The sequence below is a fragment of the Microplitis mediator genome, chromosome 5, assembly GCF_029852145.1.
Source record: "Microplitis mediator isolate UGA2020A chromosome 5, iyMicMedi2.1, whole genome shotgun sequence".
Classification (NCBI taxonomy): Eukaryota; Metazoa; Arthropoda; class Insecta; order Hymenoptera; family Braconidae; genus Microplitis; species Microplitis mediator.
Genome location: NC_079973.1, coordinates 11,601,340 through 11,673,428, shown reverse-complemented (window position 1 = coordinate 11,673,428; position 72,089 = coordinate 11,601,340). Strand labels below are relative to the sequence as shown.

General features: G+C 30.2%; 1 protein-coding gene and 2 long non-coding RNA genes across 4 annotated transcripts; 1 reads left to right on the top strand and 2 right to left on the bottom strand.

Annotated features, from left to right (window-relative positions):
• Window positions 1-40,393: 40,393 nt before the first annotated feature.
• LOC130667402 (uncharacterized) lies at window positions 40,394-46,816 on the bottom strand. The gene is made up of 3 exons (XR_008989835.1): window positions 46,686-46,816; window positions 45,787-45,894; window positions 40,394-40,648 (listed from the first exon to the last, which is right to left on the bottom strand). It is a non-coding gene; the product is annotated as an uncharacterized LOC130667402 (long non-coding RNA).
• A 2,369-nt stretch (window positions 46,817-49,185) lies between these two features.
• On the bottom strand, window positions 49,186-51,659 carry LOC130668794 (uncharacterized). The gene is made up of 2 exons (XM_057471261.1): window positions 50,343-51,659; window positions 49,186-50,190 (listed from the first exon to the last, which is right to left on the bottom strand). The coding sequence occupies exons 1-2, from the start codon at window positions 51,657-51,659 to the stop codon at window positions 49,186-49,188; spliced, it is 2,322 nt and encodes a 773-aa protein (XP_057327244.1).
• Window positions 51,660-68,663: 17,004 nt separating this feature from the next.
• On the top strand, window positions 68,664-71,774 carry LOC130667401 (uncharacterized). Of its 2 annotated transcripts, none has more exons than XR_008989833.1 (3): window positions 68,664-68,788; window positions 70,942-71,051; window positions 71,523-71,774. It is a non-coding gene; the product is annotated as an uncharacterized LOC130667401 (long non-coding RNA). The 2 variants fall into 2 exon arrangements; XR_008989834.1 differs by having other exon boundaries at window positions 68,677-68,788; window positions 70,862-71,051.
• The last annotated feature ends 315 nt before the right edge of the window (window positions 71,775-72,089 follow it).

The following is a 72,089-nucleotide window of genomic DNA, read 5'->3' as shown; positions in this document are numbered from 1 at the left end:
GGTAAGCGGCTACTCTTCACATGGCTGTAACTCAAAAAAACTATTCGAGATATGCACTTGAAATTTTAGTACGTTATTTTTGAAGGCAATCGAAATATGCAAAAAATATGATTTTGTTAAAATCTCGCACTAGTGGTCCCCTTTAAGTCCTCTATCAATTGATAATAAGAAACGACGAACTTACCGTACTATTCAAAAACAATTAAATCTTTATTTTTTAATTTTGTTAAAAATTTCCTAATTTATAATGTTATGGGTTTATAAGTATGCATTAGATAGTTCGAAGTGAACTTATTTTTGACTAAAATAGTGAAATTCAAATAAACGGTTTCAAAACGCTATACATAAAAGAGCAATAAGGATATAGTTTAGTTTCTATACATAAGTTTTAACTTTGAGACATGAGGCAGCATGTATCAAGATTAATGGATTTTTCTATTGTTAAAACTTTTTCAAGCCACCCGGGAAAAAATGTTTTTATAAAATTTTATAAAATAATATAAAATTTTATACAATTTTATAAAATTTTGTAATATTTTATAAGATTTTACAGCAAAATTTTATAAAAATTCATACAATTTTATAAAATTTTATAATATTTTATACAATTTTATAAAATCTTCAAAAATTTTATAAAATCTTCTAAAATTTTATAAAGTAAGATCTGAGTAAGGAACGTAATAAATAAATGTAATTTTATAAAATTGTATGACATTTTATAAAATTGTATAAAATATAACAAAATTTTATAAAGTTTTATACAATTGTATAAAATTATATTAAATTTTATATAATTTTATAAGACTGTACAGCGAAATTTTATAGAATTTCATATAATTTTATATAATTTTATCAAATTTCATAGAATTTTATAAAATTTTATAAAATTTTATATGGTAAGATCTTAAAAGGGAAGTCATAATTAGATAAAATTTTATATAATTGTACGAAATTTTATAAGATTTTATGAAATTGTATAAACTTTTATACGATTTCATAAAATTATATAAATTTTTATACAATCTTATAAAATTTTATAAAGTAAGATCTTAGTGAGGGAAATAATAATTAAATGGAATTTGATATAATTGTATGAAATTTTATAAAGTTTTATACGATTTCATAAAATTATATAAAATTTTATACAATCTTATACAATTTTATATAATTTTATGAAGTAAGTTCTTAGAAGAGAAGTAATATTTAGATGAAATTTTATAAAATTTTATAAAGTTGTATACGATTTCATAAAATTATATGCGATCTTATAAAATCTTATACAAATTTATACAATTTTATAAAGTAAGATCTCAAAAGGGGAGTAATAATTAGATAAAATTTTATATAATTGTATGAAATTTTATAAAATTATATAATATTTCATAAAACTTTAGAGAACTTGATGCCACTATTGCATCTAGTGTAGGGTAGCATTTTGTAAAATTTGATAAAATGTCACACAATTTTATAACGTTTATTACAAATTATTATAAAAATTGTTAGAAATTCAAAGTAAATAAATAAAATTTTCAATGGCCATAAAAAAACAAAAATTCCATTTTTGCGGGCAAAATATGGTGATAAACAAATATGAAAATTATATTATAAAAAATATAATTGATTACCTAAATGTATGCAGGGTACCCCTAGAAAAATGTAAAAAAAAAAAAAAATTCTGAATATTGAATAAGTTTGATTTTATTAAAATTTTTTGTAAGTTATTTACATTAAGAAAAATTATATTTTACACAATTATTGGATGCAAAGGAAGATAAAAAAGTTTTTAATAGTTTTTATCATAATACAAAAGTCTTTAACATTTTTCGACCGGCACTAGATTCTTGAAAAAGTTTAACGAAAAAAATTCGAAATAATGCTCAATTATATTTACAAAAGTAATTTTGGGATGGTTATAATAGATTTAAAAAAAAAAAATTGTTTTTTATAAAATTTTAGAAGTACCTCGTTTTGCCTACCCCCGCCACCCCTTTCTCTTACATATTTATATATATATTACATAATGTGATAATTTTGAATTTAATGTTTTTAAATTTTTATTTTGTCAACTAGCAATTCAAATTAAATCGTCGTTACTCAAGAAAAAGTTCGAAGGTTTCGCCATTAATTCAAAAATAAAAATCAATAAATTTAATTAATTTTAAAATTTTATGTCCATTAAACAGTCGATAGTTGAATTATCCAAATCTTTTTTTTATATATAATTATAAATTAAACTATGAAATATGGCTGATAAGTATTCATGAGTAATCATAAATATAGCCATGAATATTTCTTAGCTACAAGTAACCAATAGACGAGCGGAGCAGACTACGATTCTTCAATAACAAAAGTTAAGCAGCATCGAGGGTGGCCATTAATTGGATGGGTGACCCGTCCCGGAAAAAAAAAATCATTTTATAAAACTTTATAAAATTTTATAAAATTTTACAAAATTTTATAAAACTTTATACTGAAAATGGCCTGGTAAAATTTTATGAAATTTTACAAAGTTTTATAAAATTTTATAAATTTTTATAAAACTTCATAAAATTTGATAAAACTTTATAAAATTTGATAAAATTTTACCAGGCCATTTTCAGTATAAAATTTTATAAAATTTTATAAAATGTTAGTACTAAAATTTTGTAAAATTTTATAAAATTTTACAAAATTTTATAAAAACATTTTTTCCCGGGCATTTAAATTTTACTTTCAAGATGAGATCATCCATTCCTTAAAATATAGGTTTTGAGATCTATTATGTGAGAACAAAAATTGCGACTGAAGCGCTTCGTACCTAATGATTGTGAATCGAATTTTAAGATGTATTGAAATATATATATATAAGTATGCATAGAGACATATTGCTAATTCCGAGATAATTTAGTTGATTGAAATTATTTTTTTCATAAAACTTTTATAGAAAGTAAACTATCTAACAAATTATTATAATGATGACATATATATACATATATTTATATGTTCAAATTCATATATATATATATGTTTTTTTTTTTTGAATTCTTACCATCAACTCTAAAGTCAGTAGAAAATAATTAACAAAAGTACGAAAATTTTTGTTCTTTCTGAATTTATTCAAAATATTACAAGAAAAAAAATACATTATGAAAATTTACACAAAGAAAGTAATTGTAGTCGTCGTACCGTAACATTTTACAAATCATCGGGGACTTATTTTCATCGCAACGCTTCGAAAAGCAGCTATTTTCGGTATTTATTGTTAATTTGACAGCTTAAGTCTACAGTGACTGTGAAAAGTGTAGAAAGTTCAATACTCAATATCAATGGGCGGGTAAGCAATCAGTTGGCGCATTGGGATTTATATCGGCTTAGACCTTCTAAAATTTTAACTATAGGAATATACAAGTAAGAAAAACATAAATATTGTTATTTAAACCGTTTTTATCGTAATTTCTGTTCTACTGTTTGCACTTTCAATGGGTCATATTCTGAAAACAATATAGTTAAGAAAGTGATTCTAATATTGAGGATGTTTCATGTTTTAGGGAAAGTATGCACGATTTTTGATAAACAAAGTGTTTTTTTCTTTAAATTGCCTAGTGACGACGGCAAAAAATGTTGGAATAATTTGATCATCCTGAGCAGAGCGGATAATTTAAAATTTTCAGTAATAAAAAAAAAATTTTTTTGGCGGAATATTCGTAAAAATGATCATCATTTAAATTTATTAAAAGTAATCAACTAGAAAATATTATAAATTAATAAGCAGAGAGCTTTAACACAGACTATTTTCAACACAAACACATAAAGTTTTGTGTTGCGTGGAAAGATAAAACTTCCGAATACAAGTAATAGAGACTTAGGAGTTTCGTACGATTTTTGAATATTTATTACCAATAGTTGAATTTTTTTCACTAAATCATAGGCTTTTGATGAAAAGTCTCTCCTTTTTTTCTTATATTCAATAAAACGGAAACGAATAATTGTAAACAAAATTTTAATTAAATACACAGCTGAAAATTTTGTGTTCTTGTATATAAAATTCAATGGTTAAATATTTTGTGGCAATTATTTGAAACCATTAAGAGTACATTTAACTACAGTCAAGTGTGTTACCCATACGAAAAAAATACATATCCGGATATATCCAGACAAATCTGCATATATGAGGCATATATTTATATATACACTAATGGAAAAAATTAAAGGATCCAAAAAAAATTCCAAATTTTTGGGCGATTTTCAACAGGCCCTAACTTTGAGTAAAATGGTCGTACAAGAAATAAAAAAAAAAGAAATTGTAGCTCCAAGTGTCTACTTTTTGGATTAGAACTTAAAAATTTTTTAGCATCAGCGGTTTTAGAGTAATCTTAGAAAAACCAGCGACAAAAAAATTTTCAAATTTCATCAATTTTATTTTTTTGTCTTCGGGCGTGGAAAAAATTTTTTTTGTTTAACCACTATGAGGATCGGATACCTTCATTATTCAGCTTTAATTTCTTTTTTTATGGACCTTGATACGTCCACTTCTCGCCAAGGTATCGGACTTCAAATGGAAAAGGATCCTTTTGTCTTTGATTATCGATATCTCAGAAACCAATGATCGCACAGAAAGTCAATGGTGGGTTTTAAAAACTTGAATAAATTCCTTTGAACGATTAGCCATTGCTTTTTCGAAAAAAAAATTTTTTTTATCGTCACATGAATTTAAAAATGCAACAAAAAAAGGGCTTTTTGTGGTTTTTTGGAAAATCAAGCGCTGAAACGAAAACATTGTGGAAATCGATAATGTTAACTGTGCATTTTACAGTTCAATATATCCACAAAAATCCTACAAAGAGCCAGATCAATCCAACCAGCCGTTTATTTGTTTCACTCGATCAAATTTTTGAAAAAATTAAAGGATCACGTTTTTTGCTCTGAAAAGCTCATAATCTTTGACAAGATGAAAAAAATAATTTGTTCGGAGCTTTGTCCACAATTTTATTGCAGATAGTGCTTAAATTTCCAAAAAAGAAAAAAGCTTTTTTTTCGAAACAAAATTTTCGAAAAAAAAATTTTTTCAAAAAAATTTTTTTTTGAAATAACATTAGGAAATTTGCAAAACCAACACCCAATTATTTTTTGCACGTTTACGTCGATGCATTCCGTAATTTTACTGATCTCTTGGTCATTAATTCAAAAAAATTTTTTTTTTTTTTACACAAATTTAACACCGGTATTTTAACACCGCCTACACCAGTGATATTTCATTTTCACACAGCTCTTTTTACAGTGTATTCATTCCGAGAAGTTAAAAAACTGTAAAAAGTTCAAAAAAGCGATAATTAATATTTTATAATAAAAATGTAAAAATTTTATTTATGTTATTTATCAAAAAGTTTGATATAACTTTAGTATTACTCGCAAGTATTTTCAACCATCAACACAGACGAAAATTCGATTCGCACGGCTATAAATCAGAAATGTTCCGGCTGGCACTGGCAACAGTGGCCGTAGTGATGTCAAAAGCAGCAGCAGTAGTAACCCCATTGCTACTGTGGGCACTCTTAACCCTTTCCCAATAAGCGGCAATTCGGCTACTACTGTCATTTCCTATCCTATTCTTTCATAACGTTACAAAGATGTTCCGCTTGATTATAGTCCCTATTATTTACAAGTTGTAAATTCGTCAAATTTTAAAGGTATGCACAAAAATTCTTATCTTCTATCCGGCAGGAGTTCTACAGATCGTCTGACAGGAAAATTTAGGTGTATTCTTTTTACATGTGACATTCGAAATATGAAAATTAAACAAACTTTCTTTCACTTGGTAAATATATAGTAAATATTTTTTTTCTATTTTTACTTCTTAGTATTCAAACAAAAGTTACTAGTTTTAGAAAACTATTTTATAGAAGTTACACTTTAGAAAAATTATAAGTTTATAGAAAAAAAAGTTTTAGAAAAGTTACAAAAAAAAATTTGTAAATTTGAATGATTATATTATTAGTGACATTTACGGATAAAATAGGGCATGTAATGGGGGGGGGGGGAAGGTATCTTCAAAATTAAAAAAAAAATTTTTTTTTGAAATGTTTTTCAAACATTTCAAAATTACAAAAATTTATTTAGTGACCATAATTATACTGTATATTAATTTTACTTAGCATCAAATTGGTCAAAAGCAATATGTATTGAATTCAAAAATATGAATAAATTAACATATATGTAATTTATTGGGACTATTGTTGTCTCTTAAAATTTTTTTGAATTCAATACATCATGCTTTTGACCAATTTGATGATAAATCAAATTTATTCCAAAACTACTTTTGCGTAGAAAAAGGAGGGCAAAAGGGGGTAGGGTAGGCAAAACGGGGTACCCCCAAAATTTTATAAAAAAAAATTTTATTTTTTAGATATTTTTTAAACATTCCAAAATCACTTTTGTAAATATAATTGAGCATTATTTTGAATATTTTTTGTTAAACTTTTTCAAAAATCGAGTGTCAGTCGAAAAATGTTAATGGCTTTTGTTTTATGATAAAAACCAATAAAATTGTTTTTTTTTTTTCATCCAATAGTTATGTACAATGTAATTTTTTTTTGTGTAAATTACTTACAAAACATTTAATTTAATCAATTTTATTTAATATGCAGAAATTTTTTTTTACCATTTCAAGGAGGTACCCCATTTTGCCCGCAAAAGTAAAAATTTTTTTTTTTCAACGGCAACTAAAATTTTTGTTTATTTACTTTGAATATCATTAAAAACTATAAGATTTAGCGTATTTGAGTCCTCGAAACCTTAGTATTTTCTTAAGTACCCCGCTTTGCCCCCCTTCCCCTATATAATAGAACATTTTTTCCAATTTCGAATCAAATAGTTCGAATATTCGATTTGAATTTCAATTCAAATGTCACTATTCAAGTCGATTTGATTCGTATACTATTCGCCTACACCCCTACAATAAATATATATCGAGAAAAAAAATGGAGGATTACAATGAGACACCATTTTCGAAATTTTTGGAAAGTCCAAACCCGCACAACTCCCTTGCTCCCTTGCTCATTCAAATAATGATCAATAGCTGGCGCTCATAAATGCAAGAACGTATTTCGAAATCAAACTTTTAGAGTTTTCAACATCATAATTATTAGGGGTATGCGAATCAGGTTCAAATTGAATAATTCAAATTTCCAAATTATTCAAAAAGTTTTGAATTATTCGAAACATTCAAATTACACGATTCGAATAGAGAACGTTTGGGTCAGCTTTCAAATATTTAATTTTTATTTATTAAAGAGTTTAGTTTATAAAGTAACCAAAAATAAATTTTTCGTAGTTTCGTGTCTGAGCTCTATTTACCTCAGACAAAAATTTGAATTTTTCGAAAAACTTGCAATTTTTAGTCGTTCATAAAAAAAGTTACGAATAACTCCATGTTTTTTCTGCTATAACTTTTGCAGAAATAAAATGGATATAAAGTTTTTGATGCAATATTGTCAACGAGACATTATTTAAAAATTTTAGTTACACATTGAAAACCATATTGTCCCTACTCGTTCGTTATTACTAGAAGGAAAATAAAATCATTTATTATAAAAATATCTATGTTGGTTGAAAAGGGGGAAGTAAAAAAAAACACCATAGTTTCTTTATCGATCTTGTGTTGCAAGTAGCGACAGTGGCTGAAAGTGCTGAGATGTAGGGATAACAGGTGTGGTATACATGTAAGTATTCGGGTCGAAAAATTTAATCTGTTTTGAGTTGATGTACAAATTAAATCCGATTTTTATAAAATACAATTTATTATTATCCGTGTAAAAAAAATTGTTAAGAAAAGGTCAAAAAAGTGTTGACTATTATTCTAAACTTCAAAACGTGACACAACTACGAACTTTTTTTGAACGCTTTTTAAATTTTTAAAAATTCAAGAGAAATATCAATAAATATCCTCACATTATTAAGATATGCTGAAACGAAAAACGTTCAGAAATAGTTCAAAATCAGTTTTTTCTGAACGTATTTTGCACTGAAAAATGTTAATTTGTAGTATCATGTCAAATGTTTTTTTCTGTGTATTTTCAGAAGTTTGAAAATTGTTTAAAATAAGTTCGTCATTGTGTCAAGTTTTGAAGTTTAGAATAGTCAACACTTTATTGACCTTTTTTCAACAATTTTTTTTTACACGGGTAGTATGTAGCTATTTCATAAAATTATTTACATTTTGTTCTTACTAATAGCTTTTGTAATTTTTAGAATACTTGAGTTATAATTTCTACATTTTCAATGATAGTTTTCTAAAATGTTATAAAGTACAATTTATAATCTTACAAATTGTACCAACCGATATGTATATGAGTAATTTTCGAAAAAATTTATACGAACAGAACTTGAGTTATGAGTGACTTCTGTTGTTTTCAAATAAAAATCACTATCTATACTCCATTTAAGAATGAGTAAAAATACAAAAAAGTTTTATGGTAATTTATTATAGGCTATATAATATTTAATTCTAACAGTCACAAAATGTTGTCAACTCAAAATTGCAATATTATCAAGAGTATGAAATATTGCACACCTCAACGAGGAAAAAAATAAACTTCAAAAATTAGTGTTTGAAATTATAATCCGAAATACGGGTATCAATATGGGGAATTTTAACATTCAAAATAATAAATTTTATAATAATGTCGTAAATTTTCTAAGTATCAGTTACGATTTTCAAAGTTCAAACAGTAATTTTTCTTGCATAGACAATAAATTTTCATACTTATCCTGTAATTATTCACGTTTTAATCATAAATGAAAAAATTACTATTCAGAATGATAATTTTTACCGATCACTTTATCATTATATTACTTGTCGTTCTCAATTTCTATGATTCATTTTATTCCGTGAAGTGTGAGCACGCTCTGTGTGCCTTTTTCTGATTACATTAAAATGAGTTAAATTGTAAACTAAAAGATAATTTACTAAGTATTAATTTCGACCTGGTTTCAAGTCGACTTACTACTAAATTGAATTGAAATGAATTATTTCAATACTAGAAAACAGCAGTACTCTAAATTATTACGTACGAATCTTTGGAACCACGATAGCTTTGGAAAAATATAATGATTTGGCCTAATTTTCTTTTGTTAGTTTTGTATCTTTTGTCGCAAGAACCCTTTTGATAATCACTATCTAAATCCGTTCTGTTTTAGTAAAAGACGTCAAACCAGCAGGGGAGAGAGAGGGGGGTAAAGTGGACCACTTAAGGAAAATAATTTTAATATCATTAATTTGTTTTACGCGTTAACTTCTTTTTCCGCCCGAATCCATGAAAAATATTGCTGCCATTTTTTATTCGTTTATTGTTATTTTCTTCTTCTTCACCAACTACTGGCAGCAGCACTACTCTCTAAATCTGAAACAGTGAATATTAACTATTTCACAGTTATAAGTATACCAAGTGGTATACTTATAACTGTGAAATAGTGTATATGCACTATTATTCAGTGGTTTTCACTGTTTCAGATTTAGAGAGTAGTGTGACAGTAAGATTAAAAATTCGAAATGTTCAAATAGTTCGAATTATTCGAATTTTTCGAATAATCTGAGTTCAAACCAAATAATAAACTAATTATTAAATTAAAAAAGAATTCGTATTCGTCGTAGTTATCAACATTTTTGACTTCCCGCTAAGAAAATTGTAAATTTTCAAAAATTCGGGAAGTTATTGGTTTCGGTCCGATTTTCGAAAATCGAATTTCTAAAAGATCTTAAAGACTGTCTGACATGGAAAATTTTAAAAAATTTTGCCGTGTAGCATGTTTTATTTGATTTATGTAGAATTTTCGAATCAAAATACGAAATTTACTTTTTCATTTTAGATATGACCGGATGACACTTTTCTTACAATAAAATTTTGATTATTTTAGTAATGAGTTCTATGAAAAAAATATTCAAATTTAGTCGAATACACCCGAACAAGACAACTTTTCCATCGAAATCGATTAATTTAAGAGCACAAGACAATTATTTGACCTATTCGAATATTCGATTCGAATTTTGAATCGAATGTTACTATCCGATTCGATTTCGAATGATATTCGCACACCCCTAATAAAAATATTAAGTTTAAACTTAAATAAAAATTATTAATTTAAAATTTATGTTTTTCACTTAATTTTGACTCCTTCACATTTTTATTGTTCATCATGAACGAAGTTGATCTATTGCAATTAAGCCGATGATTATTACTTTTTAAAAACTTAGAGTTGGATTCTGAAATTAAAAAAAAAACAAGCAATGTATTAAAATATGACAAATTAGGTTAGAACAACCATCTATCTGCTTTATTGCCCAAGTCTGACGAAAAACTTTAAAGTTTTCGAAAAACTTTGATAAGTCTATCGAACACGATTATTTAGCCAGCCATATCCTATCTTGTCTGCTGATCTCGTGCCTTTAGTGTTCTTCCTCATTCAACATAAATCAATCACCTCTGTCGATGAAGACAGTTTACTTTTATGCGACTTTCTTTTTATATCTATTGCTGGAAAGATTTTATAATAAATTTTCTTTTAAAATTACATCACCATAAATTTTTTGTGACTACCGTGGTATTAGTATTCATATTATAACTGTTATTCATCCTGTACATGATATATCTGAAGAAGCTTAGTATTCTTTACGATAAATATTTAATTCATGTTTCTATTTCTTTCATATTAGAAACAATATTTGTAAAGTGCACAGAAAGAAAAGATGTATAGTTTTGAGAAAAAATGCTTAGTTTAAGTTTCAGTGGTAAAATAATTAGTTTTACCGTTGAGAATGATAACAATAACAATTGATGGTGGTGATGATTACCATTGACGATGTTAATTGTAACTATTAAAGATTATAATTGTTACAATCGAAGATGGTAACAGTTACCATTCAAGGCTGTAAAAATTCTGAAACAGAAGTTTATATAAATTTGAATCCATCATTGATACACGCTGAAAAAAAAATGTTAACTATCACCATCTTGCAATAGGAAATGATTACCATCTGTATGTGATGATCGTTATTATGCTTTTATGTTAAGTATTTGTTTCTCATATAGTAATAATCACTATTGCCGATAGTACTAGTTACCATCTCAATAGTAATATTTCTTATGTCTGAAAAATTTTTTAGTTTTGCCTTCTAAGATAGTTCACGGAAGAAAATTATGGGAACTTTGGCTATGCATTATGGGAATAGATCCCATAATGGTATAGGAATTGTATCCATAGGGATGGTTCCCATAATATATGGGAATAGTTCCCATACTACTATAGGAACCATTCCTATAATTATAGGGACCATTACTACAATTTTATGGGTAGCATTCCTATAATTATACACTGTAAAAAAAACCGGGGTAAGTCCAAGCGGTGTAGGTGTTAAAATTTGCGGTGTTAAATTTTAACACCGATAGCGGTGTCAAAATAACGCCGCCGCCGGTGTAAATGTTTTTTACCGGTGTTAAATAAAATTTTCCGGTGTTAAAATATTTTACTTAGTGTGCGCGCGTGTGTGCTCATGTGTTTTTGAGTGTGGGCGCTTGTGTGTGCATGTGTGTGCGCGTGTTAGAGTGTGTGCGCTCGCGTCTTTGAATGAGTGTGTGCGTATGTGAAGATATTTTTTGCGTTTTATATAAGCTTTCCAAAGTTAATACTTTGAGCGGACGCAGTTTACCCCGCTTTTACACCGGTTTACCACCGGTATTTTAACACCGCCGAATTACTTCTCCTACACCGGTGTAATTTCATTTTAACACCGGGCGGAGTTAAAATGAGTCCACTTTTAATACCGCTCTTTTTACAGTGTAGGAACTGTTTCTATAATTGTGGGAAATATTCCTATACTTATAGGAACAGCTCCCATAATTTATGGTTATAATTCCTATATTAGTATAGGAAAAAATTTTATAGAATTATGGGAACCGTTTCCACAATTTTCGTTCCGTGTAATGATTATCATCTCGGATAAGAATTGTTACCAGCTAGATAAGAATACTTACTATGTACGACAGTAATAGTTAACATAAAAGCATGATAATGATTATCACATACAGATGGTAATCATTCACGGAAAAAAATGTGTAGTTAAATTTACTACAAATGGAGTTCCATTTACTACACTGACTAGTAATATATAGGATAACTACACGTTTAGTAACAGTTACTAGTACACTGTGGTACACAACCTGTAGTACCATTTACTACAGTAAGTAGTAATAAGAACTAGCATTAAATAACCACTGTGGTTCATTTTACTCCACAACATAGTAGAATATATTTTATTCGTAATGTGTTAATTAAATATCTGTTAGTTAACGATCATTACACTGAAAAAAAAATTTATTTGAGTCAACTAAAATTTATTTGAGCCAAAGATATCGTATATTTGGATATGGCCAAATAAATATTTAATTATGAGAAAGATATAATATATTTGAGTAGTTTAATTGCGTGAAATAAGTGGTTTATTTGTGGTAAAGAAATGATCCAATTGCTACAAATAAATAAGGGCTTCAAATATATGTATAGTATCGCCAAATTTTAGGTTATTTGTCACAAATTTAATTTCTTTACCACAAATATATTAATTACTTACCACAAATAAATTATATATTTCCGTCAAATTATAAAATTATTTGAATCAACTGTCATATTTTGTTCTACCAAATATATTTATTTGTCATTAAGAAATATTTTTTAAAAAGCCACAAATAAATTGATTTATTTGGGACAAATATTTCTTTTTTTCAGTGTAGTTTTTATGATATTGAAAACGTTATAAAAATATAAAAATTAATCTTAGATTCTTCGGACTTACAGTATATCAAATTAAAATGATATAAAAATGAATTTATTAATGAATAACTTAAAATAATAAGGACTCAAATTTCAAAAGCCTACTTTTTATCAATACCTGATAAGGATAATTTTAAAAATATATTTGTAATCTATAAATTCTCGTATAAGCATAAACTTAGAATAATTAAGTATTAATTTTTATTAATAGAAAATATAAAAAACATCGTTTTAAAAGTTATAATTCTAATAAATAACAAATACTCAATAAGCAATGATTTAAAAAATTGCATTAAAATCACGATTCACTGATAAGAGCATAGAAATAAAATTTAATAGAAGAAGTTGTAGGTGAGGTAAGCAAAAAGAAGAATGACAGGTAATACAAAAAAAATTTTTTTGTATTATATTTTTTATATATATATTTATTTTAAATTATACACTGAAAAAAAGAAATTTTTGTACCAATTAAATCAATTTATTTGTGGCTTTTTTAAAAATATTTCTTAATGACAAATAAATATATTTGGTACAACAAAATATGACAGTTGATTCAAATAATTTTATAATTTGACGGAAATATATAATTTATTTGTGGTAAGTAATTAATATATTTGTGGTAAAGAAATTAAATTTGTGACAAATAACCTAAAATTTGGCGATACTATACATATATTTGAAGTCCTTATTTATTTGTAGCAATCGGATCATTTCTTTACCACAAATAAATCACTTATTTCACGCAATTAAACTACTCAAATATATTATATCTTTCTCATAATTAAATATTTCTTTGGCCATATCCAAATATACGATATCTTTGGCTCAAATAAATCTTAGTTGGCTCAAATAAATTTTTTTTTCAGTGTATATATTATAATTGCACGCCTCGATTTTTAAATATATATATAAATATTTTTAATTATATATATTATAATTTATAATGTTTTATAATATTATTTATAATATTAAATACACTGACACAAGTTGAGGATACCCACAGAATGGAGTAAAAAAGTTGTAGGTGGCGCTGTTATTTTCTTCTTTTGATCATTCTACCACACATTGGAGTAGATTGTACAAGTAATCTGGTATTGTATACTCCAAAAATAGTAACAGATACCAATTCATATAAAATTGTGTGGTTCCCAAAACCACAAAATAAGTATTTTATACTACATTGAGTAGTTGTGGAAACTACAAAGTTTTACCACATTACAGTAGTAAGCAGAACTCCTATAGTAGTAAAATATCACGCACACTGTGGCTTATGTTACTACAGTTGTCATTGCGGCGACCACAAAGTGTAGTAAAATTTTTACTAGTTTGGTGTGGTAAATTCTACTCCAGCATTTTTTCCCGTGTTCCCTATTACGAGATAGAGATAGTTAGCACTTTCTTTTTAGCGTGTATCCATATCTTAGCTATATAAATTTTGTCCTTTAAATAATTAAAATAAGTAACAATACAATCCTTTAAGACCAAACATAATAAAATTTACCAAATATTGTAGCTATTATTGATAACTTTAAATGATTATCAAAATAACATTCATCCAAGTATTAAGTGAAAGTCATCACGTACACAGTTAAACTAAGAGAAAATTACATGTAGACAAGCTTCAGACTGTAACGCCGATATTTGAATTCTTTATTAGTTTAGACAGTAATTATTATTTGGGCTGATGGTAACTATCACTAACAGGTTATATTAAGAATTACGATGCTGATAATAGTCATAATTAGTTAACATAATAAACGTTATAATTTCTGATTATCATTAATAATTGTAGACTTTGCCATATATTTGATAGATGCTACAATTCAGATTGTTTATCTAATAATTTGAACGATATCCACTACTATCGAATGCAGTTGAATAATTTTACTATAAATAAATGATAACTTTTACTATGAACTTATCTCCGTGAAATATTCAATTCGTTTATCTATCTGTGTCATATTGTAAACAATCTTTATAAAGTAGAGCTTGTTACTAAATACCCATTAGGAACAAATACATTTTTAGTGGTTACCATGGTCTTGATGCAAGTTTTTTTTTGTTTTAAATACAAGCATATGTATAACTATAAGACAACAACTATACAACGCAGCATTATTTATAGAATAAAATTCCAGTTGGTAGAAAACAACTATTGCCTGATGTTGCTGACGAAACTACAAACCAATCAACGACCTTTTGGGAACCCCTCAGTTCGCAGCGTTTCTGATATCCATGTGGCCACGCCTGCCAATAAAGAGCATCAACCCTCGTCAGAGTTACTTTTGTCCTTTTCAACTACTTTTCTCTTCTCATTCCTACTGTGCCTTTACACTTTTTTTTATATACGTTACATGAAATTCATCTCTCACCACAAATATGGAGACCAGAAATACTCCATTTTAAAAACCAATATTCCGTATCTTCAATATTAACAAACTTATAAATCGGATAAAATTATAATTTTTAATTCTCTTTTTCTACATAAAATTGATGAGCGATATTGTAATAACTAATAGAGATTATATTTTATTTAATACTAAGAAACTAAAAAATCGGGAGTGAAAATGGATTTTACTTCAATCCGCATCAATTTCGATCCGGAGTTTTTATGTCACAGTAAAGTCTTTTCGGAGTTAATTTCACTTCAAAAGGATTACATAAATAGAGAAGGACATTCAGCAGCTGAAATAGAAGGAGATTTCTCGATGCATATTCATTATTGAACCACTAAAAGTTTCAATAATCATAATAGATTAAATAAATTATTAACATTTAAATATAAACTTGAACGATATGTGTGCCGAGTTTCATTTAAATGGAGTCATAGTAGTGTGATTTGAAGCTTTTTTTATTAGCTACAAGATGCAATCAACGAAATTAACCTGTAACGTATCATTCAAAAGATATTACGAGTTGAAGCCATAAAAAGTTGTTATAATAATTTTTTCAAAAATTGTCAGTCATTAATCTACTTGAAACAATAGTCGAAATTGATCAGTTTAATAACGAAAACTGACACGAGTCAAAAAACAAATTCGAATTTAAGTCTCAAAGTTCTCAATGAGGTTTTTGAGGATCAATTTAGAATTTAGAGACGCACAACAGTATAGAAAGTTATCCTAGTTTAGTCCTCAAAGTATTAGTTACGACCTATTTTACCACTTTGAGGACTAAACCGGAATAACATAATCTGGATTAAAGCCTCAAAATACTCAAAACATACACAGGAATAATTTTATCCACATTCGAACCTTAAAAGTTTCATTCGACGTATTCTCTCCCTTCCCTTTTCTACCTAAAATTTTTTAAAGTCCGAAGTATACTTTTCATCCCGAGTTACAAAAAATATCAATAATCTAAATCTCAAGATGTTCTCGTTATCATCATGTGACAGTGAAACTGAAATGGCAAGATCAAAAAATTAAACAAAATGAACACTTGGATACTAAAGTTGTTAAAATGAACGGTAAGTACATCTGTTATTTATTTATGTGTATTTTTCATTTTTTCTAGTTAGAATTGTTAATTATTTGAGACAAATATTTCAATTGTTTATTAACATTTTTATTTTTCTTTATTTTAATAAATAACTTGAGTTTCAATTTATTTTACATAAAACCCAAGCAAAACCAGCAAAAATGAAGCTAGCATCGAAAACAACAATTTAAACAACAAAATAAAAGATATATCAAAAAGATTGGTTTAATATTTTTGATACAGCTATTATTCACTTATTTTCGACGCATAATAAATACCTATTGTAATTTAGAAAAGTATAACTTTTATCAAATATAATAATAATTAATGTTTAAAATATATGTTAATGTTTACAATGTACATCTACTTAAGTTCAAATAAATGATGAGTAATTTAAAAATGAATTAATTTATTTAAATCTTAAGATAAAAATATACTGAAGACAAACCTCAGTCTCACCCATTAGGAATATAGGGGAGGGTGGGGCAGAGCGGCCCCCATGGGGCAGAGCGGCCCCCCTGAAATTTTGACCAAAAAAAAAATTTTTTTTTTTTCGACTAATTACTATAAATCCGATATGTTTGCGCATTTTTACCCCTACGCATGACATTTGGGGCAAAATGGACAAGCCCAAAATTTTGAAAAAGTGATTTTTTCGTATTTTTATCGTCAAATTAAAAAAAAATTATTATAATTCCACATTTCTAGCCCTACGCATAACACCTGGGGCAAAATGGACCAGCCGAAACTTCCGAAAAAATTATTTTTTCATATTTTTCGGCCGTTTCTTTGTGTAAGAGGCAAATTTGGTCACTAAAAATTTATAAAAATTAAATTTTTTTTTTTAGTTGATAAATTTTTGAAATAAAGTCAAATTATAGAATTGATTTTTTTTTTTATTAAATAACAATTAGTAATTAAGGTAATCGAGAGTGAATGATTTTTTACGCTTTAAAAAATTTTTTTTGAGTAATATAAAACCAAAAATAGTTGTCAAGAGAAAGAAATACATTCTTAATGATGAAAACAATTTAAAAAAAAAAAAAACGAAAAAAAAAATTTTTTTTATCACTTTTTGAAGGGGGCCGCTCTGCCCCACAAAAAAAAAAAAAAATTTTTCAGAATTTTGGCAAAATGTCCATAAATTTGTTTGAAATAGGACAAAAGTAAAGTGATCATATGGTTAAAAGCCACAAAAAATAATAATTGGCTTAGGGGGGCCGCTCTGCCCCACCCTCCCCTATATACGTGAGGTTAACCTAATCTTGGTCTCACCCGTCAGAAATATATACGTGAAGTTAACCTCATCTGGGTCTCATCCACAAGAACTATACGTGAGATAAACCTCATATTGGTCTCATCGATAAGAAATATATACATGAGGTTAACCTCATGTACGCCTAAATGGGACAAAAGTCGCACAAAATGAGACTTACCTCATCTCATATTTATATGAATTTTAAATGGTGAGGAAAAACTGAGGCAAACCTCAAAATCTTTCATTTGAGGTCTAAAACCGGAATTATTTTTCGACTCGGGATTCGTTGAGGATTTTGAGGTCTTACTTATAATTCAACATCTATAAATTATTCGCATTTAGACCTCATAGATCTCGTTAAGGATTTTGAGTACTGAAGTAGAGTTACTTTCTGGGCGGCAAATAAAACATCTAAGTAATTGAGGCTTTTGAGAACTAAACTAGAATTTGTTTTTTAACTCAGGGAAGCTAATTTCATGAGCTTCAAGATTTATTCAACAGAAATGAGCTATTGCTTTTTATTCAGAAGTTATTTGGAGAGAAATAGACAAAAAACGATTTTTTTTTCTTTTAATTTGAAAAACTAAACACCCACAACTTTTGCTGACCGATTTGGCTCATCTCGGACCTTAATCTAGATTTTACCCGAAAAAAAAGTATGTCGTTTCATTCAAATCCATTCGGAGTTGGAGACGCTATCGTGTCCACAACCGGGTTATATCCCATATATATGTAAATTTTTTAACTAATAGTATTTTTTGAACTTCCTAAACAAATTATATTAAGTTATGAGAAAATTCTTTGAAAATTCCACCATGAGGACAAATGCAATAGCCAGATTTCTATAGAAATCTACTGAGAATCATCTGCTCCACAATCACTTACCATTGATTCCACCTTCACTCCGTATTTAATCCGCATTTATTTCGCAAATTTTTTTACAGTGTAAAAGTATGTTCAATATTTATGAGTTTAAGTAAAATAAAAACAATGTCAAAAATATATTTTTACAATAAATTATTTTATTGTATTTTATAAATATGTTTTCTTTCAGAGTCCAGATAAAATGAACAACTTCCAGAATTAAAAGCGAACAGCATTAAATTTAGACTTTGAGTTATATTTAAAAATAAAATTACATGAATAGATAGCTACAAAAATTATACTACTCATCATGCTACTTACAAGTAATCAAAATATAATCAGTATACAAAAATGTTTACGGTGGGTTCCTTGATATCTGATATGAATGGAAGTAAAAGACGGTACTACCTTGTGAGTTATAATAATCTATAAAAGCTGCTGGTGGCGATGTCGAGGAGCACCGAAGCAGCCATGCTGTCAGAAAGGCATGCGCCACCCACCATGTCTACAGGACCACGATCGTTAATCAAATCCGGTGGGACCGAAGCTTCCAAGGTACCGATCTACAGGTATGAACATTACTCTTTTCTTTTCCGATTCCTTTATATTCTGAGGCTGGCTTGAATTTTGCTAACGAACTGAAAGAACTCTATAATAACTTTTCGTCGAATCTCGAATTTTATATAAAACTATCCTGTCTGCAAAAAAAAGTACGTAATTTTTATTAATTATTGTATTAAATCTGTTCGTACAAAAGTATATGTATATGTTTAAAATGTGAACATTCATTTTTATATTGTATGCTGTATTACAAAATATTCATTGCATAGAGAATTAATCCGAATAAGAATAGAGTAAATATATGATAATAATACGATGTTAATTATTGGCTTACGATGTTGATGTGATTCATTTAATTCAGTTGGCCAAAAATAATCAAGGCAACATCATTAGTCATTAAGTATTGTTGACATCATGATACTTTTTTAATATTTTTCGACAAGAAGTATAGACATAGATGAATCTAAAACATAGTTTTTCTAGCCCGAAAACTTCCTACTGCCTTTGAAATTGAACACATTATCATAAATGTTTGAAATCCGTTGAACTCATAAATATTGTCTCAAAAATGTATAAAAAAGGTAAGAAAAATGGGCCACCCAAGAAACAAAATTACGATATTTCGACTTCTTTTCGAAATCGAATTACTTTTAGATAAGTTCAAGATTTGAATTTGAAAATTTTTGGATTAGAAACTAAGAGAACAATTTAACTGAATATGTTTCAACTGACACTCGATTTTTCGAAAAGTTTAACAAAAAAAATTCAAAATAACGCACAATTATATTTATAAACGTGATTTCGGAATGTTTAAAAAACATCTAAAATATAAAATTTTTTTTAATAAAATTTTGGGGGTACCCCATTTTGCCTACCCTACCCCCCTTCCCCTATAATATTCAATTATTGTCAATTACTAATTGTATATTATATCATTATTCATAAATTATACTACATTTCGTTATTTACATGATTAAATGATTAGGAATGATATGATAATTATTTTCATCGTAGCCCTAATGTTTTTCATAACATAAAGCATGTTTGAAAGTTAATAAATTAACAATTTGATAACTAGATTATTTACTTCCGACAATTTCATTTGCACAGGAACTCAAATCATAGCAAAGTGTATCCCATACTCGACACACTTTACACTATCATTAAATTATCATCATCGATGAAAATTTTTTGGATTTCACCATAAGCTGGTGAATCTGTTTTATCATGAATATTCAAAACAATGAAATAGTTTTTCTTGTATTAAAAGTAAAATTCAATTTCTGATACTACATAAACAATATTTTAACACACGGAATTTTTTTTAACACCGGTAAAAAATATTTGCACCGGAGGTCGTGTTATTTTAATACCGAGAATTTTACCACCTACACCGCCTGGACTTATCCCGGTTTTTTTACAGCCTCGAAATGATATTTTATTTCTGAATTCAGTTCTATATTGAGGAGCTTTGTATATTCATTTCTAAATAATATGTAATTAAAAATCATGTACAACCAATGTGGTGGAAGTGAACGTTTGTTTCCTGATTTGTGTACACTCTAAAACCAAGTGAGTTACAAGTGTATTGTTTCAAGTCTTAACACACATTGTATTTTTTCAATAATTAAGGCCATAAGTAAAACTATAGTTTTTTGAAGCTACTTAAAACACATCTCGGGTCAAAAATAAAACTTGATTCAGGCTCGCTTCGCCTTATTTTCTTTGAAGTTATCGATTTGCCGACGATTTTTCGATAAGATCTCGGCTTTTTCGACTTAAATTAAATTTTTTTCGACTTTTTGAACTTTTTTCATCTTAGTTTCAACTTATTTGTATTTTTTGATCTTAGTTTGAACTTATTCGTCCTTACTTTGAGCACGATAGTTATTCACTTTACTTTTGATTTGCTGAATCAAATCGAAAAAAAGTTATTTATTCGTCTTCCTGTGTAAAAAAATTCGTTCCAAAAAGATTCCAAAAAAGTTCCGCATGTGGAACATCTCAAAATGAGACTGATTAGAACTTCCAATGGAACGTTAGTAATTTTGATGGTAAAAAAAAGTTTTTATGAGCAAATTTAGAGTCAAAAAAGGACGTTCTTGGAATTTTTTATGGATGTTTTTTTTTGTTCTATAAAAAATTCAAAAGTAGTGATTTTTTTAACTATTTTGACATGTTTTTGGAACGTCTTTAGTCTACAAAAGATGCAAAAGTAGTGAGTTTAGAATGTTTTGGAATACCTCTAGTAGTCCATAAAAAAGTCAAAAGTGGTAATTCAGGAACTTTTTTGGAATGTCTGTATAAAATTCCAAAAAAGTTCCACGAACGTCCTTTTTTGACTCTAAATTTGATCATAAAAAATTTTTTTTTACGATCAAAATTACTGACGTTCCAAAAAAGTTCTATTGGAAGTTCTAATCTGTCTCATGTTTAGAAGTTCCACATGCGGAACTATTTTGGAATCTTTTTGGAACGAATTTTTTTCACACGGGTTACTTTCGCCTTAATATATAAAAATTATTTCACCTTAGTTTTGACTTTTTCGTCTTAAAATTTAAGTCGAATAAGTCTAAAGTAAGTCAATTTTGACTTGATTTCAACTTTTTCGTCTTAAATCGTGACTAAGTAAGCCAGTTACGTTTAAACCAAGGCGAAAACTCAATGTATTTCATACATCCGTAAAAAAAAGTCAAGTTTGTCTTGTGAAAAACGGCTTCAAATTCCGACTTGGTAAACCAAGTCTAAACCAAGCTTTATTTTTGACCCGGGATTCCACGGCGTGTCAAATATTTATAGATTGCTTATGATGACGTTTGATTCTATTTGGCAAGTATGTTAATTTTGACTCAACGATTATCATATACAAATATAGTAAACAGTCCTTACTGCAAGATAGTAATAGTTAGAATTTTTTTTATCAGCGTGTATAGCAGTCAAAAGGGTAATAGTTATTTTGGCTCAATTACGGATTGTAATTGTTTGTATCGAATTTTAATTATATATCTGCTTCGCTCATTAACGTAACTTCGTTACTCATCAGTAACAAGATCTGTTCAAAGTTTCCCGTTTTCAGTTGTAAACACAGACATACTCTATTTTACCAGGTGTGTAATCTTGATCCAATCTTCAAAGTTGAGCTAACACGATGACATGGAGAACTTGAGGATGAGTTTTTGCTTTGTCACTGTAGGCTGAAAACTGATGTGCTATTAACAGTAACTATCAAATAGGTATTGAATTGAAGTTATTTGTTAACTTCCCGCTCATCAAGAAACCGAATATTTAAAGAAGAAAGAAAAAAGTAGTTATTTTGAGTTTGATTTCCGAAAACCTAGTTTTCGTTGGTTGACGTTGTGAGGTCCTAGAAAGCTATCTGAATTATTTTATGACCACCGAGTACATAAGTATTTGAAAAATTTTGAATTGCGCGACTAATGTAAATCTATTATGCGGTAATTAAAAGGGCTTAATGGCTATCAAAATTGATCATCATTTAAGATCAATTATTCAAGAAAATTCCGAGTAATTCACGAAATTCGAAAAAATTTTTTTGTTTTGTAAGTTTTTTCTAAACGTTCTTCAAACTACTTGATCAATCAATCCCACAAAATTTAATCAGCTCTAGAACTTAATAATAGCTATTCATTGTCGTCAATCTTGTATCAATCGGTACTCCGTACACAAGATGACGTCAGCGAAAGAATAAAACAAAACGTTTTTTTGAATTTTCTTCAATATCCTGCAGTGTTTTTAGCAAAGAAGCTTAAAAGTAAAGTTAGTTCTTCGTTTTAATAAAATTCTCATAAATTGCTGCGAGAATTATCGTAATCGGTAGATTAGTTTTAGAAACACGGTCCTGAACTGTTTATGCAAAAATAATTCGATTAGAAAATTTTGCTGGTTTAAAGATCATCAAAAAAATCACTTTATAATAAATCATAAACGGTTTTTGACTTTTTATAGAATTTTTCAAAAGCGACGTCTGAAAATTGAACATTTTTCTACACTTGAATTATTTTAAGGCTCCAAAAATGACCAACTGAAGTTCAAAATTGTCTCAGATACAGAAGATTATATATTATTATGAACTTTTTTGGAACTCTCTAAACATGAATTAGTGAAAATAGTGAATATTCAATAATTCCAAGTGCAAACCGAACCACTAATTTCAAAAAGTGGTTCGGTTGGCACTCAGAATTACTGGAAATTCACTCATTTCACTTATTCATGTTTAGAGAGAACATTTGGAAAACTGAATTTTTTTACATGGATGATTTTTCTTACTAATTTAAAGTTTTATTTTATTGTTTCAATTCATTATAATGTATAAAACTACGTTCGAATTTGTCATATGTCATATCGATATATTATAATCAAATGTATATTAGCTCGGAAAAAAACCGGCCTGGTAAAATTTTATAAAATTATATGAAATTGTATAAAATTTTACTGTCGTCTTAAAAAATTGTTTAAAATTTTAAACAATTTGATAAAATTTTGTAAGATTGCACAAAATTTTATAAAAACATTTTTTCCCGGGAAGTTTTCGAGCTGTTAAAAATTTGAACTCAGTGATATGGAATATCGTTTCTTACTTATTCAAAACATAAAATTAAAATTAAAATTTGTTTTTCTACAGCCTCAAAATCTCCGTCGCCAGTTGATTGCCGAACTTATCAGGCTCTGAAACTCGATTAATCTTCTCGTTTTAAATTTGAAACTTTATATATGAATTTTTTTTCAGTTCAAAAAATGAGGATAATAAAAAGTTCTGTGTCTCACTTACAAAGTTCTTTAACTGTTACATGTTTCAGGAATGTTTGAATTACAAAATACAATTGAAACCTACACCAAGTAATACGTATATCTATAACATATTTAGTAGATTCAATTATCTACGGAGATCAAGACAGTTCTACGTTTGTAAGAAAGATTTTTCATAAGATTAATAGTTATATTTCTTAATGATCCACTATTACAAAGCTGAAGAAGAAGTTTTTTTTGTTATTTATAAATAAAACTGGTTTCAAGGTGGAATCTACAAAATTTAGAAATAAGGATCAAATCAATTTTGACGTCCATGTATATATATTCATGTATTTATATATATAAATTTTTATTTTTTATATAAATACACACAGATACTGTATAAATTTATACTGAGGAATATTTTATATATAAAGCAAAATGCTTTCGCGTCATCAGAGATGACATATAACGGACATAGAACGAGAAAAGACGACACAACGTGATAGGATAGAAAGTAGAAAAGATATATAAAAGCAGAAAAGAAGAAAGTGCTTGCTGCTAGCTTTCATAGAAGGAAAAAGAAATGAAAGGCCGTCAGTATGAAGGAGCCCGGGGTATTAACCGACTGAAGGGTAGATGCGAAGAAAGAGAGTTCCCTTTTTTCTTATATATTTTTTTCCCCATATTCTCTAGCGTTCCTTGGGAAAAGTTTGTTGTTTGAAGCACGGCGCTCCTTTCCTGCGATCATTAATCATGCCAGAGTTTTGGTTTGACTAGTATAGCGGGTGCAGAGAAGAGTGCTTCGTTTGAGAACCGCGGCAGTACGCTGAGTTTCGTTTCTGTACCAACGACGCGTTATATCACGAGGAAATGAGACCATTGGTAGGGAGTTCACAGAAAAGAGGGGTTGTTCCATGTTCGTATTTCTACAACTTTTTCCATTCTATCCCCTTGCACTTTCATCCCTTCTACCGGAAATTTAACATTCCCTTTTCAAATGGGAGAAATTCTATTCGTGTATAAAACCCGAAAATAGTTAAAGAAAAAAAAATGTTCTGTAAATTTTTTTTTAAGTTGAACAAATTAGTATATATTCTTAGTCTGTAGAAATTTTCACTTCTTTTTTAGCTTTTTTCTCTTCGGTAAAGAAAAATTATAGTTCATGTTTTTCCTATAGTTTAAAACCATTTTTTAATCCCGGGTTAAAAAATTTGATCTGATTTTAGTCTAACTGGACGGTATTTGGACTACTCGGTCTGTTATTGAACTTCTATTAAATTTTCAATCTGTTTTTGATCTACCCAGTCCGAAAAATTTGATCTGATTTTAGTCTAATTGGACTATTTGATCTGTTTTTGATCTTTTATAAAAATTTTAAGCTGTTTTTGATCTGTTGTTATAAAAAACAATTGCGTTACGGGCAGACAAAACTAGATTAATTCTTGAACTTTAAAAAATTTTAGTTCTGAAAATTTGCAAGGACTCAACTAGATTAAATTATGGACTTGTAATATTTTTATTTATGGGCAATATTTATAAAAAATATATTAAGTTACAGAATTGATTATGTTTCGTTTGCTATTTATTAAGTGTCTTTTGTTTAAAAATGTCGACAGTTAATGAAAGTTTGACGGGTTTATGTTTTAGTTGTCTTGACTGAATATTTATAGTATTGAATAAAAGGAATAAAATAACTCTTAAAATGTCAAGAAATTTTCCTTATTTACTGGATAAAATTGAAAATATTTTGGCATTAGAAACTATCAAAATTCTTGTGACATCTTATTAAGAAAGCGCATTAGCATGTTTCAAATATCAAGAAAATTAAAATAAATTTATGAATCTATATTATTATTATTATTATTATTATTATTATTTATATTTGTAAAAAAACCTGTTTTTGATCTAAAAGCGATTAACGACAGACTAACAATTATAGTAAATTCCCGAGTCGAAAAATAATTCCGGTTTTAGACCTCAAATGAAAGATTTTGAGGTTTGCCTCAGTTTGTCCTCACCATTTAAAATTCCTATAAATCTGAGTTGAGGTAAGTCTCATTTTGTGCGACTTTTGTCCCATTTAGGCGTACATGAGGTTAACCTCATGTACATATTTCTTATCGATGAGACCAATATAAGGTTTATCTCACGTATAGCTCTTGTGGATGAGACCCAGATGAGGTTAACTTCACGTATATATTTCTACACTGTAAAAAGAGCGGTGTTAAAAATGGACTCGTTTTGACTCCGCCCGGTGTAAAAATGAAATTACACCGGTGTAGGAGGAGTAATACACCGGTGTTAAAAATATCGGTGTTAAAGTGGGGTAACCGGTGTAAAAGCGGAGTAAAACCGGTGTAAAAGCGGTGAACCGGTGTAAAAGCGGAGTAATACCGGTGTAAAAGCTGGATAAACTGCGTCCGCTTGGAGTATTAACTTTAAAGATTATAAAACACAAAAATTGTCAGTTCTTTATGAAAATTAATAAAGAATATTATTTATTAACAAGTATAGTGATCGAGTAAGTACAAATATTCACAAAGTAAAATATTTTAACACCGGTAAAGCATATCTACACCGGCGGCGGCGTTATTTTAACACACCGGTCTAGAATATTTACACCGGCAGCGGTGTTATTTTAACACCGGAGAATTTTTTTAACACCGGTACAGAATATTTACATCGGCGGCGGCGTTATTTTCACACCGCTTTCGGTGTTGAAATTTAACACCGTCACCCATACGAAAATATTTATAACCGAAAATGTAGTCAAATATGTATCCATGATTATAACTTGGATCTATCCTAGATTATATGACATTTTGCCGCAAGATTATAACCGTGAGATATAATTTAGAATTATAATCGAGATTACAATAATCATATTCTAATTTCAAAACTGTAATTTAAATTGTAATTTTTCAAATATAATTTTAAATTATAATCCAAATTATAAACCATAGATTATAACTCTAAATTATAATTTAAATTCTAAATTTTCAAATACAATTTTAAAGTCTAATCGAGGTATAAATATATAATTATATATAACTTTATTAAGTTACATATACAATAACAGCCATGAAAAAAATTGAAAAAAAAAATCTCGCCGAGTCATGGGCTCGAACCCAAACTCTTCTGATTCGAAGTCGGATGTATTAACAACTGTGCTGAATGAACCACTTGAAAGTAGAAGTTAATTGTATTTATTTGGATACAAATCAACTTTAGAAAATTGAAGACATCAATAAATGATTGATTCTATTATTTGTATTGTATTCAATTATGTTATTGTTTATAGGGTAAAGAGACCAATAGTGGTATACCCACTGATAGCGGGGCAATAATTCCTTCTTTTGGCAAATTAAAAAAAAAATGAGAAGTTAAAATCTTTTAAACTTCACTAAAACTTTTTTAATTTTATATCTGAGTTTTTTATAACATAATTAATCGTTGGAACTTCAAAATTTTTTAGCTGTCATCCCGCTTTGGGTTTTGTTAGTCTATTTCCAAGAATTAAAAAAAAAGTTTTTCTTCATAACATTTATGAATGCGGTAATAAATTAAAAAATTTTATAGACTTTGTTTTCTAAATCATTTTGCAGTTTTTATGAATAGGCTTACGTTGTTTGGTTGTATCTAAATTATTTCACAAAATATTATGATTCAAACACCCGCACAGCTTGATATTCACTCAGAAATTGCGATTCGATAAAATTTTTTAGAACTCAGTTGTATAAAATTTTATATAATTATATGAAATTTTTTCGACCGAATGTAAAAATATGTATGATTATATTTAAATTAACAGAATTATGTATATTTATATAAAAATATATGATTACATACAGTTATATTAGACTATATATAAATTTATATAATTATGTATATTTATATATAATTAAAAATAAAAGGTTTAAAATAATGAGATATAATCATGTATAATTAGACAAAATTATATAATTATATATGATTATATATTATTATATATAATTTTTTCATCCCGGGAACTTCAAAGATATATTTTAGGGTGTAATTTATTATAATTTTGGTTATAACTTCGGATGTATCTAAGGATATAACTTAAAAGATATATTTTAGGATATAGTTTACTATAATTTCGGTTAGAATTTGCGGATATATCTGGGAATATAACTCTAAAAATATATTTTGAGGTATAATCTATTATAATTCTCGTTATAATTTGCGGATATATCTAAGGATGTAACTCTGAAGATACATTTTGGGGTATAATTTATTATAATTCTCGTTAGAATTTTGGATATATCTAAGGATATAACTCAAAAGATATATTTTGAGATATAGTTTATTATAATTCCAGTTATAATTTGCGGATATATCTGAGAATATAACTCTAGAAATATATTTTTGAATATAGTTTATTATAATTTCGGTTATAATTTCGTATATATCTAAGGGTACACCTTTAAAGATATATTTTAGGGTATAATTTATTATAATTCCGGTTATAATTTGCGAAAATATCAGCGAATGTAACCTTAAAAATATATTTTGGATTATAATGTATTATAAAGTTGCTTATAAGTTGTGGATATAATTTTGTGGATATATTCCGACCATATATTTCAAATTATAATAATTATAACCGATTATATTTTAGGTTATAAATCTTTTCGTATGGGCAATTTTAACACCTACACCGCTTGGACTTACCCCGATGATTTTTTACAGTGTATCTTTGGAAAATTAAAAACTATCTTATGAACACATTCAAACTAGTAACGTTCCATTGCAATCAATAAAACTGTAATGTATTTTGAGATATAGTTCTCTATTCTGCTGAATACATTTATCTCCCTGTTATTAATATTTCGAAAAACAATTCGAATAAATAAATTTCTAGTCGGCAGTATCTAAAGAACCGCAGGTGGTAAAAACCTTGTAGAATACTATGGAACCCCACAAGTAACTATATTTGATGCTTTTCTTAGCTTGTCACTCATTTGTCATTCATCGGTGTATCTTTCTGAATATGAATCCGAATTTTTGTTCATTTTGATAAGTTCTTCGTTACTCAGTTTTTTAATTTAATTTATTACGCCTTTACACAGAGGTTTTTAATTCTTACACTGATAGAAAATTTATATTGACTCAAGACATATTTTCTTGAGCCAAGAATTTATTTCTGAAGAGAGACAATTTAGAGAGAATTATCTTCCTTCAAAAAATTATTATCTTGATTTAGATTTTCTTGGTTCTAAAGGTTTTATATCTTCAATGGATAACTCTCACGTCTTGACCCGAAACTATATTGTCTTTAATTGATACTATCGCATTCTTGAAGCAAGACCACTTGTCTTCAACTGAAAATGTCGTATTATTATTTTAAGAACTTTAAATTTTTGGTTAAAGTAATAATTCCTTGATGGTAGATGTTTTTACAGCAATGAAAAAAAAATTGTTTTTTAACAGGAGAAAGGGGGGGGGGGGTCAAAAAGAGTAGGGTACACGGAGAAAAAAGTTAAAGAATTTTTACTAAATTTGAAAAAAAAATTACAATCTGGGAAAGTAATCTCAAAATGTTAAAAAAAATCAAAACTTTTACATAACTCAAAGTAAAAATTACAACATATTATTTAGAATAATAATATTGGTTCATTATAAAAATTACTGCATTCAAGTTTTAAATTAACTAACGACGAAATGAAAACTATAATGTACACGGAGAAAATTTAATGGTAAAAGTGCGCGTAACGTGCTGCGCGTTCAGTAATCGACGATTGCATGAACAATACCTATTTTTTTTATATATTTGAAGATATTTTGCTTATCAAACTAATAAAATTACTTTCTCAAAATAGTCACTATAGTTTGAAATGCTCCGGTGTCACAGAAAAGCCGGACCATATTAGTCACCTGACGGAAATTGAAATAAAAACAGGTCAAAATTACTATAGCCATAGGAAAATTGATAACAATTATATCACAAGTTACTGTGATCATTGTAAATTTTACTATAGTCATAATAATTATTGCATGTGTTTATTTAAACTTTTTTCAGGTGGCCAACATGGTCCGGCTTTACTGTGACACCATAGCATTTCAAACAAGAATAATTTATCCCTGCAGTAAAAATTAAATTAAACAAGCGCTTATACTTTAAAAAAAAAAAGCTGAATTGTTTGTCATGTTCTACTAGACTGATTTATTTTTTATCATCATAAAAATTTAGAGTATCGAAATATTAATTGTCATGTATGGCTTGTTTTCTAATCTCAAATGCAATTAATTACGAAACTTGAAAGTAATAAAATTAAAATTATCAAAAAAGTCATAATAAATATTTTCTTATACATCAAATCCAATTATTTATAAAAAATGATGTGTCTTAAGAATCGTTAAAATTACTCTAAAACTTCAGTTATTTTATTTAAATAATTTTACTGATTATAACTAGTATATATAATTATCAATACTTATATGCACGAAAAAATAGATTTATTGGCATCAAAAAATTTCACTTGTCCCAAAAAAAGTTTTAGCATTATAAATGCAAATATCAGTAAATTTTTGTCATCAATTCATAGTGAAAAATTTTTCTTGCGCCAAAAAATCCTTTTTTTCTGTATAGCTGTCATTGTTATTTACTAAATTATTCCAAACAATCGATAAAATTACTTAAATCATATTTCTCTAAGTATCTAAAAATTTCTAAAATACAATGAGGCGGCAACTTATAATTACTACCAGTGCAAATTGATGTAAAAACGAATTGAGCATCATCCAGCAATTCTTTCCTCTCCCTCGCCATCTTGAAATAATGCAACATCTGATGTTCGTACAATGGATACTTGATCTTAAACTCATCAGATTTGAGGTATTCATTTACTTTATTACAGTAATACGCATACTTGACTATCTAATTAATAATTGTAATTGAATAATAATAATAATAATTCTAATAAATTTATTATCATAAATAAAAAAAGTTAATTTTATAAAACAAAATTAAAAATTTAAGTGTTAATTAATTAACTCACTCATTTGATATAATTATATATTTAAATACGTAAAAATTGAATAATCCATAATTAATTTAGTTATGATGATAATCTTATTTGTTCGTTGTCAATAATAAATACTAGCGCTAGCCCTAAAAAAAAAATATTCAAGTCGTCACGGAAAAAAATATCTCAGATAGTACTCATTGCTATCTTCCACCGAAGTCTCTACTATAATACACAGTAACCAGCAATATGTAAAAATAGACGCAGGCGCTATCTGCAGATAGCACCCTAGCGGTTTCAGCGGCACGATAAAATTATCGTTTATTAACGTTAAATCGTCGTAAGTTCTGCCGTCGAACATCCGACTGCATGGAGTGATTTGACGATCGTTTCCGGGTGCGGTTGTGAAAAATCTTCACCATATATTTTTTCAGCACTTACGGCAATGACACCATCTAATCGTTTATTATATATCGGCAGTGCGTAATATGTTTAAAAAGTAACCTTTGCTATCTGACATACGACTGGCTGCTATGTACATAGAACTGGGCAACATGTAAGAGTGTAATATGTAAGATTGTAAAGAGCAACATCTGACATGGCGCTGAGAACAATGAAGAGAGTAGCCAGTACTACGTAGATAGGACCCACTGCTATTTCAATTTTTTAGGTAGATTTTTTTAAAAATCTAACTATTGTATTTGTCCTCATGGTCGATTTTTCAAGGGATTTTGTCATAAACTATCATAATTAGTTGAGTAGAGTTCAAAAATACCATTCGTTAAAAAATTTATATATATATATATATATATATATATATATATTTATGTAATATAACGGACTTTTGAGGACACGATTGCGTCTACAATTCTTATCCGATCTTAATGAAATTTTTCACACTTATTCTATGGGCGATTATTACGGTTAAGTTCGAAAATGGGCTGAATCGGTCGATTAGTTTAGAAGTTATGGCTGTTTTAAATTTTAACGATTTTTCGAAAAAATCAGTTTTTAGTCACTTTTAAAGTGCATATAACTTTCAAACTAAAATTCATAGAGATTTCCTGTAAAAAGTATTTTAAAGCTTGACTACCAAGCTTCAATTTTTGACCTTAAACTTTATATTTTGACCATTTCTTCCAATAATTTGATAACTTTGAAAATTTTAATGGAATCAAAAAATGTTGAAAATATGGTTTTCATTCCAAATAACTTATGCTTGTCCCATTATGATTCAGTTTCGTCAGCTGTATTATATTTTGCACAAATTAACCTGCAAATTTCACTGCTATTTTATCTTTTAAAAGTATTTCTTTTATTATTTACGATGTATCAAATGTACCTCTAATCCCTATGATTATCATTGGTCTTGTCATTACGATAGCACCCACAGTTCATATCAGATCTTAATGAATTGTTTCACACTCATTCTATAGGCGATTACCTTGATCAAGTTCAACGATGGGCTGAATCGTTAAAATAGATTTGAAATTACGGCTGTTTGGAATTTTTTATGATTTTTCGTAAAAATTAGTTATTATTTACTGTTAAAGTTCATATAACATTAAAACTAAAACTGATAGACAATTTCAGTAAAAAGTATCATGAAGCTTGTTTAGTAAGCTTTAATATTTGACCTTAAACTTTATGTTTTGACCATTTCTTCCAATAATTTCATGGCCTTGAAAATTCTAATGGAATCAACAAATGTTGCAAATATGGTGTTCATTCCACATAACCTATGTATTTCCCGTTATAATACAATTTTGTCAGTTGTCTTTTATTGTGAACAAAATAACTTGTAAATTTCACAGCTATTTTATATTTTAAAAGTATTTCTTTTAATATTTATGATGTTTCAATCGTACCTATAGTCCTATAATTATATCTGATCTTGCCATCGTAATAGCAATTACTATTATGATCTCATACTAATTAAATTTTCTATACTTTGTTTACGTGAAGGTTAGTTTGATACGTTACCTATATAATGTTTTCTCAAATCAACTATCTGAAGTTCGCTATCGAAAATAGTCGTTGTCTTTTTTAACCCTCACTCTAAGAAAACGATCTTAATTTCATGTCATGACTATACACTAATATGTATCACAAGATATGTATGTATGTAACTTTTTATATAGATGAATTGGAAAATCTACCTTCCATTTCGGCTGCCGAATGGCCTTTTTATTTTTTCTACAGATGCTTGTGATCAGATCTAAATTGCAAGTCTAGTGCAAGCCTTACACAAGAAATTCATGCCAGATTATAACTCAATTCTGAAGGAAGACCATAGTTAAATATAGTTGCACATGGCTTGCTCAAGATCTGCTCAAGAATTAACCTTGAGCCATGAGCAGATCTTAAGCAAGATATTTGTAAGTACCTACTGTAAGTTACTGGGGCAAGAGATGCGATAGACATTTTTTCATTGCACCGCCCCGACTAGAATTTCTTCCTGATTTGCCTGAAGTACCATAAGGACCTTATCAGGTTATTATAAGGTTTGCCTTATTAGGGCAAACCTGACAAGTTCCTTGTCAGGACCTCATCAGGATATTCCTATTCACAAAAAAAGTTATTTGCCATCGGGTCAACCCATCGAGTTCCTGATCAGGACCTCATCAGCATATCCCTATTCAGAAAAAAGTAATTTGCCATCGGGTCAACTCGACGAATTCCTGATCAGGACTTCATCAGGATATTCCTATTCAAAAAAAAAATTATTTGCCATCGGGTCAACCTGACAAGTTCCTTGTCAGCTTTTAACTGATCCTGAAATGGTTCTTTTTATTGAGAAAGGAATCAGAGGTGGGGTATCTCAGTGTACAAACCGATATGCTGCTGCTAATAATCGGTACATGGGTGAAGACTTTGATCCAAGCAAAGCTGAATCATACTTGATGTATTATGATGTAAATAATTTATACGGCGCAGCTATGAGTATGTCACTGCCGACAGGTTCATTTGAGTGGGTGGAAAATGTAGATGATGATGTAAATAAATTTTTAAATGATAATGATGATAAAGGATACATTTTAGAAGTAGACTTAGAGTATCCAGAAGATTTACATGAACTTCACAAGGACTTGCCCTTGTGTCCTGAGCACTTTGTTCCGCCAGGGTCCAAACACTCAAAATTATCAACAACTTTGTATGATAAAAAAAAATTATATAATACATTATAAAAATTTAAAACAATGTCTAGAGTTAGGATTAAAATTAACAAAAGTCCACAGAGTACTAAAATTTGAACAATCGCCATGGCTCAAATCATATATTGATAAAAACACTGACTGTAGAAAATTTGCAAAAAACAAATTTGAAAAAAATTTTTACAAACTAATGAACAACGCTGTATTTGGTAAGACTATGGAAAATGTAAGAAAGCATAAAGATGTACAATTAAAAACTGAATGGGAGGGTAGATATGGCGTCAAAGAATTGATATGTAAGCCAAATTTCCATAGTCTTACCATGTTTGATAAAGATATGGTAATTATTGAGATGAAGAAAGTAAAAGTACGTTTCAATACACCTATCTATGTGGGCTTTTGTATTTTAGATTTGTCTGAAACATTTATTTATGACTTTCATTATAATTATGTAAAAAAGAACTTTAAAAATGATGAGTCAAAATTAATGTATACTGACACCGACAGTCTCATCTATCATTTTACTGTACCAGATGTCTATAAAATCATCAAACGTGATATCTCAAAGTTCGACACCTCAGACTACCCCACTGATAATGTTTACAATATGCCACAAGCCAATAAAAAAGTCCTGGGTCTGATGAAGGATGAGAATAATGGTGAAATCATGACTGAATTCACTGGACTCAGGGCTAAATTATATGCATTTAAAACGTACAAGAACAAAAAAGCTAAAAAACGAGCAAAGGGGGTCAAGGGTCCTACGCTGAGAACAATCACGTTTGATGATTTCAAGCAATGTCTTGAAAATCATGTTACGTTAACTAAAAAACAATATTTAATAAAATCAACCAGACATGATGTAAAAACAATCACACAAAATAAAATTGCATTGAGCTGGGCTGATGATAAGCGCCAGCTCATTGACGGCAGCCATGACACCCTACCATGGGGCTATAAAAAAAATGTAGATTATGGTGATGATGATGATGTAGATGATAATGATGATGATAAAATAATAATTAAAAAAAGAAAATTAATGTAAATAGTTGTAAATTAAAAAAAAAAATTAATGTAAATAGTTGTAATTAAAAAAAAACTTATGTAAATAGTTGTAATTAACAAAAAAAAATTAATGTAAATAGTTGTAATTAAAAAAAACTTATGTAAATAGTTGTAAATAAAAAAAAACTTATGTAAATAGTTGTAAATAAAAAAAAACTTATGTAAATAGTTGTAAATAAAAAAAGAAAACTTATGTAAATATCTTCAACAACAATTAAAAGATTGGTTTATAAACATTCAATAAAAACTTTAATTTAAAATATTAATTTTTGAATTTTTTATTTTCAACCTATAATAGATTAAGTTAATTATAATTTATAAAATTAAGCTATTCATTAAAAATAATTAATATATTATTAAGTTTGAATGAAAATTGCTTGATTTAAAGCAAAAAATATTTGTCAGGTATATATGATTTTGAAATTTTTATCCCAATAAGTATAATTATTTATTTTTTAACCTTTAATAAAATTAAAAGATTAAGTTGATCATAATTTATAAAAAATAATTATTATAAATATATATTTTAAGGGGGGCGATACATGTAACCGCCTTAATTTTTACCGTTTTTTGAGGACTTTTTAAACTGGGAAGGAATAACTGAATCATTTTGAAACTTTGTAGGGTTATTTATTATATATTGAAGTACAGAAAAAAATTTTTTTGTTGTTTTTTTTTTTCAAAATGGCCGCCGTAAAAATAAATCTGCCGAGACCCTCTCGGAAAAAGACATCAATTTGCGGGTGTTCTCACTTCTCGTACGGTGATTTGAAATTAAAAAAATTAGTTTGTACGTGTTCATAAAACGTCTATCTTCTAGTTAAACCAAAAAAAAATAAAAAAAGTAAAAAAATCGTGAATTGGCACACCTCAGAAAAAAAAGTTTGATTTTTTACCCTTTTTTTTAATGGTTTGTTGGCAAAAAGGGTTAATTTTTGAAAATTTTTTTGAAATGTTTGAGGTTTAGCTAGAAGCTATTACTATAAAGTAGACGTGTAAAAAATTTCATTGGAATCGGTTGAGAACTTTTTGAGTTATCCCGCCCGCAAATTTCAAAAAAGTCGTTTCGAAAAAAACGCGTTTAAAGTTTTGACACACAGAAACTGTATGATTACAGTGGCTAACCGATTTCGGCAGATTTATTTTTACGTCGGCCATTTTGAAAAAAAAAAATTACAAAAATTTTTTTTCTGTACTTCAATATATAATAAATAACCCTACAAAGTTTCAAAACGATTCAGTTATTCCTTCCCAGTTTAAGGTCCTCAAAAAACGGTAAAAATTAAGGCGGTTACATGTATCGCCTCCCTTAAATGAGTTTTTAATATATAAATAATGATAATTTTGTTTTGAAAATTTACAGGCATATTTTTGAGATGATATTCTAATGATTTATGAAAAAAAAAAAAAAAATCGATTTTTTTTTTTTTACATGTATCGCCCCCCTTAAGTTTAAAGAAAAAAATATTTGTCAGGTATGTATAATATTTGAATTTAAAATTTTTACTGCCAAGAGTATAATTCTTTATTAATATTTTTTGAATATGTTGATTAATTTTATATATATATATATATATATATATATTCTAAGTTTAAAACGAATTACTTAATTGATTTAATGAAACAAATATTTGTCTGATATGTATAATTATTAAATTATTACTTTCATAAGTTTAATTTATTCAAATTTGAAATTTTTACCACCACTATCGATCACGAGTATTGATCTGTGATATTAGTCTATCTCAGTAGAGGTCGCCTCGGTAGATATAACCTTTCCCGCGCGTAAATAACAATCATTTTTTTATTCTATATATGATTAATTGATTCTGTAAAATAATGCTCAATATCACATCAAGACATGTATTTAATTGCATTTTTGGTATAAAGTGCATCAAAAAATATTTACTATCATTTTTGACGTCATAACTTGCCGGTGACAGCACAACTGCGTCATAGTGTAATGGTCCCGGGTTCGAATCCCACTAAATCGTGTGCGTTCGATTGATATTTATAGCGTTTTTTCCCTAAATTAAAAATTTCTACTCGGTTAGAAATTAATATGATCGAAAATCTGATTGATTTCCGCATCAAAAAAAAAAAAAAATACAGAAGTGCAGTGTCTTTTTTTTTTTTTAATTTAGTTGAAATTTTTATACATGCCTTTGTATATATTGGAAATTTTAATATATGGCCATATATAATTCACTTTTACCGGATAATTAAATCACTATTTGATAAATTCAATTATTCCTATTCTATCCGATCAAATATAATAACAATAATAATAATAATAGTATAAATCCTCGTGTCTGGCGTCAGACATTTTTAAGCGAGTTTCGGCCTCGTGTTCACTACCTAGGTCTTTTTTCGGCCAATTTTCGGCCGAGAATAAAAATTACTTTTAGAATATTTTCACCCGGGGGGTTGGAAATTTCATTTAATAAATAATACTTCAGACAAATAATACGAAGTCTTAAGCTCTTTAATATAAATTACGGTGTAACATCGTAAAATTTGAAGAGAAATTTTAAATAATAGATTAAAATAATAATAGTTCGGAAGTTGGATTCGAACCCGAGTCCTTTCGAGTGCGAAATGTCCGACACCTTGGACCACTCGGCCACTGAAGGGCCTACACTATAGATTGTTTTTAAGATCAATATAAACGATTTGAATAAACAGTCATAAGTCAGGAGAGCGCCTCTTGCGGAGGACGTCGTTACTGATTTAAAAGTACGATGTAACATCGTACTTTTTATAGCTTCCATCGTATTATAACAGAGGCAGCACTGTAATATTTATTTTGTTAAAAAGTAAATAGAAATATTAAATGTACGAATAAATATAGTTTTTAAAGTGTAATTTTTATTTATTTCTTTTTTACGATGTTAAATTGTAAATTTTGCAGTTATTTTTAATCCTAAAAGTCTTTGTTAAAATTATGATGTTAAATAGTAAAAAATATAACCCACATAATAAATTTTGAAATAAGACATTTAAAAATTGACATTAATAAAAGTCTAGTCCGAGATTACGATGTTAACATCGTAAATTTTGGTAGAATTTTTTTTCCGTGTAATTTACTACATTTTAAAGGCTAATATACGAAAGTATCCAGCAATTAACTTATTATGATAAAAATAATAGCGAATATTGCATTGTGTTTGTCAGTTATAATTATCATAATTTCTGCACTATCAATTTTTCACGGTCGCTTATGACGCATACCCAAATGATAAAATAGTGAAAGGACATTGCATTTGGCCACCCATTGAACCATTTTACGAATATAAAAAAACCTATTTTTTCTCCAATTCGTACTCAGAAGCTTCTAAAGAATCAACAGAACAGTCTTGGCAAGAGATTATAACTTTTGGTTTTACATTTTTAATTATTAAAATCGAAGGTAATTCAAATAATAGATATTCGGTATAACACTTGTATAGTAAATTTTACTACAAGTATTATTAATAAACACCAATTTAAGAAAGTAAATTCTCTAATACAATATAGGATTTGTTACTATACAAAATATTAAAAATTACTATACGCAATGTATTTTTTGCTAACACGATTATATTTTTTACTATCTGTATAGTAAATTCTACTATGTATAGATAAAATTAAAAGTTGGTGGGGATAGCATATACAAATATGTGTTACAAATTCTGAAATCTTTGTTCAAAGGAGACATCGGACCGTCAGACATAGGAAAGGACTTGCGCGCGGGAGATCAGGGCTCGAATCTCGGTTAAAACACGTGATTTTTTAAAAAACAAAAATTGACACCAACACCAATACAAATGACATAAATAACAATAGTAATCAAAATGATAGCAATAATAATATAAAGTTAAACGCTAATAAAAATTTAATTATAATTTTTTCCATTCTAATATAGTAAAATTTACTAAACAGGATAGTAAAACTTACTTAACGGAATAGTTAAATTAACTAAATATAACTAGAAATTAATATGCAATATAGGAGATTTTCCATAACCAGTATCTGAGAAATTACTAAACGACTTGTAAAATAAGCTTATCTTTTCATGAATTTTTCATATAAATCATAAGCGTTTCAAGATTACTATCCAAATTTAGTAATTGTTCTTATATTTTTTAGTCAAATTTTTTATACTTCCTTCTCCGTGTAACTATTTTTGCATTTAAAAACGTTTCGATCATTCTAGATAATTGGAAATAAAAATTTAGCATAATAAACACAATTAGTTAATTTTTTCAGTGTACCACCTCATTCAAACGAATCCTTGATGCAAAGTACAGGTCTCGTTGAAGGCTTTTGGAATGGCTTTTTTAAACGAACCCATAAAATAATTAAACAAAAAGATATGTATTTTCTTTCTCTTCTTTTATTTTGCTACGAAATAGATCTCACTCTACTTTATTTAACATAAATCGCCGGCAATAACAGCATCCCAGAGAGGAAAGTACGACGGGCCCAGGCTTGGCGCAGGCTTGAGCCAAGTATGTAAAACCTTGGCCCAAGCTTGTAAGCCAGCCTTGGCCCAGCCATGGTAGGACTCTGGAATGATAACATTGGGCCAGACCTGGTTGCTAGACCTGGCCCATGCTTGGTTGCCAGTCCTGGCCCTGATTTTTTTGCCAGACCTTGCCCATGCCTCGAGGAAACGAATAAATTTAATTAAAAAAAAATTTTATTATTATCAACATCGTAGATTTTATGATCATTAACGTTTAAACTATCTAAAGGAGGTAAATGATGTGAAAAAAACTCGGTGAAAATTCTGCTGGGCTCCGGGCGCGAACTACCGTCCTCCAGATTGCTGGGTCCGAACGATAGCTACTGGACGAACCTACTAACGTTGAACTGATACATTTATATGATCTACTTATTAAACCATAGGTATAGCCAAACTTGGGTAATTCTACCTTGGTCCAAGTCTGGGTTGCCATTGGATGGCCAAGGCAGGGGCATCCAGTCTTGGCCCAAGCCTGGGTTGTCATTGAATGGCCAAGACTAGGTTACCCAGTCTTGGCCCAAGTCTGGCTCCCCATTGGATGGCCAAGGCTAGGTTACCCAATCTTGGCCCAAGCCTGGCTTGCCATTGAAATGCCAAGACAGGGGAACCCAGCCTTGGCCCAAGTCTGGGTAATCATTGTAACGGCCAAGCCTAGATTACCCATTCTTGGCCCAAGCCTGGGTTGCCATTGAATGGCCAAGGCTAGGTTACCCAGTCTTGGCTCAAGCCCGGGTAATCATTGTAATGGCCAAGACTGAGTACCCAATCTTGAGCCAAGCATGGGCCAATATAGATGTGCCAAAGCTAGGTTCCCCAGTGCTGGGCCAAGTAGGGCCCTGTCGTTCAACTCTGGCGGCTCCTGCATGGGATTGCGACTCAGTAATAAAAGACGACTCCATTTTTAAAGAGCTACAAAAAGTATTTTTTTCTTCCAAGGTTCATGAATAATAACTACAATAAATTTTTATTATTATTATCATAATTATTAGTATTGAATAAGACCAATATTACAATATTCATAAGGTGCCATTTTTCGTCACAAAAATCTACAATTTGAAATTTGTAGTATACTTCTGACAGGAAATTTCTAAAACTTCACTTTTAGAGAAAATCGGGTTTACTTCCTTCCTATATCATCATTATCATATACGCACCTGCCGTTCGTAAAAGCGTTACAAGCGTAATAATTACAGCCACAAGGAGAGTTCCAAGCACACTGAAAATAGTAAATTATGATATTAATTCATTATAAAATTTATGATGAAATTGATATTAACGGCTCTAGAGGTCTCGATTTTGTTAGTTCGAGCGACATTAGGTACTTCTAAAGCATCCGGAATATTCGTCATATTTACAACTGCAAGGCTTCGCCTCGGCATCTATATTCCTTGCGTCAGAGCATTCAACTTTTTGGCCGTGGGTTGTATACTATTTTTCTTGATCTCCAACCGAAAGTACGGAAATACGGACAAAGGTGGGGGGAGGGGGCGGCCCGCCCGACTTTTGCAAAGCCGAGGCGAAGCCGAGGTTTTGATGGTCGGGGCGGGCTAAAAAAAAAAGAATTTGAAAAATAGTTGACCTTGCAGGCCATCCTGGAACTCAGACAGTGCCCCCCAATTTTTAAAAATTTTCTAAAATAGTTTCTTTGATAAAAATTCAAGAAATTCGAAGATAGCTCGATAATTCCATCAAAGAAACTATTTTTTTAAATAAACAATAGAATTACCTCGAATTCGAAGCTACAATAACTTGATTTAATGTATAGAAATTAAAAATATTGGTAAACGATGCAATAAAGAAACAAAAAACGATATATAAAAGAAAACAAGTTAGATAAATATTAATAAAACACGTATATAATTTAAACTATATGATATATAGATATGATGTAAAGGTTGATTGGTAGATATTTTATCACTCAATAAAATTGTTCCGAGGTTCATTGCTGTAATTTAATTATTTAACAAGTTGTAAGCCATGAAAGTTACGAAAAAGTCAAAAAAATCTCACATTTTTATAAACAAATGCATATAATAGCTGATAAACAATAGTTACAAACTTGGTCATTTGCTTATTTAAAAGATTAATTGAACCTTTATAAAAACAACTTTAATGTTCATTATCGTATCTCTAATAGTTTATAAGTTATATCAATTTGTTAGTTGAAAAATTAAGAGGCCGATTCAACTTCGGTCTCATGTAATATGTAAAAATGTTTTAAAAAATAGGAAAAAAATTTTTTTATTGCTGTCATACATATGTCTGTTTTTGTTGTTTTCTTCCGCTCTAGAAAAAAAATATAACAGTTTATAGAATTTGTTTATAACAAATTGTTAAGTTAACAAGCGATGAAATTATTTATAAAAAAAATTTTTTTTTGTTAATCTATGAAGGAATACCAATTATGATTTTTAAAGAAAAAATAATTTCTTAACTAATTATTTAAACAATCGAAATGTAAAGAAAACGATTATAAGCAATAACAAAAGTTTTTTAAGAAAAAATTTTTGCTTTAAAAATCATTATTTTGCCAAGACAATGAAATGGTAAAACAAAATTTTTTTCAAATATTAAACTTGTCTGTTTGTTTATAAAAAATATCTTAACAAATGATGTAAAAAATTTTTTTCAAACGTAATTTTATGCTGTTGTTAGGTGCGAAAACAGCAATAACATAAAATTTGTCGAAAAAAAATTTTTTAACAACATTTCTTGGATTTTTCATTTTTTGTTAACTTTAAAAAATTCTTATAAACAAAATAATAAACTTTAATAAATTTTTATGGTGTGATCTTGTTAAGTATATATATAAGAAGGGCTCCACGAAGCTAAAAATTTATAGGTGTATTATTTAAACTTTTACATTGTCATTTATGAAAACGAAGATTGAAAAAAAATTAGTTAGTTGACAAAAGTATAACTTTTTGAAAAATTGACTTCATAACTTTTTTCCAACGGGGATTTCTTGTTTCAAGTGTCTAGATGATGCCATAATTTATTCAAATTTTTAAATTAATATTTGTTACTATAAAAAAATTATTTAATATGGTACTCTCTCTTTATAGTCTAGTCAACATGTGCCTTTTGGGTCAAAGTTTTTTGTTCGCCTCGGAAAATTATGATCGAGGTGTCATTCGATTCGTCATCGCATCTAGAAACTTTTTGAAAAATTTGGAGTGGGGCGCGAAAAAATTACAAAAGTTATAAACAAATTAGTAAAAAGAAAAAAGGGGGTTTAGTTTTTTGCGAATATCTCAAAAAGTATTCAAAATTTTTGAAATGTGAAAAAAGATCAAAAAAGAGGAAGAAATTTCCTAAAAAAAAGTCCTACCTCCCCGAACTCTAGGACCAATATTTATAATTTTTATAGAGGGTCGAAAATACGGCCGAAAACGGGAACTCTCGCTTGCGTAAGCTCCGCCCACTTCGGACCTTTAATAAATAAATATTATTTAAACCAATTAAATATGAAAATTAAGAAATGAAAAAATTCAGGCACCTACAGAATAGATGAATGAACAATCGTCCGGCGATCAAAAATTTTTGTCGTGATTTTTCAATTAGTTATCCATTAATTAATTAACAATTTTTTGTAGTATGAACATCAACATTAAAAGTCCAATAATTGTTAAACTATAAATCTGGAATTTTTTTCCATTCATGGAGCTATTTTCTAAAGGCTATAGAATAGATTCCCGTTGGAAAATTTAAAAAATTGTTAATTTTCACTTTGTTATTAACAATTTACTGAAGTAAGAAATTATCAACCTCGATTAAACATTGAAAAAAATATTTTTTTTATAATATTGCTATTGGTCCGTTTTCTTATGATCATAAGCCACTTAAAAATTTTTTTTAATCATTTTTATCCCGTATTGTTTAAAAAATTGTTATAAACAAATGCGTTGTTTATAACATAATCAAAAATTTTTTTTTCATAACATAATCTTTGATGGAAATTACGATTTTTTAAAAAAAAACCGTTTCTTAAAAAAATTTTTTTATTACTTAAAAACGCATTTGTTAATTAACTAATTTTTTCTAACACTTGTTATGAAAATTAAGGAACCATTTTTTTTTTAAATCATAATTCGTCTTGCTCTTCGATGTCTGAAAAAAAATTTTTTTTTTTATTCAAATTTACATTGTTTATACAATAAACAATTTGTTATAAACAATTGAATTTTTAATTTATATTTTTTTTTTTTACTCTAAAAAATAAAACAATAACAGCCCAATATCCACTTTTGTAAAAAAATAGATTTTTCAATTTTTTATTTAGTTTTTAGTTCTGTTGTATATTCAAACTTACCTTTCGCGCCTGCTTTTCTTTGTTTATTATTAATATTACTTATAAACTATTGCAGATACAACAAATTCATCAAGACTTTTTTTTTTCTAAATTAGCTACTCAACAAATTTATAACTAAAGTAAAGCTCTAACTTGATTATTTATATAATTTTTTTGCAATTATTTATTTAATTATTTATTAGCAGCAGTGCGCCCGAGCCGTAACGGCCGCGCGGAGCCCTATTTTCGGCGTTAAATTAAAATTATAAATAATAGAGGTAAAATTTGGGGAGTCGGGACTTTTTTATTGCAAATTTCCTCCTCTTTAAGGATCTTTTTTCCAAATTTCAAAAATGTTAATAGTTTTTGAAATATTAACGAAAAACTTAATGCCTTTTTTTTGTCTTAATTTGTTAATAACAATCGCAATTTTTTATGTGCTAATAAATCCTCGAGATACATTTTTCTAGACGTCATTCCGAATCGAATAGGCTATCGCTCATATTTTTAAGAGCTTTATCTCTATTTTTCGTCTTTTTGAACTTGTTGACTAGACTAAAAAGTTGTTCTTTCTAGAGCAAGAAGTAGCCAGGAAGTCCGTACTTTCGGGTCGGGGATCAAGAAAAATTATTTCACCTTAGTTTTGACTTTTTCGCCTTATGTTTTAAGTGGAATAAGTCTAAACCAAGTCAATTTTTACTGACTCTTGACTCTTTCGTCTTCGACTAAGTAAGCCAGTTAAGTCTAAACCAAGGCGAAAACTAAATGTATTTTATATATCTCCGTAAAAAGAAGTCCAGTTTGTCTTGTGAAAAACGGCTCCAAATTTCGACTTGGTAAACCAAGTCTTAATCAAGTTTCATTTTTGACCCAGGATGTTAAGTTTTTCCGTTTAAATAACATGGGAAACATGATTTTTCATTACTTTTTTGTCCTGCAAACTGTGAAAATTTTTTTCGCCTTATAGACAATTTTAGATCAAATTGAACGGAAGATAGTATAGTACCGGATATCTCAACTGGTAGAGCACTCGGCGCAATACCGACATGGTTCGATTCTCAGTTCGGGCTATCTATATTTTTCTGAGTTTATCTATAAATTGTCTTATTGAGAAGGTTAATTGTAAGTTTAGGTTTCACTATATTTAAAAATTGGGAATTTTCTTCCGAAAAAATTAATCCTTGCCCCTAATACACTTTACGGTCGTTTTTGTCCAATTTTATTCAACTTCTGAGCTTTTAAAAACATTCCAAAAAAACTTCAGCGCAAAGTCATAAAAAATAAGCCAAATTTAGAAATTTCTGTATTTTCAATCGAAAGAAAAAAATAGAAAGGAAAGTCAGCACAAAATGGGAATAGCGGGGTTAAATACTGTCTTAGTTGAAGTTTTTTTTTGAGACAAAAAAATTGAGAATCGAAGGTGTCGGACTTCGAAAAAATAACGGTTTTATTGAAAAAACTGAAATATTTCATATATCGTGACTTCCGAAAAATATTTTGTATTTTTTTCTGAAAACTACATTTAAAAACACAAATTTTGAAAAAAAAAAGTGCCGAATGATTAATTTTTGAGAAAGTTATAGCAATTTAAAAAAAAAGAGCGATTTTTTTCAAAAATTCGTAACTTTTTTTGGGTTGGGTAAAAAAATCTGAAAAAATTCAGAAAAATGTCTTTGGTAGGATTAAGAATGATAAAAAAGTTTCAGCGAAATCGAAGGGGGTCGGGTCAAAACCTCGGTGATTTGGCATGGAATGCCCCATATATAAAATAAAATATATATATAAAAAATTCATAAAAATCGACCGAAAATTGAACGGGGTATGAACATACATACATAAATTTTTTTATAAATATTGTTTTTGAACCCTACTGAACCAATTATGATAGGTTGTCACAAAATTCCTTGAAAAATCAACTATGAGGACAAATACAATAGCTAGATTAAAAAAAAAATCGACCCGGAAATTCCTGCCGATTTTATTGAAATTAAAATAATGAATCAGAAGCTCATTGTCTTTATTTGATTTTATTGTTTTACCGTATAATAATTATTATTACTTACCCAATGGCCTGCACATGATTCGTTTGCATCAGCAAAGAAGCAGCCAATGAATAAAATTATTGATAGAAGTAAAATAACTCGTGACATTTTGGTTATTTTTTTTTTTCTCTGGAAAAATCGAATAATTATTCCGATAAAATATTTCCGCTAAACTATCGAGTTGTTTCTAATAGTTATTGAATTGTTTTCTGTAAAAGATACAACTTTCTTTTACGTATCATATAAAAGAAAAGTTCTTTACGTAAACGTAATTTTTGTATTTTCTTTGAGCAAAAATTCTGTTAGCTATTTATATGTCTCGATGTCTTTGAGCTTATTTTACAAATTTACTTTTAATTTGGACTTTTTTGATTTAGGATTTCTGTGATCTGTATAGAGATTAATTTAAACTTATTTTTTATTGATAATCATTCAATCAATAATAGCCGAAATATATACTGCCCATGATTACCCCATCCTTTTACGAATATAGAAATAAAATAGAATAAAAAAATCACATGAATTGAAAGATTTTATCAAATTTAATACAATTTATCGCGATGAATAAACAATTTTTGTCTCTGAATAATAAATAAATTAAGTAATTTTCCATTAAATTGTTTCAAAATTAGCTATTTTTCGGTGTCCGTAGTTGTCCCATAGTCTTCTAATTTCAATCCGTATGTTTTAGCGAAATAGTCTAAATATTATTCTCCGTGAAATTTTTATCTTAAACTAAACATTTTTTTTTTTATTAGTTACATATTTTAACATAGATATAGCTAATACTAGCAAAATTCGTCAATGTTCTATAACAATTTTTCTTTGAGGAAATCCGAGAAATAGCGTTACCGAATATCTATTATTTGAATTACATTCTATTTCAATAATTTTAAATGCAAAAGTAATAAATCTCCTACCAATAGTGTTCCGTTGAACTTGTAGAAGCTGCTGGGTACCGATTGGTGAAAACACGGTCTTCTTATACTCGCGAAATGGTTAATGGGGGAGCCATTGAGTATGCCTTATGCAACGGCTGCTTATTATTCCGGTAATTTGAATATATGTTATGACGTTACGAGCAACCTTGGATAACTGATAGTGCAGCAATTATAGTAATAATTGTTGAACAATTTTACTTATTATCTTTTAAAGAAAATTTAATTGGATAAATAAGCAACTCAAATAATGTATTTTTTTCTTAGCCTATATGAAAATTTTATTATAGACGACAAAAAAAAGATTTACTGTAAATTTGAGCCTTTAATAGTAAGTAAGAGGTGTCGATATATTTTAAAAGTTTTCCTATTTGAAAAGCATGGGAACAATATCACTTTCTAACTTCCCGCTAAGAAATTTGAAAATTTAAAAAAAAAAGAGGTTATTGGTTTCGGTCTAATTTTCGAAAACCGAGTTTTGACCAGATCTCGGCGTTTCGACGTTTTAGGGAGCTATATTCTGACTAATTTCGAGATGATATCCAAATGTATGTATGTGTGTACGTACGTACGTATGTATGTAAATATTCTGTAACTTTTGAACGGATTGATAATTCCTACACTGTTAAAAATAATTTGAAAATTACAATACAAAAGGAATTAAATTTTTATAAATAGATATTTGAATTGTAATTTCAATAAAAAAAGCTTCAAATTTAATATACGTTATTCAATTATCAAGCTGGTATTTAAAGTTAAGAAAAAAAATATGAATTTTAATAAACGTACTTAAAATTTATACTTGATTTTTAAATTATCAATGCAAGTATTGAAAATTCTAAGACATTGAATTTTAACGATTCCATTCAAAATTTCATAATACTCATTTGAAAATTCAAACGCTTGTATATGAAATTTCTGCGCGTGACGTGCTGCGCGTTCAGTAAACAAGGATTGTGTAGTGAAATATATAATATATGTGAGTAATGTGAGCGGTGTACATCAGACTTTATTATTGTTAAGTTTTTATTTCCTCAATAATATAAAGTAAATAAAACTTGTGACTGAACTGAACATCATTGACAGTGTGATAAATGATAAAATGATACAGTATTAAATGTGATATAGCATAATGCTAATGAACATAATAGTTCTATGATGGTGATTTAAATATTAAAATGTGATTTAACTTTAAAATATTTATTTAATTTCTACTTTTTTAAACTTTTAAGAAAAAAACATATAATTAATATAAATAACATACAACTCTAAGGATAAGAATAATTGCATTGTCTCAAAAGAAATTTAATGTTTCATAATTTTCCTCCATTTTGTTGTTAATAATTTAATCAATTGGTTCTAATCAACCAATATCTTCATATAACAATTAATAAGATATTTTATCGGACTGAATTATTTCATTGGAATGACGGCTGTTGTTGAATTTATAATGCCAATTAAATTGGTTCAGATCCCAGAGAGGAAAGTACCACGGGCCCAGGCTTGGCCCAGACTTGGTCCAACTTTGTAGAACCTTGGGCCAGGCTTGTAAGCCAGTCTTGGCCCAGCCTTGGTAGAAGCCTGGAATGATAATCTCGGGCCAAGCCCGGTCGCCAGACCTGGCCCATGCTTGGTTACCAGACCTGGCCCATGCTTGGTTGCCAGACCTGGCCCAGGCTTCCAGGAAACGAATAAATTTAATTTAAAAAAATCTATTATTATTAACCTCGTAGAATTCATGATCATTAACGTTTTAATTATCTAAGGGAGGTAAATGATGTGAAAAAAACTCGGTGGAAATTCTGCTGGACTCTGGGCGCGAACTGCCGTCCTTCTGATTACTGGGTCCGAACGGTAGCTACTGGACGAACTTATTGAACGATCAAACGAACTTACCTGGTACGTGAAGTTCGATCGTAATTATACGACGGTCTCGTCCGAGATGATTACATAGAGATAACATATGTAGTACCACTACTTCTGTTTATTTATACCACGAGTTTAAAGTTTAAATTTAAACGAATTCGCGCCTCCGCTATGGAGGTGGCGCTGCTGTGATGCTTTCGCCATAACGTTCAAAGTTGTATAAGAGGTGAAAAAATAAAGAAAAAAGGAGAGAAGAACTGGTTAATTGTTTGCTTCGGGTTAAGAGAGAAAAATTTCGTCACCGATAGTAAGGAATTTTCGAAGGGATGAAGTATTCATAGGGCGGGTATGTAATCATCTCGGACGAGACCGTCGTATAATTACGATCGAACTTCACGTACCAGGTAAGTTCGTTTGATCGTTCAATTATACTTCGGTCTCGTCCTCGAGATTACATAGAGATAACATATGTAGATGTTCAGAGTGTAGCTAAAACAATTCTCTCTCTTTTTTTTTTTTTTTTTTTTTTTTTAATTTTATTCTGTTCAACTCATACAGAAGAAAAAACAGTGATGAGAGTATAAAAGTAATTTAAGAGCTAGATAAAATGATATCCTCATTCCGACAGAACTGCGACTGCAAAGTTAGAGGCTGCTTGGCTTATTGGTCTCTGATAAAACTTAGCAAACACCTGAGAATTTTGAGACCAGCCAGCTGTTTTCCTAATTGTTTCGATGCTAATCCCCTTGCTCGCAGCCTTTGATGTGGCAGCGTGACGTACACTATGACCAGTGAATCTTTCATCCACTCCGCACTCAGCAAGCATGGATTTAATCCATTTACCAATCGTCTGGCTTGACACTGCCTTATAAGGCTTCCGAATTGAGATGAATAATTTTTTCTCCTCTCCTCTTAGTGCTTTAGTTACCTTTAAATATCTGATTATTGCACTAGCTGCACACAGCTCAGGCTTTTCCTTGAAAAATGGCAGAATTAGAAGAGGCTGGAAGGCTCCAGGTCTAGAGGTTTTTATTTGCTCTGGGATTTTTATCTCGATTCCTGCGGGTGTGGTTGTCAAGTTGTCGATAGATATGAGAGAGAAGGTTCGGGATCTGTGTGCAGTACAGAGAGCTAAGAGCAAGATTGTCTTGTTTGTTAGAGCTTGGAGATCCAGAGTTTCGAGTGGATGTTGCTTTGCGAGTTCCTCTAAGACTGGCGCTGTGTCCCATGTGGATTCATATTTTGGTTTACATGGTCTTAACTTGAACACGCCTTTAAGAAATCGGGATATATAAGCATTTCCCGATAGGTATTCAGAGGAAATAAGCGAGATTGCAGATCTTGTTGAGTTTAGAGTCCCATACGATGCCCCAGAGTTAAACTTGTATGTTAAGAACTCCAAGACTGCGGTTGCACTTGTTGCAAAAGGATCCCGAGATTTTTGCTGGGAAAAAGTCCACCAGTCTCTAAGAGCTGAGTTGTATTGCTGTAGTGTTGAGCTGGTCAAAGACGCAATTAGGATATCCAGGGACTCGGCAGGAAGATTTCGTCTTACGTAAGCTTCCCTGATAACTTCCCTGCAACCAGGGAAAGTTTTGCTGCAAGCGGGTGGTGTTGATTGCTGAAAGGTGAGATTAATAGTTTATTACTAGGTTTAATAATTATAGGTTTTGAAGTACATAGGCTTTTAAAAAGAGGAAACCATGGCTGCGCAGGCCACAGTGGAGCCACAACTATTCCAGACGCTTGGTCGTTAATAATTTTTTGTAACACTTTCGCCATTATGGCGAAACGGGGGAAGGCGAAGAACTCCAGATCACTCCATTTGATGGTAAGTGCATCGATCGCCACTGCATCTGGATCCCGCTCCCATGCGCAATAAGCCGCACATTTTGCATTCGCTCGCGATGCAAAGAGGTCTATTAATGGTTGGCCAAAACGCTTAACTATATCTTTGTAAGCATAATCTGCCAACTCCCATTCGGTATCGACGTTGGTTATACGCGATTCATGGTCTGCTTCGGAGTTATCACGTGAGGGGATGTAAGCAGCGTGAACCCAGATCTGTCTCTCCTCACACCACCTCCAAATGTCTTTAGCAAGATTATGGAGATGTGAGAAGCGCGTACCCCCTAGTTTATTAATGTAAGCTTTTGCTGTTGAATTATCTACTCTAAGAAGTATTTCACAGTCAATTAGGTCAGACGCGAAGCACCTTAGAGCTATACCAGCCACCATTATTTCGAGTGTGTTGATATGTAGACTCTGTTCTTCTCGTTTCCATAGACCATGAGCGCGATTTCCCTCACAAAAAGCGCCCCAGCCTGTTGGTGATACGTCAGAGAAAATTTCTCTTACGTAATTCCCGGACCTTATTTTTCTAGATGCGGATGGTAACTGTTGTTGCCACCACTCGAGGTCTTGTGAGATGGAGACTGGAAGCACCATACGTGCTTCAAAGTTATTGTTATTGACATCAAGGGCTTGTATTTCTGCTGTCTCTAGTGATCTACAGTAGAGGGTACCATATTCCACTGCTGGACAAGCAGCTACTAAGCTACCTATCAGTTTAGCGAAGTCTCGAATCCTACAGAAATTCTTTTTCTGAAATGATTGGACCAGCTTTCTTAAGATTTCACGCTTGTTGGGGGTCAGGCTCAGAGTAAGGTTCGTCGAATTCAAAATAAAACCCAGAAACTTGCAAGAGGTGTTTGGGATTAAACTACTTTTTCGTAGGTTCAAGACAAACCCGAGAGACTCGAGCACTGCGACTGTTGATTCTAGGTTTCTCTTACACGAATCAAAATTATTTCCGAAGCAGAGGATATCATCCAAGTAAATAACCGATAAGAAATTGTGGGATCTTAAAAAGTTCACTACAGGCTTCATAATCTTCGTGAAGATGTATGGAGCCTGGTTCAACCCGAATGGAAGACATGTAAACTCGTATAGACAATTACGAAACAAAAAACGAAGATATTTACGATGGCTTTTATGTACAGGTACTAGGAAGTAGGCATCTTTAACGTCGATAGTACCCATAAAAGCTTTTGGAGATAAAAGTCTACAAGCCATCCGAATGTCTTCCATTTTAAAATGCTCTACGCTAAGGAATTTATTTAAATTTTTCAAATTAATAATAAATCTATTTCCACCGTCTGATTTTGGGACTAGAAAGATATCGGATAAAAATTGCCCCGCTACCGGTTTGCATGGTTCGATTGCGCCGCTCTCTAGGAGTCTGTCGATTTCTATTTGAATATCAGATTGTTCTTTTTCTGACCATTTGCGCATAGGAGGGGGTTCTCGTTGCAATATTGGCTCTTGAATTGAGAGTTTATACCCTCTGATGCAGTTCAGGATAAACCCGTCTTGAGTAATTGTGGCCCACCTACTAAAGAAATATTTTAAACGACCGGCTGTTTTATTTACCGGTATAGAGTTTATTTCCCCTTGTGGGATTTGAAACTCTGTTGGTTGCCCTGGTGACGCGATGCCTTCGTCTGATTTGCTCTCTGAGTGGGTCGGTAATGTGATTTCTGCTGGTATTTCGGCTTGTAGCTCGACTGCGTTGCCACCCTCGATGCAGTCGAGCTCTTGGAGTTTAAAGACAACGGTGGTTTTTTAGTCGAAGCTTGACTCTTAATTTCCTGGCCAATCTTTTCCATTGACTTGGCTTCCTTGATTTTTTCGTTCAGCTTGTCACCAAATAGCAGTGAGTCAGCTTCAGTTTTTTCTAGTAGTTCGGCTACTTGTTTATTAAGACTAGGTATGATGCAACTTCTCCTAGCTACTGTCTGACCTCGGTGCAGCTCTGTCAGCAGTTGTGAGGCCTCCCAGAGGTCCTCTAACATCTTTTTGCGATTTAACTCCTGTTTGGAGTTTAAGAGAGGGTCAATAACCTTTCCTATAGCTGAGAGAGCTGAGCCGGCTAGATTTTGAGTGGTGCTAAGGTATTTGTCTCTCCTTAGTGCCGCCTCATTCAGTGAAGAAGCAATCTCCGGATTGAGTATTGGAGCCTCTAAACGACAAACACCTGTGCGGGGATGTTTCTTCAATAATGCCTCTTTAGTCTCCTTAGACTGGCCTGACTTGAGCCAGACGTTCCAGCGAGAAGATGTATGTGAAGATAGACTTAGCTCCTCTTTCTTCACCTCCGGGTCTTTCCCAATTATCTGCATTATTTCATCGTCTAACTCCACGGTCTCCTCCGCTTGTTTTTCAAGCGTGAATGTGTTGCTTGGATTAGTGTCAGAAATAGTTACAACCGGAGGGGGTTGTTTTTCGCCTGGTTTTGAGTCTGTGAATGAAAAAAGGACAGCTTAGAGAAAGAGGAAAAAGGATTCCAGCAAGTGAAGTTTGATGATCCAGTTAGTCGAAGACCAGCGTTTCTCTTTTCCTGGTTATTCAATTGTAATTTAATATATTCGCAGTTACGAATATCGGGTATTAAATAGTGACTTCAGTTATGTCTTGCCTCTCGGACAAGCTCAACTGTTGAAAACTACGGTTTTTGACTTATCTCTCGGATAAGTTCTACCGTATATCACTTGGTGTAGTGTTATGTCACGCATAACCTCAACCACCACCCAAGAAAAGAGAATAAACGTATATGTGAAAAGAAAAAGTTCGGAAAAAAAAAACTTACTGTCAACCTTAGCTGATAGATCTAATGGTATGATCGGATCATTATTCACGTTATTATCAGCTGAAGTAGAGTTATTAATATTGATGGCATTGGCATCATTTTGGTTGGCAGCTGGAGGCATTGTAGGTTGGGTTACCTGCGACAACTTCTCTAGTTTTTCCTCAATCTTTCGTAATTTCCGCTTTAGTCTTTCATTTTCTTTATCAGAACTCCTTGGACTTCTTGATCTTCTCCTTTTTGATTTTGACATCGTGAGAAAAATGAATGAAAATAATATAAAACTTATAGAAAAATTATGTAAACGTGTGGTATTGTAAACACGAAGGAATGTTATGACGAAAGCATCACAGCAGCGCCACCTCCATAGCGGAGGCGCGAATTCGTTTAAATTTAAACTTTAAACTCGTGGTATAAATAAACAGAAGTAGTGGTACTACATATGTTATCTCTATGTAATCTCGAGGACGAGACCGAAGTATAACTAACGTTGAACTGGTACATTTATATGATCTACTTATATAAACCATAGGTATATCCAAGCTTGGGTAATCCTACCTTGGCCCAAGTCCGGGTTGCCATTGGACGGCTAAGGCTAGGTTACCCAGTCTTGGCCCAAGTCTGGCTTGCCATTGGATAGCCAAGACTAGATTACCTAGTCTTGGCCCAAGCCCGGGTAATCATTGTAACGGCCAAGGCTAGGTTACCCAGTCTTGGCCCAAGTCTGGCTTGCCATTGGATAACCAAGGCTAGCCCGACGAGAAATTGTCCCAATACATATATTGGGCCCCAATTGGGAATCGCTGTGGCATTCCCAGTCGGGCTACCCCAGTCGGAACCCGATCAGGAACTTGTTGGGATATCCCAACGCAAAAATCACCTACCCAGCGTCAGTTTTCCCTAAGTGGGACCCAATTGGGAACTCGTTGGGATAGCCCAATGCAAAAATAAATAATTTTGACTGATTTTGCCACATCGGGACCCAATTGGGAACTTATTGGGATATCCCAACGCAAGAACAAATAACTTTTATTGGTTTTGCCACATCGGGACCCAGTTGGGAACTTATTGGGATATCCCAATGCAAAAATTATTATTATTTTAATAACTTTTAGGATTCATACATAATCTGAAATGCTCAAAATTTGTTATTGAAAATTTTCTTTTTTTTCAAAAATTTAATAATTAAAAAAATTCGTTTTTTACGCTCGTACACAATATTTATGTTCAAATTACTTTTTTATTTATCTAAATTGTTTATAAACAATTTGATTTTATCAAATTTATTTCATTTTCAAATCAAATTATTTTTCGCTTCTTCCGAATAAGATATTCTTTTTTGTGTCCCTCCCTCTTCTCTTTTTAATTTTTTCTAGTATAATTTTGATCGACTAAAATTTTTATTTTCTAATTTTTTCTTGATTTACTTGAAGTACCCTGAGGTTTTAATTTGGTAATTCATTTGATCGTAAAATTTTTTAATTCTTTTTTTAATATTTTGTTTACCGGCTAAAGATTAAACAAAGTACAGAACAATAATATATTTATACAAAGAGTACGTCGATTATTGCATCACGGATTTTTTATTTCTTCAAGTTATTCTTTAGTATTATGATAAATATACTATTTACACTCACGCGATCGCATACGTGAGTCAGCGCAGTGGATAGCATCAAAGACTTTGGATCAGAAGGATGCAGGTTCGAGCCCAGCAGTCATCGGGATTTTTTCATCAGTCAAAATCATATATAATTGCTCTAAGTAACGCATTTAAAACAATAGATTACATTTCGAATTTAATTAAAATTATTTTATTTTTTTTTGCAATTTAATATTTTTTTTATTAGGGATCGCACGTTTGGGATTACGTAGGTCTTACCCAATTAGGAACCTATAGGGATTGCCCAATCGGGGCCCAAGTCCGTTTCTGCGTTACATCCCAATGTAGGGTCCCCGTTGGGCAACCCGATTGGTTCCCAAGTGGGTGCACCTAAAAATTTCTAGTCGGGAGGTTACCCAGTCTTCGCCCAAGCCCGGGTAATCATTGTAACGGCCAAGGCTAGGTTACCCAGTCCTGGCCCAAGCCTGGGCCAATATAGGTGTGCCAAAGCTAGGTTGCCCAGTGCTGGGCCAAGTAGGGGCCCGTTGTTCAACTCTGGCAGCTCCTGTATGGGATACTATATAGGGGAGCCTGGGGCACGAAAGCCCCCTGGGGTACGAAAGCCTCCCTCAAAAATTAGGTAAAAAAATTTTTTTTTATTTTCCGTCAAATAATGACCTCTACAATGTTTTTGACATATTTTAGGCCAATGTGTGATATGTGAGGTAAAATAGGCCACTCGAAAAAATTGTTTTTTTTTCATTTTCCGTCAAGTTATGACCTCTACAATTTTTTTCTGATATTTTAGGTGAATATGTGATATGTAGGACAAATTGAACCACACGAAAAAAACATCGTAACGAAAAAATTATTTTTATAACTGCTGCCTTTAAAGTTCAATATTCGAGCGTCGTGTGGCGCGAGTAAAATAGGTCTTTCTCTCGATAGCTCGACAAAACTATAGAACGATGTCGAAAAATCAGCTGTTGGACTTTTCAGCATGATTTTACTGTGCTGAAAAGTAATTGCCTATAGGAAATGTATACAAATTACCTAGCAACCGTCGTTCACTCGAGTTAGAAAAAGATAGTGATACTTTTTTCTCCATATACTCCTACTGTCGCATTTATCCTGAAATTCGCACATGCGCAAATAGAAAGACGACAATTGGAAACCTGCATAGTGATCATATGTTTCTTATTCTTATTGAATATCATAACTTGTGTGTTTGTATTGTGAAAATAATATTATTATCATATTATTAATCGTTCAATAAAAATTTTCACATTATTAAAAACAGTCAGAGATTTTAATTAATAAAAAAAATAAACTAATTAATAGAATTCAATTGAAAAATAAAACATGAATAGATTGTTATTATTTACACTTGTATTATTGTTTATATTTAGAAGGTAATTTTTTATTCTTTAAATGATTGAATTCCTCTCGATTAAACTTTAAAGGCAGTCGTTATAAAAAATATTGTTCGATACAAAGGATTAAAGAGAGGGATACGGTATGCATGTATTGTCAACACTCGTCTAGGGATATGTTACATTCACAACGAGAACTCGTATCTACATCTCTCTCGCAGTCGCTTCGCTCGTGCGAGAAAGATGTATGTACTCGTTCTCGTTGAGAATGCGGCATAACCCAAGACTTGTGTCGCCAATCCAAGCATGCCGCAAACCCTCTTTTTAATCCTACGTATCGAAAATAGCTATTTTATTTTTATTTTCCGTCAAGTTAATTTTTTCGTTACAACCTTTTTTTTTGAGTGGTCCATTTTCCCTTACATATCACATATTGGCCTAAAATACATGTATAATAAAAACATTATAAAGGTCATAACTTGACGGAAAAAAAAAATCATTTTTTCGTTACAATTCTTTTTTTCGAGTGGTCCATTTTACCCCACATATTACGTATTCACCAAAAAAATGATAGAAAAATTGTAAAGGTCATAACTTGACAGGAAAGTAGAAAAATTTTTTTTTTATAATTTTTTGGGAAAAAATTTTTTTTTCGATTTTTTGCAAAATTTCGACTGATTTTTTCGAAATAGATGGAAAAAAAATCAATTTGATGGTTAAAAGCCACAAAAAGAAAAAATCGGCTTCATGCCCCAGGCTCCCCTTTATTGCTAAATATCTGATAATTAATTTTATAAAAATAATCAATTAGAAAATGAATACCATTCTACATTTATAAAATATTGTTATTTTAACGGTCCCGCTCTACCCACCACCTCTATACGGATCATTGTCTACGACGTGCTATTTTTCTAATATTAGTTTAGTATATTTTACACCTCGGGCAGTAAAGTAAGAAATGTCTCAGATCTCATGTAATTGTTGGTCGAGGCGAAGCTGAGGTCAACAAACATGTGATCTGAGGCTTTCTTATTTACTTCCCAAGGTGAAGTAGTTCCCGCACAGCGGGAGAAAAGTTGACGCTTTTCGCCCGGAGGGGAGAAAAATTAATTTATCAAATATTGAAAAATTTTTATCTCAATTCAATTTTTGTACTTTTAAAAAGTCTTTTTTTTTAATTGATATATGAAACAAGCCAGCAATTAACGTGTACGATAAATATTAAACTGGAAATTATAATTTATTGTTTGACTGTTATTATCATAATTGCTGCACTATCAATTTTCCTCGTTCGGTGATGACGTCCCGCATGAATAAACTTTAGATGTAAAAAAATATTTTATGAAATATGTGAACATTATGATGTGATACATTGTATAATATATAACATAATTTAATATATTTGCCGTATTAATATATGAGAACTAGCCGTTACCCACCCGCTTCGATAGGCGGAAATTAAATTTTAGCGATGACTTTTTTTTATGATTAAAATTATTTTCTTAACTATGGCTTCTCCCTATAAATTCCTCTGCAATCGTATTCATACACTGATAGAAAATTTATATTGACTCAAAAAATATTTTTTTGAGCCAAGAATTTATTTCTGAAGAAAACCAATTGTCTTGCTTCAGGAAATTCTTGTCGTGATTTAGATATTCTTGGCTCTAAAGATTTTGTATCTTTGATGGATAACTCTCGTGTCTTGACCCGAAACTATATTATCTTCAATCGATACTATCGAATTCTTCAATAATTCTTTGATGGGAGATGTTTTTAAAGTAATGAAAAAAAAAATTTTTTTTAAAAGAAATTTCTACTTTAACATATCTGTTCGGACGAGAACTAAAAATAATTGGTTTATAAATTTATTGGTGTTTATTAATAAATTTATTATTATGGAGTTTATATTTAAGAACAGATTATATTGTATTTTGACTGTTGCAAACTCAGAGTGGATGTTAGAGTAGTGGACTGTATTGGATGACTCTGGTACTGGTGATGGTTTAAACAGGACAGGTGAAACACTCCCGTGGCTGACGATCTCGCTGTGTCTAGCTTGGCAGGGTCAAGCTGCTGCTGACGTGATCTGGCGGTCTCAGAAATGGTGCAGGATTCTGGGTCTTAGACTGGAGACTCACAGCGCTCGTTCAAACCCGTACTTTGCTCGTTCACCTCGTAGTTTCTCGTTTGCAGTGATTAAGCAGCAGCTGTTGGGAATAATGTGTCGTTAATGGCTTGCTCGGATGTTGGAAAGATAGCTGCAGATCAGCTTAGGAGTCAGAAAATGATGCTGGAGTTCTCGCACGCTATACATGGGCGTTGCAGGAGACTCGAGCAGAGCGCAGTTAGATTATAGCTTAAGTAGACAGGTGCACGGTCACAAGAATATCTCGAGCTTCGTTTCTCATCTAGCCGATCCATCACAACCACTGACGGGTCACCAAGGCGGTGTCCCGGTCGCAGAGAACCAGGGACCGTTCTGGGTAAGGCCTTGGTGAAAGCTGGGGGTAGGTCAGTCATTGTGATGCAATCAGTAAGAACAGGAAGATGATGCTGTTTGCTAGGGCATCTGACAGTTCACCAGGAGGTGCCCTGGCCGCAGGTGAGCCGGGACCAGACACTGGAAGAGCTTATGACGGACTGAGAGAGGTCAGATGCGGACTAGTCAGACGAGAATCCAGTAGGTACCTCTCGAAACTCTCATCTAGCCGATCCACCACAACGACTGACGGGTCACCAAGGCGGTATCCCGGTCGCGGAGAACCAGGGACCAGTCTGGGGTAAGGCCTTGGCGAAGACTGGGGGCAGGTCAGCCATTATGGTGCGCTCGGTAAGGAGAGAATACCCGAAAGGATTCTCCAGAGTAGATGTGGTCCGCTATAACTACTGACGAGTCACAAGGTGATGCCCCGGTCGCAGGTGAACCGGGACCAGACTCAGGGAGACCTTGTGACGAACTGGCAAAAGGTCAGTCATTATAGCGCGACCCACTTAGAGCGTCAGAGTATTGACAACATGCGAAAGAGAATAGCAATTGAATTTGTGTACATACCAAAAGTAACCCAGGTTGTAATTTACTTAGACCTGAGCTTGGTGGTAGAGTGCTGGTAGTCTGCGGCTGGATATCACGGTCACACCAGTGCGGGGTGAGCTGACGCAGATGAAAGATGACCACGAGCTGCCGAGTACTCTGGACGCTGCGTACTTGTTTCTTGATGGTAATAATTGCTCGCTAAACTAGGATTAATTGGAACTGAACGATTATTACTTTCACTGTGTTTAATAAAGGATTGAGTAAACTGATATTTGTAAACTGCTGCGAAGCTGGTCAGGAAAATTGACAAGTTCGGAAACACTCGATGTGCTCGGTGCGAGAGGTCAGAGAATGACTGACTGGTAACAACGGCAACGAGTTGGTGCAGACTGCCAGTATGCTAAAAAAAAGGTTCAAAAAACTGGTTTGGAAGTTTCTCGAGTTTTCCATTTTCCTAAGAGCGTGAGAAAGTTCTGTAAAATTATTTATAATAAAAAGTTATGTATAAAAAAAGGGAACGAAATCTGGCGACCAAATGTACGCGTAGAAGAGCTGCGTATGCGGGTGAAAGGCTCGCGCTGTGTACGGAAAGGATCAACTTTCATGGCCCCGAACCCGGGACGGTCATAAAAGTAGGTACACGGGCGATGTTGTGAGTAGCGCAGAGCTGAAATATTTAGTTTAAAGAGAAAGAATTATAATTTTGAATATTTTATTTTATTTCTGACAATGCACAGTTGTTAGTTTCTTGTAACAATTATTTAATTAATTTTTTGATGTATCAATTTTCAACAATATCTGAAGTAAATGAATGTAGTCCTAAAAAATCAATTTAAAATTTTTTATTTTTAAAATAAATAGTATATTACGACACTAGGCCAGAAAGTTGAATTTCCTGGCGGATGTGATATGAAAGCCGAGGCTTTGATATCACATACGTCAGGGCATTCAGCTTTTTGGCCGGGGTCGTATACTATTTTTCTTGTTCCCCAGCCGAAAGTACGTGGAATTAATTGACATTGCGAGGCGAAGCCGAGCGGTGAAGGGGGGCGGGCCCGCCTGACTTTTGCAAAACTGAGGCGAAGCCGAAGTTTTTGCTGGTCGGAGCGGGCTAGGGCTTCACTCAAGATCGAGATTGTATTGGTCTTGTCTTAACCTCGTCTCGATTTGTCAAGACAAGACCAAGACGATATTATAGATCGCAATTCAAGACCAAGACCAATATCATTAAAAACATCTCGCTAAGTCTTGACAAGACATAAAAAAATAAGTATAAGTATATGAGAATTACTCGTAATAAGACTCCATGCTTTCAGAAAGATTATTAATTAATTATAATAATGTTTATTGGGTTAAAAAGTTAAAACATTTTAGAAGTACTTGAAGCGATCAAGTATATTTATATAAGATTTAAAAAATAATAAATTTTTCCTTTATTGAAAAAAAAATTCTCAACTGTGTGTTGTATTATGACTGATATTAAGAAAATTTCAGGTTATTCAAGACCAAGACGAGATCTTGACGAGACAATACAAGACAATATTATTAATAACTTATTTTTCGAAATCGATGCAAGACTTACATTTTGAAGTCAAGATCAAGACGAGATCAAAGCTTTCGAGATCAAGACAAGACTTTCCCAATCTTGTCTTGTCTCGGCTCGAGTGAAGCCCTACATATCCCTAGACGAGTGTTGACAATACATGCATACCGTATCCCTCTTTTTAATCCTTTGTATCGAACAATATTTTTTATAACGACTGCCTTTAAAGTTTAATCGAGAGGAATTCAATCATTTAAAGAATAAAAAATTACCTTCTAAATATAAACAATTGTACAAGTGTAAATAATAACAATCTATTCATGTTTTATTTTTCAATTGAATTCTATCAATTAGTTTATTAATTTTATTAATTAAAATCTGTGACTGTTTTTAATAATGTGAAAATTTTTAATGAACGATTAATAATATGATAATAATATTATTTTCACAATACAAACACACAAGTTATGATATTCAATAAGAATAAGAAACATATGATCACTATGCAGGTTTCCAATTGTCGTCTTTCTATCTGTGCATGTGCGAATTTCAGGATAAATGCGACAGTAGGAGTATATGGAGAAAAAAGTATCACTATCTTTTTCTAACTCGAGTGAACGACGGTTGCTTGGTAATTTGTATACATTTCCTATAGGCAATTACTTTTCAGCACAGTAATATCATGCTGAAAAGTCGTTCTATAGTGTCGTCGAGTTATCGAGAGAAAGACCTATTTTACTCGCGCCACACGACGCTCGAATATTGAACTTTAAAGGCAGCAGTTATAAAAATGTATTTTGGGCGAGAAAAAAAAATTCTTGCGCCAAGAAAATTTTTTTCAGACCTAAGAAAATTTTTGTCTTCAATCACAGTGCAAATTTTTTCTCGCGCCAAGAAATGCTTTTTTCTGTGTCGTTGTCATTGTTATTTACTAAATTAATTCAAACAATCGATAAAATTACTTAAATCATAATTGTCTAAGTAACTAAAAATTTCCAAAATACAGTAAGGCGGCAACTTATAATTACTACCAGTGCAAATTGAAGTAAAAACAAATTGAGCATCATCCAGCAATTCTTTCCTCTCCCTCGCCATCTTAAAATAATGCAACATCTGATGTTCGTACAATGGATACTTGGTTTTAAAATCGTCAGATTTGAGGTATTCATTTACTTTACAGTTATACGCATACTTGACTAAATAATCCATTCCTTTGAATAAAATATCAGAAACATTAATCGTCGTTCCAGCAATCTTGTTATTTTTCATCATAATTATTTCGTTTTCACACTTTTTTCTGTATTCCTTCAAATCATTTCTACTATCAATGGCTAAAAAATTTCTTTCTGATACATCCAAATTCATACTCGACATCCCATGTAAAAAAAATTGTTAAAAAAAGGTTTTAAAAGTATTTACTATTCTAAGCTTCAAAACGTAACACAACGACGAACTTTTTTTGAACGTTTTTTAAACTTTTGAAAATTCCGGAGAAAAATCAATAAATATCCTCATATTATTAAGATATGCTAAAACGAAAAACGTTTAGAAATAGTCCGAAATGAGTTTTTTCTGAACGTATTTTTCTCTGAAAAATGTTAATTTGTAGTATTAAGTCAATTGTTTTTTTCTGTGCATTTTTATAAGTTTGAAAATCGTTTGAAAAAAGGTCGTCATTGTGTCAAGTTTTGAAGTTTAGAGTAGTCAACCGTTTTTTAACCTTTTTTCAACAATTTTTTTTACACGGGATCGTGACAATATGTTCGATAAGAAAATGGACTATTTTGTAATATACTAATTTCATATAACGAAAGTTATCCATATGACCCGTCAACTCAACCACTTTGATCCAACGTATGTAGTACTCTAGTGAAGTCCTTTGATTAATTGTTTTATTGACGTCATGATCTGTTTTTACTAATAGTCTAGTAACATTCAGTCTTTCCATGTCAATTTCAACAGTAACGTCATATTTATTAAAAGTACTATTCGTATACACGGAAAGAAAATTATGGGAAGTTTTGCTATGCATTATGGGAATGGTTCCCATAATGGTATGGGAATAGTACCTATACTACTATAGGAATGGTTCCCATAGATTATGGGAACCATCCCCATAATAGTATGAGAATAGTTCCCATATCATTATGGGAATGGTTCCCATAATGATATGGTAATCATTCCTATACTATGATGGGAATGGTTCCCATAATATTATGGGAACCATTCCCATATCATTATGGGAACCATTCCCATAATGGTATGGAATCATTCCCATACTATTATGGGAATGGTTCCCATTTTGGTATAGGATCTATTCCTATAATATTATGGGAACTATTCCCATAATGTTATGGGAACCATCCCTATAATATCATAAAAATTTTTTTTTGCACAATAGTGTAGAAATTTCCCAAAATTTGAATTTTCTTGAATGTTTTGTGCTGACAAAAAATTCTTGTTAAAAATTTTAATGTTTTTTTGCCAAATACGATTTTTTTTTTCAATGTTGAATTTTTGTTTTTACGTTCAATAATATTTCTGTGTACTGTAGAAGTAATTACCACACTTCTTTAAATTAATTTTTTCATGATAATATGGGAACCATTCCCATAATATTATAGGAATGGTTCCTATTATAGTATGGGAACTATTCCCATAATATTATGGGAATGATTCCCATAATGGTATACGAACCATTCCAATTGCATTATGGGAATCATTCCCATAATATTATGGGAATAGTTCCCATACTATTATAGGAACCATTCCCATAATATTATGGGAATGGTTCCTATAATTTATGGGAATGGTTCCTATAAATTATAGGAATGATTCCCATAATATTATAGAAAGTATTCCTATAAATTATAGGAACCATTCCTATAATTATAGGAACCATTCCTATAGTGTTATGGGTATCATTCCCATAGTTATAGGAACTATTCCTATAATTATTGGAAACATTCCTATAATTATAGGAACCGCTCCCATAATTTATGGTCGTAATTCCTATGATGGTATAGGAAAAAATTTCACAAAATTATGGGAACCGCTGCCATAATTTTCTTTCCGTGTACTTGAACAATAGTTCCAGTATTTTTTTTAACCGGCTGATTCTTTCTTGATCGTTTTTCAAAGTTCTCTCCAATCGTTTTAAAGTTTTAAGTTTTCTGTAGACAGCATCAATAATCGTGTCAATTATCGGTTGATATATTTCAATATTATTCCTCAAGATTATTTCAACAACTCTAATATTTATTTTTGATGCAGCTTTCCACAATACCAAAGTACTATTTCTGCGGTTGTTTTTTAGCAACTCCGGATAGTTTGTCACTATAAGTTCAGTTATATGATGGCTTTTATTTTCTAATGACTTAATGAGTAGCTGCACACCGAATTCGATCCAATTCAATGATTTCGACAGCTTCCTGTCTATAATTTCTTGGAGGTTATGTACATTATTATTTCTGATATCGTCTTCCACACTCTTCAGAATCGCAGATGAATTTTCCATGATTTTTTTTTGATAAATTAATTTAATTTCAATAAAATTTTTATTATAGTTACCTATTTAACTATGACTTGAGATTTGTGAATAAAGTGATTTATTCAAATTTTTCGAGGTTATATAGTGACTACTTTTTCCAAATGCTCGATGAGTAATTAGAGAGTTTTAAAATAAGCCTTAAACTGTGCAGGCAATCTTCCATGTAGTCTAAAGTAATTTTAAGATTAGAGTCAAGTATAGGAGCTTCATATTTTCTCTTATCGAAAAAATCAGTAAATAGAAATTAAAAATAATTATCATACTTTCATTACGAGAGTCACTACACGGAGAGAAATTCATAGTAACAATTACTATATACTGTGGAAATGGTTCCCATACTGCATGATAACTGGTTTGTTTGAAATTTTGATTATAGGAACGGCACCTATATATATTGTAGCAGGGTTGCAAATTTTTTAATTAAAAAAATTACAATTATTATTATTAAAAAAATTAATAATTGAAATGATTTGGATTATTAATTTTTTTAAGAATGGAAACTGAAAATCATTTTAATTTTTATTTTAAAAAAAAATGGTTAATGTAAATTATATTAATTAGTTGTTTGTCCAAAATTGTTAATTGAAACGATTTAAATGATTAATTTTTTCAAGAATGGTTAATTAAAAGTATTTTAATTAACGATTTTGGAAAAAATGTATAATTATAAGTATTTAAATTTTAAATTTTTTGAAAAATGGGTAGATCAAAGTATTTCAATTTTTTATTTTTTGGAAAATGGATAATTAAAATTATTTTAATTATCTACACGCACACACATATGCACGCTCACACGGACACACACACGCGCACGCACACACATACTTGCGCACACACATACCCACGCACAAACATACGCATGCACACACACATACACACTCACGTACACATGCACACACGCATACGTGCGCACAAACATACGCACGCACACATGCACACATACGCCCGCACACACGGACACACGTTACCATCATCAATTGTTACTTTTATCATTTTCAATGGTAAAATTAATGATTATAATTACTGAATAATTTTATACCGCACAGAAAAAAAAAAATTCTCGACTGAAGGTAAATATTCTTGATTCAAGAAATCTTTTTTGGAGACCTAAATTTCCTCAGATAAAGAAGAAATCTTCTTTGACCAAGACGAATTTTTTTTAACCAAGACAAATTCTCTTGGCTCAAGAAAATCTTGACTTGGTTCCCGAAAACGTTTGTCTTCAAAAATATTTTCTTGACTCAAGATAACTTTTTTTTCTGTGCGCATTTCAAATAGTTAAAATTAAAAATTATGTATCGTAAATAATATAATTCATTTGAATTATTCATTTGTCATAAAATGGATAATTATAAGTATTTTGATTTTTAATTTAAAAAAAATGGATTAATGAAACTACTTTTATTTTTCATTTCTCAAAAAATGGATAATGGAAAAGATTTAATTAATCCAATTCTCAAAAAATGGATAATGGAAAAAATTTAATTAATTCGTTTTTTTAAAAATAGAAAATGTAAGTTCTTTTAATTTTTAATTGAATAAAAAATGATTAATGTATCTTATCGTAATTATTGGATTTAAACAAAAATGGATAATTACTATCTGATCAAATACTAAATTATAAAAAAATTAATAATTAATAGTATATTGGGAACCAAGGGAAGAAATGAAGTCATTCTAACCCGTATGAAAATTGATTGTCAAAAAAAATTAAAAAAAAAAAATTTTTTTTTGTTTCAAATTTTTTTTTTTTTTTACAATTTTTTTTGACAATCAATCTTTTTGATCAAGGAAATGAAGGTTATCGGTAAAAAAAACATTTTCAAATCGAAAAAATGAACATAAATTGAGAAACTACCAATTATGGTGATTTTTGACAAAATCGATAAATTTAAAGCTTCGGGACACTAAGAAAAAAAAATCGCAGCGATTTGAAATTTTCAGGGTTTTTTCAGGACACTTTGAGGTTGAAAAAAAAAAACGAAGATATCCTTTGTTCATCCGTTATTTCCCAAGTTATAGCAAGATTTCCGAATATCCTTAAATTTGAACAATATCGCTTTAAAAAAATTTTTTCTATCAAAAGCCACTAATTTAGCCTTATAGAGAATGTTTTCCAGTTTTGAAAAGTCTGCTTCGATTCCCTGTACGACCAAAATACGTCCGGAGTTATTAATTATCAAAGCCAAAATGGACATTTGTGCTTTGATCAATGATAACTCGGCGCCAAATCGTCGTAGAGACTTTTTCAGGCCACCAAATTGAAGGGCATAAAATTTCCTAAAAGAGTCATAAGGTTGGATTATTCAAAAAAATTTATTGATGCCCATAGAGTTATTGAAAGACCAGCAAAAATTTTGAAAATTTTTTTTTCGTCGGTTTTCTTGTGATTACTCCGGAACCGTGCATGATAATTTGAGGTCCAGATCTGAAAACTAGAAACTTGAGGCTACAATTAACTTTTTTTAATTTTCTTCTGCGACCATTTTTCACTGAGTTACAGCATGTTGAAAATCACCTAAAAATTTCGGATTTTTTTTCTATCCCTTAATTTTTGTGACTAAAGTAGATCATTAAACAAAATAATTTTTTCTATTAATTTATTTATAAATATACTTCACTATTAAAATATCATAATATTGAGGAATCCAATACCATAAAATTTTAATTTTACTTTACATATGATATTGTAAACAAGTACGTAACGGATTAGCTTGGGTTAGGTTGAACGTGTCAATGAAGTTTGACAGCCGGGAAAAAATATCACTTTTTTTTATATTTAGCTGGAAATAAATATAGCGATTTTTTTTTTTTTTAATTTTATTAGTCGGGCTAGAACGCATCACTTTCATCTCGCAAATTAGGGACAGAATACGAACTTTCGGCATCGGTATGATAAAAAATAATTTTAAATTAAACATTGATTTTTAATTAATCAATTTCATAGAAAATGCATTTAAAAAAAAATGCATTTTTTGCAACCCTGATGAAATGTACCTAACATTAAATTAAGTCTACTATTTTACAGTCCTTTTCGAACACTCTAGATTACATTGCAATCGTTTAGTTAGCTTAAGTGAAATTATCTAAAAAGTATAAGAAAAATTACGGTTTTTTGACACTTCTCGGATATTTTATATATTAACGCTCTTATCTGATTCCAATTGGAACTCGAAGAGCTCAAAAATACAAGTATATCAGAATATATTGCCGAGCTCGTCGAGCTTGAATAAGTTTTTTGACAAAAGTGTTTTCGAGCTCAAAGAGCGAGAAGTTTCTGGGATTTTTTCCTATACCATCATAGGAATTACGACCATAAATGATGGGAGCAGTTCCTATAATTATAGGAATGTTTCCCATACTTATAGGAATAGTTCCTATAATTATGGGAATGATACCCATAACGTTATAGGAATGGTTCCTCTAATTATAGGAATGGTCCCTATAATTTATAGGAATACTTTCTATAATATTATGGGAATCATTCCAATAATGTATAGGAACTATTCTTATAAATTATAGGAACCATTCCCATAAATTATAGGAACCATTCCTATAACATTATAGGAACTATTCCTATGATATTATGGGAATGGTTCCCATACTATCATGAAAAAATTAATTTAAAGAAAAGTGTGGTAATCACTTTTACAATACACAGAAACATTATTAAATATAAAAACAAAAATTCAAACATTGAAAAAAAAAATTTGTATTCGGCAAAAACATAAAAATTCTTAACAAAATTTTTTTTTTTAAACAAATTTAGCGTCGAAGGAGCTTCATTCGAATCTCTCCATATCATGAGGGAAATTTCTACACTATTTTGCAAAATAAATTTTTATGATATTATGGGAATGGTTCCCATAACATTATTGAAAAAGTTCTCATAATATTATAGGAATAGTTTCCATACCATTATTGGAATAGTTGCCATAATAGTATAGGAATAGTTCTCATACCATTATGGGAACCATTCCCATAATGGTGTGAGAATGGTTCCCATAATATTATGGGATTGGTTCCCATATTGGTATAGGAACTATTCCCATAATGCATAGCAAAACTTCCCATAATTTTCTTTCCGTGTACGAATGTATTTTTTTTAATTTTGATGCAAAACAATTTGTGATTATTTTATTATAAATATATTATTTATTTTCCTTATTCATCTAATTGGCTGGTTTTTAAAAGCTGATATGCAAAAGTAGCCAGCAATTAACTTTTACGATAAAAATAATAGCGAATATTGCAGTGTGTTCTTCAATTATAATTATCATAATTGCTGCACTATCAATTTTTCACGGTCGCTTATGACGCAAATCTAAAATGATAAAATAGTGAGCAGCCATTGCATTTGGCATATTGAAGGCTATCCCCTGAACCATTTTGCGAATATATTAAGACCTATTTTTCCACCAACCTGTACTCACTGTTCAGAAGCTTCTGAAGAATCAACAGAACAGTATTGGTGAGAGATTATAACTTTTGGTTTCACATTTTTAATTATTAAAATCGAGAGTAATTTGAGTAATAGATATTCGGTATAACGCTGCTTCGTAATTGATTTCCTTAAAGACTAATTATTATAAAACATGCATGTTTTCTTCATTTATTTATTTAAATATAGTGGAAACCTAAACATGCAAACATGCAAGTAACCTTCTCAATAAGACAATTTATAGATAAATTGAGAAAAATATAGATAGCCCGAACTGGGAATCGAACCCAGACCAATTCGGTATCGCGCCCATGGGTGAATTTTGCGAGGATAAGTCAGATCTATGTAAAAATATATAACTAATAAAAGAAAAGTTATAGTTTAGAATAGAAATTTTAAAGAAACAATTCTTTAGAGAATTTCGCTGAAACATATGGGTTTGAATTAGAGAAGTATGGGGCAACTATACGAATACCGAAAAATAGAAGCTAATCCGAAATAAATTGAATGGAAATTTAGTTAATTCATTTTTTATTTAGAGATATTAATTGTTCATTTATCAAGATCAATTCCCGGGTCAAACAATTAAATCTGTTTTAAAATAAATGATAAATTCAAATATTTTTTCTTGAATTTAAGTTTATAAATCGTATTTATATTATATGCACGGAAAAAAAAAACTTTGAAAATTACTATTTGAAATTATAACCCGGAACCCGGTTGTCAATATGGGGAATTTTAACACTGAAATAGTAAATTTTATAATACGTGTCGTCTATTTTCTAAGTATCAGTTACGATTTTTAAAGTTCGAATAGTAATTTTTCTTACATAGACAATAAATTTCCATACTTATCCTGTAATTATTTACGTTTTAATCATAAATGAAAAAATTAATATTTAGAATGATGGTATTTACTAATCCCTTTATCATTATATATTACTGGTCATTCTCAATTTATATAGTTCATTTTTTTCCGTGTGATATGATTTAATCTGTTTTTGCCCGTACTATTCATTATCCAGGCCAATCTCAGACTTATTTTCGTATGATATTTAGTCTGTTTTAAATTTTTTTTAGACTAAAAACATGGTCTGGGTTCCATTGTTTTTAAGGACAAAAACAGACTTTATTTATATACTATAATTTTTAGTCTATTTTTAATCGCTTTTAGATCAAAAACAGGACTTTTTACAAATATAAATAATAACAATAATAATATAGATTCATAAATTGGGTTTAATTTTCTTGATATTTAAAACATGCTAATGCGCTTACGTAATAAGATGTCACAAGAATTTTGATGGTTTCTAATGCCAAAATATTTTCGATTTTATCAAGTAAATAAGAAAAATTTCTTGACATTTTAAGAGTTATTTCATTACTTTTATTCAATACTATAGATATTCAGTCAAGAGAACTAAAACATAAAGCTGTCAAGTTTTCATTAACTGCCGACATTTTTAAACAAAAGACACTAAATAAATAGTAAACAAAACATAATCAATTCTGTAGCTTAATATATTTTTTATAAATATTGCCCATAAATAAAAATATCACAAGTCCATGATTTAATCTAGTTTAGTCCTTGCAAATTTTCAGAACTAAAATTTTATAAAGTTCAAGAATTAATCTAGTTTTGGCTGCCCGTAACGCAATTGTTTTTTATAACAACAGATCAAAAACAGCTTAAAATTTTTATAAAAGATCAAAAACAGATCAAATAGTCCAATTAGATTAAAATCAGATCAAATTTTTCGACCTGGGTTACCAAATTTGATAAAATCTTTTGATTTCTTTGATTTTGAACTAAAAAACAAAATTTTGACTATTGTAAGAGGGCGAAGTAATCATGAACAGTACATACTTTGGCCATTATTAATTGAATAATTAGCAATAAATAACAAAGTTAAAGTGATCTCTAGACAGATCACATTAAATCCAACGTTTCTAGATTTAAAAGTAAAATTATAGATAAAGGTTATAGGCATCGGGTCATATAAATAGCTAATAGAAATTTATGTTACAAAAAACACAAAATTTACGTTAACATATAAGCTCTTCTCTGACACTTCATGTAAAAGAAAATTTTATTTTTCACAGACCTCATTTCAATAGCTCTTTGAAATAACTCTACAGTATAGCGGGAATATCTTATCGAAATAATTATTAAATATTTCCAGAAAAAAAAAAAACCAAAATGGGGCGAGTTATTTTATTATTATCAATAATTTTATTCGTTGGCTGCTCCTGTGTTTCTGCTTGGGCACCTGATAGTTGTGATGGCCATTGGGTAAGTAACAATAATTAGATTATACAGTAATACAAAAAAATCAAATAAAAAAATAAGCTTTTGATTCTGACTAATAATTAAAACTGCAATAGAATCGGCAAAAATTTTTTTTTAACAATTTATCAAAACCGTAACATATAATTTAATGATAAACATAATTTTCCAATTTTAAATTTACGAGCTCGCGTTACGAGATTTTTATTGTCGAATATTTTAATCTCAACATCAAAAAACGCTATGATGTGAGCCAGTAAATGTTATTTTCAAACATTTTTTGGCCTTTCCTAAAAAGCTATCATTAGTGTTCCGTTAGTTCCGGCAATTTTTGCGGTTGTGAATATTATGAGAGATCCAGATACTTCTAAAGTACCTGTTATCGCTCAATTTACAGAACCAAAACCTCTAGACTCATAAATGCCTATTTCATGACAGATGTTATAATAAAATAAAATCATAAGCGACTATTTTCAGTGTTCTTGGGCCTGTCCGTGTGGCTGTTCGACATACACTTGTAATGGAGTTTTTAATGGTAACTGTGAACCCGTTGCCGGATCTGGAAGAAAGTAAACTGGAATTTCTCAAAGAGTAAAGATTTACGAATTCGTAGTCAGAATTATACTAAAAATTTAAAATTTAAGATGTTTGTTTCAACAAAATTGTGTCTTATGAATATTGTAATATCGGTCCAATTCAACAATAATGAATATATATAATTATAATAATTTGTTGTAGTAGTTATTTATGAATTTTGAAAGAAAAAATCTGGAAATCGGTTGACCCTGCTGACCAGCCCCGATACTTCCGGCTGTTTTCTAGCTCAAGAAGCTCGGGAACATTATTGCCAATATATGTTCGAGCACTTTGAGCTCGAAAATGACTTCGAATGCTCTTATATTTACGAGCTCTTCTGGCATGGACAAAGTCAGAATTGTATTCACCTCCGAGAATTTATGAAATTGAAAATATTTAATGAAGATCGTTTTTTAACGTTTTTCTCACGATTATGCTTGATTAATTCAATGTTTTTCGCGAAAAATT

What these genes read in the sequence shown, in the direction of transcription:
- LOC130668794 (XM_057471261.1), bottom strand. Translation starts at nt 51,659, where the DNA reads ATGGAAGACATTCGGATGGCTTGTAGACTTTTATCTCCAAAAGCTTTT. An exon ending in GTTTCGCCATAATGGCGAAA is followed by an intron (nt 50,191 to 50,342) that starts GTGTTACAAAAA and finishes CTCACCTTTCAG; the next exon opens with CAATCAACACCACCCGCTTG.